At 43.9% G+C, this 60948-nt stretch overlaps 1 protein-coding gene across 1 annotated transcript; it reads right to left on the reverse strand.

Annotated features, from left to right (window-relative positions):
* Window positions 1-6863: 6863 nt before the first annotated feature.
* On the reverse strand, window positions 6864-37345 carry LOC137334124 (protein shisa-5-like). Its single transcript, XM_067998642.1, has 5 exons — window positions 37068-37345; window positions 26313-26379; window positions 18656-18771; window positions 10098-10304; window positions 6864-8530 (listed from the first exon to the last, which is right to left on the reverse strand). The coding sequence occupies exons 1-5, from the start codon at window positions 37129-37131 to the stop codon at window positions 8427-8429; spliced, it is 558 nt and encodes a 185-aa protein (XP_067854743.1). The 5' UTR covers window positions 37132-37345; the 3' UTR covers window positions 6864-8426.
* Window positions 37346-60948: the final 23603 nt, after the last annotated feature.

Here is a 60948-nt window from a genome sequence, read left to right on the forward strand (position 1 = left end):
TTTCAAACATGAATTATTCAGTAATTTGAATTTGGCCACTTTGAATTAACAGTAAACTGTATTTTGAGATGGTGGATGCTGGATATTTTACAGACCCCTTCTAAACATTCCTTAAGTAAGCTTGGAATGTCCTTGGTCAGCTAAACCTATCTATGTTAGTTTGAATTTAAAATAAAATTGCTGGACTATAACTTGGTGTTGTAAAATTGTTTACAATTGTCAACCCCAGTCCATCACCGGCATCTCCACATCATCACCAAAATATGATAATGAGCTGACCTGAACCAGCTTATTATCATACTTGAAACAGTGTGATTACAGCAAACAACGAACAACCAAGAGTTTTACCAATCTCTGGCGCCAATAAAAATGACAATGTGACCTCAAGTGGTTTTCGGTGGAAAGTGAACACGGTTACATGTACCAGACACAACATTATCTAATCCACTTTGCTGAAACATACACCCACATCCTGCCCTCACAGCAGAAGTAATTTTAGAATTTAGTAAATTTTAAACGATGCCAAATGGCATCTTTACATGAGGATAAACTGGTACAGGTTCAATTGCCCAAAAAATGTTTGTTAACGACGACAGACCTTCCTGTAGTTGCAGTAAAAATATAAAACACGATTTAAAGAAAAATCAACCAGAAATGCATAAACTTTTACACCAACATAATTCACAAAAATCAGAATTTCAGAATACTGGCCTTACTCAAAGTCTTTTATTGGCATTCAACACAAGCACCGATTTTAACTTGGAGCGGGAGTCATGAGGGCAGAGGCCGAGACAGGCAGCAAACCAGCAAGACCTCGGCAGCGTGAGGCCTGGCAGATTTTAACTCCCGGGCCATCTCTGCACAGGCCCCATCAGTCTCCTGCCTAAAGCCAGTGGCCAACAGGCGAGAGCAGAATGTCAGGCAGCAAGAGGCCACCAGGGACGTGAATGAACCGTCCCTGGCATTCAGGTAAGTGGTTGGGAAGGGTTTCGGTGGGGAGTGGGGTGGGAATGGGGGAGCCCGGGGCAGGGGAGACCTAAGCTCTCCTTGAGGGACCAGGAGGAGCACTTGAGAAAATGGTGTGGCTGCAGCACTGATTGGCAGAGAAGCTTTGCCTGAATCCCATCTTCTCAGTTTTAGTATCGGTGCCTAGAACCATTGCAGAGCTGGGGGAGGGACATTAGAGAAAAACAAACAATTGAAGCATTTTAAAGTATTGGAGCTGTGACAAAAAAGTATTAACTGAGGTCAAGTTAATTCCGACTCTTGTTTATTTTTTGACTGGCTTAATATCGTTTGCTATTACTAACTTTGTTGATAGATGACCCTTCTCTGCTATGAGAATGCTTTTGATAATGATTGTTAACAGTTGCAGCAGACATCACTAGACCCTTCTGTCCTTGCAAACTACCACCCAATCTCCAACTTTCCTTTCCTCTCCAGTCCTTGAATGTGTTGTCGCCTCCCAAATCCGTGCCCATCTTTCCCGTAACTCCATGTTTGAATCCCTCCAAACAGGTTTCCGCCCCTGCCACAGTACTGAAACAGCCCTTATCAAAGTCACAAATTACATCCTATATGACTGTGACCGTGGTAAACTATCCCTCCTCATCCTGTCTGCTACCTTTGACATGGTTGACCACACCATTCTCCTCCGTTGTCCAGCTGAGTGGGACTGCGCTCGCCTGGTTCCATTCTTATCTATCCAGTCATAGCCAGAGAATCACCTGCAATGGCTTCTCTTCCCACTCCCACACAGTTACCTCTGGAGTCCCCCAAGGATATATCATTGGCCCCCTCCTATTTCTCATCTACATGCTGTCCCTCAACGACATCATCTGAAAACAAAGCGTCAGGTTTCACATGTACGCTGACAACACCCAGCTCTACCTCACCACCATCTCCCTTGACCCCTCCACTGTCTCTGATTTGTCATACTGCTTGTCCGACATCCTGAGCAAAATATTTCCTCCAACCAAATATTGGGAAGACCGAAGCCATTGTCTTTGGTCCCCGTTGCAAACTCCGTTCCCTAGCCACCAACTCCATCCCTCTCCCTGGCCACTGTCTGAGGCTGAACCAGACCATTCCCAACCTTGGTGTCCTATTTGACCCCGAGATGAGCTTCCGACTACATATTCACTCAACCACCAAGACCACCTACTTCCACTGCCCGTCTTCACCCCTGCCTCAACTCATTTGCTGCTGAAACCCTCATCCATGCCTTTATTACCTCTAGACTTGACTATTCCAATGCTCTCCTGCCTGGCCTCCCATCTTCCACCCTCCATAAACTTGAGCTCATCCAAAACTCTGCTGCCCGTATCCTAACTCACATCAATTCCCATTCACCCATCACTCCTGTGCTCGCTGACATACATTGGCTCCTGGTCCAGGAACGCCTCAATTTTAAAATTCTCATCCTTGTTTTCAAATCCCTCCATGGCCTCATCCCTCCCTATCTTTGCAACCTCCTCCAGCCCTACAACGCTTCAAGATCTCTGCTCTCCTCCAATTCCGGCCACTTGTGCATCCCCGATTTTAATCGCTCCACCATTGGCGGCGGGCCATGCCTTCAGCTGCATAGGCCCTAATCTCTGGAATTCCCTCCCTAAACCTCTCCGCCTCTCTATCTTTCCTCCTTTAAGACGCTCCTAAAACCTACCTCTTTGACCAAGCGTTTGGTCACTTGTCCTAATATCTACTTACGTGGCACGAGCAGAAGGTTCTCCTCTGAGTTACTGCCCATTTTGGGGTGGTAAAAAGAACAGAATGTGGTTTTTGAGGCTACTGCCTATTGGGAATAGATATACGGTTTACATGACGGTTTAGGGAGCCCCTGCTCTGTTACTCACTTCCTTGTTCCAAGAGATTCGAGTCAACTCCAATTGGTTACGGTGGCACGTACTTTATTACGAAGAACAGTTTAATACACTCAGTATTTAAGCAGCAGTTTACAGTTTGCACTCTGGGTACCCGTTTGCACTCTGGGTAGAACTTGTGCCTTGGCCTCTCACGGTCCTCACGGCCCCCACCCTCTTGGATCCTGTTCCATCCTGCTTTCTGCAGACTTGTTTCCTCCTCCTGACATGGGCGTTGGGCTCCTACCAAGACGTCTGCCTTAACAAAACCTAGTCTGCTGCTTCTGAGGGATCCTCTATACTGAGTCTTTGTTTGAGCTGTGTCTTATACACTGTTCAGCAGGAAGCCCTGTGGTGAGCTGACTAAACATCCTCAGATTGGATGATGATGCCAGACACAGTCCATCAGCTTGACAAAAGAGATCCTGCCTGCCGGCACCTGACCTGATATCATCGACTTGCTGAGACAATGGCAAGACATTTAACCTCATCAAGAGGAGATGGCTTGTGATGCTAATAACATGGGACAATGGCAAGGTACTTAATCTCATCAAGAGGAGATGGGCTCTGAGGGGAAGGCGGCCCACCCGTTCCTAGTTGTCTCAAACAAATGTAAACAATTTTACAACACCAAGTTATAGTCCAGCAATTTTATTTTAAATTCACAAGCTTTCGGAGGCTTCCCCCTTCGTCAGGTGAACGATGTTCACCTGACGAAGGGGGAAGCCTCCGAAAGCTTGTGAATTTAAAATAAAATTGCTGGACTATAACTTGGTGTTGTAAAATTGTTTACAATTGTCAACCCCAGTCCATCACCGGCATCTCCACATCACGTCTCAAACAAAGAGTGAGCTGTGTCTTTAGAATATATATCTTCCCTGCTGATCACCTTAATACATTGAGTGTCTGTGGGTATCCCCAGTAAAAGTCACTAATACAGACTTATGATTTGTACAATGTGTGGTTACATACTAAATGTATTTCATGATACATACATTGCGTAATAACAAGTCTTTGATATTTGTTATACTTTTAGCACACATCTGCATAGTCGAACATGCTTCAAATCTGCCCCAAAAACCTGCACCAGCATTCTCCTCCCAAAAAAATGCCAGTACCCTTAAACCCCCCCAAGAAGTGCTTACCGCCCTTTGTAAATGGGGCCAAAGTGGCATGGCCAGTCCTTCCAAACCATTCTCCTCTGTTTCCACCACAAACTTGCCCCAAATAATTAAGTCCACTGTAAATGCGGTGGTAGACACTGCAGCAGGTATCCCTGAGGTGGATACAGCTTGGAAGTGGCCGTTTTATTTACTCATACTGAAGGTTGGTGTTTTTTTTCCATGCATAGCGTTCTTTAAAGACTTTTGCTGCTACTTTTACTCAGCTCTCCTCAAGTACTGCATAGTACTCTAGACATGGATTTCTCCATGGGGAAAGATTTATTTTTGTATTGTAAAGAGGATGAGGACGTTCAAGAGACTCAGATTATGGCTCTTAAGAGTCAGGCAGCATAAACATGCTTCTCTTCCCTATATGTTGACACTCGATCACCAAGGTCTACAGACCAAGCAGGTCTTAGGCAGACTTTTCTGAAAGTCTGTGCCTTAGAAGGCTACACTTGCTCAGGGAAACTGCTGGGTGAAAACCTGCAGCCCATTTCCACCAGGACAACAGCATTGTCTGTACCAGATCAGATCATCTCTGCCTTAACCCTCTTTGCATCTGTAACCTTCCAGGCAGCATCAGTTGGCCTGTGCCACATTAGCCAGTCAGCAGCCCAACACTGCATCAAGAAGGTCACTGATGCTCCCTTCAGGAGAGCTGCATAATTCATTTCCTTCCCAATGGAACCAGAGAAGCAAAGCAGTTGAAAAGGCTGGCAAGCTTCCTGCAGGTGCAGGGAGCAACTGATGGAACTCATGTGCCATTCAAAGCCCCCAATGAACCCCCACTCCGCATTTGATGAACAGAAAGTGTGCGATACTAATCACGTGATCCTACATGTCAATGCCAGATACTCAGGGAATCCACCATGAATCTTTCATAATGCACCAATCCACCATTCCAGCCCTCATGACTCAAGGCCATGTATCGGGTGTCATAAACTGGATAGCCAGGAGGTGAAGGATAGAATACTAGAGCCTGGTCTTCAGTTGCTTCCAAGCCTTTATTCACAGAGATCCACATTACCACACTCTAGATAAACTCTCATATAAAAAGGATACAAAAGAGTCTCCAATTGACACACACCACCTGAATACAATTAATACTAATTGCTATAAATCACATGATACAATTAACATCAGGATGGTTAATTGGTGACCAGGGCTATCCCCTCCACTCATGGCTGATGACTTCAGTAAGGCTTTCACAGACAGATGGGAAGGTCAGTTATAATGAGGCCCATGAAACCATAGAAAGTATCATAGAGCAGATTATAGGCATTCTGAAGGCTCATTAGATCCCTGGATAAATCTGGTGGAGCGCTGCAGTGCAGCCCGGCCGAAGTTTCCAGGATTATCAGGGCATGTTGCGTACTTCACAACATTGCTATGAAGAAAGGATTGCTGCTTCTGGAATCTGATGATGAGTGGGAGGAAGCACCTGCACCCCCACAGAATAGGAAGTGTGCATGGGTAGAAAAGGAAATGGAATGCAAGGGACAACAGCCAGCTGTCAGAGCAAAGAGAGCACAATTAATAGCTCAGTGCTTTCAATAAATAAAGACTGACTCACTAAAATAAAGTCATTTTATACCTGCCTGTTCTACCACCCCTCACAAAGTTCTTTACTGTCTAAGACTTCTGTGAAGTTCCATCATAAGGCAGAAGTCTCCATTTGAAAGCAGACATAGAAATGAATTCACAACTCTATGTGATCAAGCTGTATTTATTTTAAATAACAGTATTCACCAGGAAGTGAATCCATTTAAAAAATCCATTCTTCCAATCTACAACCACTTAACACTGTAACTCCCCTTGATACTAGCTAACTTATTTGTTCTAACTTTTAATTCACGTCTCCTATGTGATGCTCTGTGAGTGAGCTGAGTTTGAGCAGAGCACAACTGGGATAGTTCCCTTGGAACCCTTAGAGATCTGAGGTGACTTGTCTCGGCGTAGTAATGTTCCAGAGGGACCAGCTACTGGAGTCTTTTTTTTTTTGCAGTGGCAAGGGTGCCAGGCGCATGTCTGGAGTTCCTTCATATGAAGATATTGGAGGGGACCTTAATGGAGCTCACTGTAACTCTGGAGAGATAGTGGCATCTGCGCCTACTCCTTGCAACTCACTGGTGCAGGGCACAGGCTCAGAGGTGCTACTGATCAACATAGCTGAATAGTCCCCATCAGTTCTTGCAAGCCCTGTGACATTGCCCTGCTGAAAACACTTATGGAATCAGTGGTGCTACCACTCCAAAAGCCACCTTCTTAGAAGTTCTCCCTGGTATCTGTTGCCATAGTATTCTTCCAGGCTGTCACTATCTCCAGGGTGTTCTTAGGTGTCAGCTGTGGCTCAGTGGTGGCACTCTCGCCTCTGTGTCGAAGGTTGTGGGTTCGAAACCCACTCCAGAAACTTGAGCACACAATCTAGGCTGACACTCCAGTGCAGTACTGTGGGAATCCTGCACTGTCAGAGGTGCCATCCTTCAGATAAGATGTTAAACCGAGGCCCTGTCTACCCTCTCAGGTGGATGTAAAAGATCCCATGGCGCTATTTCGAAGAAGAGCAGGCATTCTCCCTGGTGTTCTGGCCAATATTTATCACTCAAACAAATTATCTGGTCATTTATCTCATTGCTGTTTGTGGTGCCTTGCTGTGTGCAAATTGGCTGCCATATTTCCTACAATAATGACTGAACTTCAAAAGTACTTCGTTGGCTGTAAAGGATTTTGGGCTGAGGTTGTGAAAGGCTCTATATAAATGCAAGTCTTTCTTTCTGATAGCAGCTATGTTGTGTTTCCCTACTGCAGAAAAACTTTACATGTCGCACAACAATGCTGAGAAATAAAATTTGTTTATTGTATGTTTGCAAATTTATAAGTAGTTCTTAAGATCATTAATTGCAACACAGAAAGGCATATGTTCATTCCATTCACAAGCCCAGCATCTCTTTAAAACATTACAAAATTGTAAGTACATAACAAAATCTTATTAAAGATAAAATGACCAGTTTGATAAAAAGAGCAGATTTTAAAAGTATGTTGTTCCCAAAACACATTTTAAATTTGCAACTACTGAACGAATATGTAATCACAACATGCAAAGCAAAACTCAATATTGTATCACCACTCTATCGCAGCTAAAGGTCACGGGTGGTGTATCCAGCTTATTGTTTGCTGCACCTGAACTCCTTATATTTATCTAGATAGAAGCTTTAACCCTAACATGTCAATAAGCCCAGAAATGACTGCATCAAGATATAAACTGAAATGAAAACCTCCAAACATAATAAACTGATGTGGAGTGTAGTGAGCTCGATTGGACATAATGGGAGGGGGAATTTCCTTGCTGTTCTTAGCACAACAGCAGTATATAAATAGCGCAGGAATTTTTTTCAGGCAGGAAAATTAGGTGAAAGTTGTTTCCATCTGTTTTGCGGCATTAAAATGCTCCCTCCCAGTTCCCTTGCACTTTTTAAGCCTTCCCCCGAGCAGCCCGCCAAGCCCCACTGGCCAGATTTGCATATGTCAGAGGGAGGGCCATTGACTGAGCAGCTGCAAGTTTCCTGGGTTTGCCCTGCTAATGCACTTTGGGTACATTAGACTGAGATATTTGAGGCGTAGCAGCTGTCAGGATCACCTGATCAAGGCAGAATGAGGAGTTTTAGAGTCTGGAGAGTTTAAACATAAATTTGTACATCTGGGAAACACTGTTTAAAGTGGTTTTTTTTGTTGGATTTCTGATTACAAGTTGCTGTTTCTGACTGCTTCTGGCAGGGACAGCCCATTGGCATATGTTCAGATTTCCTCCCACAGGAGCAGGTGTGGTATAGTATATTCTCTATGGGCATACCATTGTATACTGGTATCATGGCACAGGATGGAGCAAAGGAGAGTCCGGCACCATTTAAGGAGGATGCAGCCCACCAGGTATTACCCCCTCCCACAGAACATACAGGCAGCACAGGTGTCATGAGGTCCTTTCTGAGGAGTTGTGCATTAGCAGAGTGCAGTCCAGCAAAGAGGTCATAGGGCGTCTCTGTGACCTGCTGCAGGAAGATCTCAACCTCAAGCATTGTGATTGAGTGCAAACTGTACATTGGATTCATTTTGGACCTGACTTCTAAGCAAACTAGGAGGCCTCCCTGTAATGCGACTGGAGTGCCTGAGTTGCGCCCCAGACATTGAGTATCCATTTCCAATTGGCATTTTGGGGCAGGCCTGCACTGAAAAATAAAAATTTTGCTCCAGAGTAGCATTCCCCTGTTGCAGCTTTACAGGCCAATACTTACGAGGGTAGTTGCTTGTTCTAAGTGGTAAAGGGATTTTGTATTAAATTTTGAAGAATAATGAGAGGTATGAAAGCAGTTGTAGGCATTTGAGGGCAGAGCTGGTCACATTTTCACATATATGGTTTCACTGGATCCACAAAGGCTGGATTATCCCCAGGGATTGCAACAGAAGTGCACAAAGGCTGTTGAGCAGGACGATGTAGAGGTTGTCCAGCTATAACAATAGCAAAAAAATAAATGACAATTAGCATTGAATAATGGACAAATAGGCTTTAAAGTTGCAGCATCCTGTGCTATTTATAGACCTGTACTTGGATTGTACTTGTATGTAAAGGAAAGTAACTCCATTTCAATTTCTCTAATTTGTTCATTGTAAACTGAAATAAAATTCCAGTAATCTGCACTAATTTTGAAATCATGTCTTCAAACAAAGTTACTTATGACACTTAAGGGGATAACTGGAAAATAACTACAAAGCAAAGACACAAAGCTATTATTTACACCCATTGTGCTTAGTTTTCTTAACTGAACAATTGTAGTTAGAACTATTCATTAAGCAAATGGGTGAAATATTGCAACTTCCACAGTCTACATTGCACACTGTTGGCCAGTTTTTTTTTCTTTTGATCACTTTGTGCTGAATGCGTTATGTGAGTTTTGTTATTCCCAAGTTCCATCGAACAACAGCAGGTTTAACATAATGACAGTATGAAGCATTAGAGAATCTCTCATGATTATTAAAGGCATCATGGGCTGAATTTTCAGCCCTCCCACCTGGTGAGAAAGTGCGTGCGCCCCGAGAATGGAGGGCAATGACCTACCGTCTCGTTGCCACAGTCGCTGTGGCCGTAGGGATGTTCACCAGGGCCTACTGCTGGGTGTCCAGAGCGGCCCCTGGAGTCAGGCGTTAGGCCCATTTAAAATAGAAATTGGAGTCCTATCACTGAATAGGGCCCCAATTGCCATTTTTGGACTGAACTGGCCAGAGCGTGCATCATAGACACTCCGACCAGTATCAGCTGGCGGCCCGGCCAAAGAAGATTCTGAAGGTTAAGTTCCTCTTTCTTTTGCTGGGGCTGGGAGGAGTAGAAGTGCTCCTCCAGCCTCTACAAATCCAGCTCTGGCTGCTGCCACTGCAGCTCCTTCCGCCTACAAACATTCGCCCTCCCGATGGACCTACCTTCTTTGGCCAAGAGGCCGGCAAGGCCGCCCGATATTGCAGCGGCCTGGATCCGGCGAGCTGCCCCAGCTCGCTCGAATTCTGGCTACAGTGCACTGTCCCGGTGCAAATGAGGTCCGGTCCTCAAAATGGACCAGGCCTCCCGCTGCGATTACTGGGCAGCTGGCCGCTGCGTTCTGTCAGCCAGCAGCCAGAAGTCTGCTCAGGGGTAAACTTCACCCTTGTAATTTGTTGTCTAAATCTGTATTTTAAATTAGTATTCAGTGAAATACAAGTTTCCCTGCCTCTGCAGTTTTGACCATTTTCTTTCAAACAACATGGTGAGGTTTTCTATATTGAAGATAACTTTTACTAGCAGTCCCTACAAACTTCCCCAATCCATGAGGAAAAGGAGTTATTTCATATAAGATACAGGATATCATAAAATATTACTTGGAAGCAATACAGCTCTTCGTTTGCAGCAATAAATCTATAAACAACTAGGAAGGCTTAAAATTTTCCCACGAGAAAAACACAGCCTTTTATTAGTAAATGCTCTGCTTTACAGGAATGTTTTAAATCGTTAATGTAGAACACATTATGCAACATTAAGTTTACTTACATGAGGCAATATCGTGGTACGAAGGTGGTTGTCCATGATTTGGATGTGCCATTGCATACTGATTAGGGTATGGAGCTGTGGCCATGGCTAGCTGTGCAGAAGATAGTTGAAGAGGCACAGGTTGGTATCCTTGGTATGCTGGATAAGCCGGCATTTGTTGTGGACAGGATACTGGCATCATGGTGGTTGCAGATGTGGTTACAACAGCTAAAAATACAAGGAGAAAACTCATATTAATTAAACAAAATACAATAAAATATCCCATATGAAAAGATTTCTAACATTTTTGTTTAAAATGCACAAGAGTAATCGTGATTTCTCTCCGAATTACTGGACCAGCCATATAAATACTGTGGCTACAACAGCAGGTCAGAGGTTGGGTATTCTGCAGTGAGTGACTCACCTCCTGACTCCCCAAAGCCTTTCCACCATCTACAAGGCACAAGTCAGGAGTGTGATGGAATACTCTCCACTTGCCTGGATGAGTGCAGCTCCAACAACACTCAAGAAGCCGACACCATCCAGGACAAAGCAGCCCGCTTGATTGGCACCCCATCCACCACCCTAAACATTCACTCCCTTCACCACCGGCACACCGTGGCTGCAGTGTGTACCATCTACAGGATGCACTGCAGCAACTCGCCAAGGCTTCTTCGACAGCACCTCCCAAACCCGCGACCTCTACCACCTAGAAGGACAAGAGCAGCAGGCACATCGGAACAACACCACCTGCACATTCCCCTCTAAGTCACACACCATACCGACTTGGAAATATATCGCCGTTCCTTCATCGTCGCTGGGTCAAAATCCTGGAATTCCCTTCCTAACAGCACTGTGGGAGAACCTTCACCACATGGACTGCAGCGGTTCAAGAAGGCGGCTCACCACCACCTTCTCAAGGGCAATTAGGGGTGGGCAATAAATGCTGGCCTCGCCAGCGCTGCCCACATCCCATGAACGAATAAAAAAAATTAGTCGTCCTGGAAGTTTTCAAGTGCAGCATATTTTTTCACAGTATGTAACCCAGCTTTAAAGGGCATGATTGACTGGTTTTTCATCTTATTTGGAATGGACAAGAATTTCTTTTGTCTCTTTTCACTGTTTGCAATTGTTACCTTCACGAGGAGAGTGCCTTTTCTTAATTCTTTGTTATATTGTTAGTGAGCATGAATAAATTCAAGATTGGAACAGGGTCTGTGTCCCTTGAAAGCATCCATGGCTTTTAATGGAGCAGTCCTGCTGTACCATCCTTATTTTTCTCTCAAGTATGCAGGTTCTACACAGGAACAGGAGTCGGCCATTCAACCCTCGAGCATTCTTTTGGGATAGAGAGTTCGAGATTTCCACTACCCTTTGTGTGATATTGTTCCTCGCACCCACTGCATGCCAGGTTTTGGGCGGGAATGAACTTTTCCCCCTTGGTGTGTGCCAATTTTATCTATCAGAGCTATTTCTCATCTCTTGTTGACACAGCTCACCGCAATGGGAGTCAGGTCAAATTACAATTCATCTTATCTGTGTGCAAAACCTTTCCCCCATAAAGAAATGTTTTCAAGTCAAATAGATTCTGGTGTGAGTGCAGATGAAACAGTTTAAAGAAAGGAAATGTTAATCACTAAAACTATACACTACAGAAGCAATATATTTATCCGATCTTTGCTGCACAGAGGCTAAAAGCAGCTGTCCACCAGTTCAAATGGCTCATGTATAACACAAATGACTAACCATAAAATTATGAAGTAAACTTTTTGTACAGGAGTACATGGTAAATCCCTTTGCTCATGAGAGGCAATGATCCTAGCAAAATATACAGATCAGCAGATGAATACAGATGAGGAAGTCCATTCTGCCACCGTAGCTCATCCATCCAAAAGGACCCTACAGAATCCGATCACAGTATCCAATTGCTTCTTAAATGATTCCAGGGCTTTCACTTCCACCACTTTACCCAGAAGTCCATCCCATGTATTGATCACTTTTTATATTTTTTTTATTATTCATTCTTAGGATGTGGGCAGCACTGGCAAGGCTGGTATTTATTGCCCATCCCTGGTTGCCCTTGAGAAGTTGGTGGTGTGAAGAAGAATTTATGAATCAGTCTTCCACCATTGGTAGCCGTGCCTTCAGCTGCCTAGGCCCTAACCTTTGGAATTCTCTCCCTAAACCTCTCCGCCTCTCTCCTCCTTTAAGATGCTCCTTAAAACCTACCTCTTTGACCAAGCTTTTGGTCACCTGATCTACTATCTCCTTATGTGGCTCGGTATTTTGATAATGCTCCTGTGAAGCACCTTGGGATGTTTTATTACGTTAAAGGCGCTATATAAATGCAAGTTGTTGTTGTTGTTCTGTTCCCTTGTCCTACTATCACGGTTTAATTTAATTTTCTAAATCTTTTCCAATACTAACTTGTACATCGGTGTAAGGTCACCCCTTAGTTGCTTCTGTTTGAAGGTATCTCTTGCGGTTAGGATTCTAACGCTTGTTACTTTGCTGTCATTGTAGGTGCGGGAGCAGCACCCAGCATTGTCAGTGGCCCAGCATGAAACAGCACTGCATCGCTCACATCAACATTTTTAAACACCAGTGCAGCTACATACATCCTGGAGGATGCAGCTAGAGAGCTTGAGAAGGCAGCACTGGCTGAGTCACAGAGCAGAGGTGAGGAGGAGTAAGTGGTGGTGGCAGGAGTCTGCTGGACAATGGCCACATTGCTGCCATGAATGATCCCCTGTCATTTCTCAAATAAAATTGGGCAGCTATATGTCAGAGTCCTGTTGCTCTTCACTGGAAAAAAAAGATGATGCATCAGTCATCTATTTGATAAATCAACTCATACAGCAGCTCTAGCTTAGAATCAGTCCGAGACAGAAAAATTAAGACTTATGGTGACTTGACTGCCACTAGGATTGCCAAGCCTATGTTGATGATGAGAGGGTTGTCTTATGAGGAGAGATTGAGAAAAAATGGGCCTATATTCTCTGGAGTTTAGTAGAATGAGAGGTGATCTCATTGAAATGTATAAAATTCTTAGAGGGCTTGATAGGGATATGGAGAGGCTGTTTCGCCTGGCTGGAGAGTCTAGAACTAGGGGGCATAGTCTCAGGATAAGAGGTGGGCAATTTAGGACTGAGATGAGGAAAAATTTCTTCACTCAGAGGGTGGTGAATCTTTGGAATTCTCTACTCCAGAGGCTGTGGATGCTCAGTCATTGACTATATTCAAGACTGAGATGGATAGATTTTTGCACTCGAAGGGAATCAAGGGATATGGGGATCAGGCGGGAAAGTTGAGTTGAGGTCGAAGATCAGCCATGATCTTATTGAATGGCGGAGCAGGCTCAAGGAGACCTCTGGCCTACTCCTGCTCCTATTTCTTATGTTTTTATGTTGAAGTTTGGCTGCCAGCAACTGGTTCTCTGCTCACCCAGAGCATGAGGAGGCAGTTGTCTTCAATCGCTGGCAGGTGGGTGCGACAAGGCTGCAGAGATGATTGGTGGCATAATGGCAGATCTATCCAGTGCAGCCCAGGTGCGAACAGATCTCTCTGGCATACCTTCTTTCATCTTTACCACTTAACCATGAAATACTGTATAGGGATGCAGCCAAACTCATCCCCCAACATTAAATTTGCTTTCACTTGCCTTCTGCCAAGATACTCTGCACTTGGCACCTTGATAACTGTGGGCTCCTAAGCTCTCATGAAAGTTGGTATTGGAAGAACTCCTTTTCATGTGCCCTTTTTATTTTACCTATTCCTGTTCTGCTGAAGTCCTGTAAATGCTTCACTTACAGCCTACTTTCCAGTGACTTAGCGAGCAATAATGGACTATTTTAAAAAAACAAATTTACTATAATTAGTAAATAAAAATTGCTCCCCAAATTATTCCAAAAACACATATTATTAATAAAAATGTCAGAATTATTGAAAAAATCTAATTAAAAAGTACACAGTACTGAAAATGCATTGTAAACATTGCAAGAAAAAAAACATACAAAACCCGTTTCCCTTTAAGAATTCCATCTCACGTGGAGCATCCCTTACCTCATTCAAAATCGGGTTTAATAGCAAAAATGTATCCCTGGTGTATAAGCTGGGAAACTGCAATAGATATTCATGAATAAATATTTTTTCATGAATCCTGAGGCTTTAAATAAAGCAACGTCATGATCTGTGCACTCAAAATGCAGCTAGCCAGAGAACAATAGGCGAGAGGACTTGGGCACAAAACATGTCTAAAGCCCGCTCATCCAATGTTCCAACTTTCTCTGCACCCATTCTGCACTTGCACAACCAAAGTCTACCCTCTGATTTTGACCAGTAGGTCTTCAGTATTATGCAATCACATCTTGTGCCTTCATTATGCATTGCACACTGGACCTCTCACTGGTTTGCAATTTATAGGAAAGACTTCTTTCTGAATGGGTTGACTCCAGTCAGTAAAGTAATGTAAGTAGTACACACAGCATGGGCATTTTTCTCTGAATAGTTAAGTTTACCAATGGATGAAGGCATGTGTAGCAAGACAAATCTTTCACTGATGTTTTTCTTTCAGTTGGTGTACAAACACATTTGATGCATATTATTCCTCCATGATGAACAATAAATGTGTTAATATTGGACCTACCACTGTTGGAAAATTCAATTTTGGTTGTTCTCATTGTCATTCCAAAATATCTTGTAGATTTGTTGGATCAATCAAAACAGAAATACAGCCACTCAATAGAACAGTTTGTTATGTAACAGCAATGACAGCATTTCAAAGTAATAATATGAAGCATTTGGGACATTTCTGAGAGACATGCTGTGGTACTATATAAATGCAAGTCTATTTTTCACTTCAGTGTTATCTGCACAACTCAAGTGTTTTCATTTGATGATCCATCTGTGTGCTACCATTGGCACTATCCATGGATGTGAACATAATATGTTTGAAGCAGATAATGAAGAGCGCAAAATCCTGCAGCCTGGTGTTAAGATTAAACTCATAATATCACCTTCTATTCCCATGGCAGCTTTCCTAGCAATACGACTCAGATAAGCCTGTTGCTGCTTCTGGTTGCTAACAGAATTCTCCAGTGTGCTTCTCTCCAGACTCTATCGTAAGCTTAATGAGATCAAAGAAACAGCAGGTGACACTTCCTATGTTCATTTATGTATCTGATGCATGGTAGATCTAACCACTTACTCATCTGGAATTGTATCTTCTAGATGTTGGGTGATGAGATTTAAGATGACTTGACACTCAAGCATAAAATAGCAGGAATATTCCTCTAAAGTTTGCCAAATCTCCATTTTTATGCAGGGAGAATGTTGCAGCTCATTTGAATTCATCAGATAGCAGCTTAGAAGACCATATTGATCACAATAGACTGGTGTGATGTTTAAATTGTTCCTTTCTGTTATAATACAGCAATCAGCTAAAATGCCATTGATCCTAGAGCTTTGTTGGTTTCCTGCTGAGTCATTGCCTCTTGCACTTTAGATTCCACATGTATGCCTGAACTTCCGATGGTTTACTCATTGCTCCCCCCCTGCCGTCTCGGTTGACTTATTTTCAGGAGCAGCTGGAAATAATCAATGCTGCATGCAAGCTTCTTGCAACAGTATGAAGTTCTCATTAGTGTCATGTCGGGTGGTGATAGTAAAGTCAGGGACTGACAGGGAACATAAATGGAAGTTTACCATTTGCTCTGAGGTCATTACAAAGAATTATATAGAATTAAATAGAATGTACAGCACAGAAACAGGCCATTCGGCCCAACAGGCGCATTCTGGTGTTTATGTTCCACATGAGCTTCCTCCCACCCTTCTTCATCTAACCCCATCAACATATCCTTCTGTTCCTTTCTCCCTCATGTGTTTATCTGGCTGCCCCTTAAATGCATCTATGCTAGTTGCCTCAACTACTCCTTGTGGTAGTGAGTTCCACATTCTAACCACTCTCTAGGTAATTAAGTTTCTCCTGAATTCCCTATTGGATTTATTAGTGACTATCTTTTATTTATGGCCCCTAGTTCTGGCCTCCCCTGCAAATGGAGACATCTTCTCTATGTCTAACCTATCAAACCCTTTTGTAATCTTAAAGATCTCTATCAGGTCACCCCTCAGTCTTATTTTTTTCTAGAGAAAAGAGTCCCAGCCTGTTCAATCTTTCCTGATAGGTATAACCTCTCAGTTCTGGTATCATCCTAGTAAATGTTTTTTGCACCTTCTCCAGTGCCTCTATATCCTTCTTATAATATGGAGACCAGAACTGTGCACAGTACTCCAAGTGTGGTTTATAACCAAGGTTCTATGCAAGTTTAACATAATTTCCCTACTTTTCAATTCTATTCCTCTAGAAATAAACCCCAGTGCTTGGTTTGCTTTTTTTATGGCCTTATCAACCTGCATCGTGACTTTTAGTGATTTGTGTATCTGCACCCACAGATCCTTCTGCTCCCCTATCCCATTTAGACTCTTATTATCCAAGCAGTATGTGGCCTCCTTATTCTTCCTACCAAAATGCACCACCTCACGCTTATCTATATTGAAATTCATTTGCCAATTACACGCCATTCTCCAAGGTTATTAATGTCTTCCTGTATTTTGTCACCTTCCTCCTCAGTATTAACTATACACCGCAAATTTTGAAATTGTACTTCCAATTCCCGAGTCCAAATCGTTTATGTAAATGGTGAACAACAGTGGTCCCAGCACCGATCCTTGTGGAACACCACTTCCCACCTTTTGCCAGACTAAGTAACTACCTTTAACCCCTACTCTCTGTTTTCTGTTTTGTAACCAGCCTGTTCCCTACTACTACTTATTCCCTGACTCCACAAGCTCTGACTTTAGCCATGAGTCTACTATGTGATACCTTATCAATGGCTTTTTGAAAATCCAAATATATTATATCTACTACATTACCCTTGTCTACCCTTTCAGTTACTTCTTCAAAAGAATTCAATAAGCTCAGTCAAGCCTAAGCTTTCCTTTTGAAGTCCGTGCTGAATATTCTTTATTATATTTTCGGAATCTAGATGTTTTCTATTACATCTTTGAGTAAGGATTCCCTTATCTTTCCAACCACTGATGTTGAGTTAACTGGTCTTTTGTTCTTTGGACTTGTTCTATCTCCTTTTTTAAATATAGGAATCACATTAGCTGTCCCCCAGTCCTCTGGCACTATTCCCTTTTCTAATGAATTTTTATATATATGTAATAGTGCCTCTGCTATCTCTTCCCTAACTTCTTTTAATATTCGCGGATGCAATCCATCCGGACCAGGGCTTTTATCCTCTCTAAGTTTGATTAGTTTATCAAGTATCTCCCCCATTTCTATCTTAAAAGTCTTTATATATTTTTTGATCTCTTCTTCTAATGTCATGTCCACCAAGTTAGTCTCCCTGGTAAATACTGAGGCAAAGTAATTATTTAACATTTCTGCCTTTTCGCTGTCATTACCTGTGAGTTTATCATGTGTATCCCTCAGTGGCCTTGTCTCTATCCTGATTTTTCTTTTGTTATTTATGTGTCTGTAGAATACTTTACTAATTCTTTTTATATTCCTTGAGGTCAAGAGTTGAGATTTTTGGAACGCAGCTGACTGGGAACAAGAATTCAGGGTTGAAACCTCCATAAGTTGTGAAAAGGACGAGACTAAACTGCAGGCTGAGAATTGACCTAAGTCAGAACTGGAACATCAGGATTTCCCAGCTGGATGTTATTATTAGTACTATCCATTGGTGCTTCATATGAATTACTTTGAAGTGCAGTTGTTGCTATTATGTAGGGAACACTGCATAATGAAAGAAGAATTGAACCTTTACTGGTCCTTGAATAGCAGGTGCTTGTCTTTGAATTGAACAGTTTGTGTCGATGTCTCTACTGTATATCAGTCATCTCATTGTCTTATGTGGGCTTTATCACTTCAAACATGATGGGGGCCTAGTACTCACAGTGATTCTGATTGGCTTACTATAGTTCAACCTAAACTGAACCAGGACACTGGGGGGAATTTTCAGATGACCAATTCCATCGGGTGGTGCGAGCCCATTGCTCGCCCAATGGAATTGGTCCGAGGTCCAACCAATTTTCATGGGCCTAGAGCAGTGAAGCAGAACTCACAGGCTGCTCGCCAGTTGGGAGGCAAGGAACTGAGCCAGAAGCAAAGAGTTAAAGGAGGAAGGCAAATGCAGGAGGGAGGGTATGACCGGCCAGCAGATTCTTGTGGGACTAGGAGTGACAGTCATAAGTTTTGTGAGAAACCTACATTAGTCCCTTTAAGGTTAGGCCACTCAACGTCTAGTAGCAATGGGCAGAGCACACGCGGCACACACTCTGCCCATTGGTACATGGAAATGGCATTGGGTCCTACAACTGGGCTTAAATATTAAAATAAGGTACCCACCTGTTTCAGGTGGAAGCGTGGGCTCAAGTTGAAACTTTGTTCCTAAATTTTCATCTGCCAACTGCCTCGGTTTTCAATGGGGTGGTAGGCAGATGAAAATCGCCCCCATTGAATTTTGGGTGCCTTTGCTCACAGGAATGTTCACAGAAATCAAACAGTTACTTACTTGGACGTGGTGGTTCTGATCTGCAACATGCGCAGCAACCACAACAGCAGCATGACAGAATGGCACCAACCACAATGATAAAAACAACCACTCCAACTCCAATTAATATTTTTTGACTGATGAAAAAGAAAACAGAAAAGTTATTAAAATGTGAAACAAGACTGACAGGAGAAACACATGGAGACAATGGGGTTAATATATATTACACAATGGGTAAACTCTCACAAGATCACACGATATATATGGATCAGAAAGACATTTGATACAGAAAGCCCCATGCTTGTGTTTGGGTTGAGTACAGCCCTAATGATGGCGGAAGGATTCGGACTGATGTTGGGAGGGGCTATTGGTGCAGGCAAATAGTAAGTTTTCAACCGAAGCACAGCTGGATAAGCTGCTGTCGAAGAGTTTGTGTAGCTGGCACAGGTGGGCCTTCCTCTTCCTCATCATCCTCAGTGTCTTTCTGTCACACATGCTCCTGCACCTCCATGTCTTCCTCTGCACCTGGCTCAATGGGCTTGCCCCTCTGGATGGCAAAGTTGTGCAGCATGCAGTAGACAACAACAATCCTGAATACTCTGTGGAGGCAATACTGCAGCACACCTCCAGACTTATCTAGTCTGCGGAAGTGTTGCTTCAGAAGGCTTATGTTCTGTTCGATTAGTGGAGGCATGGAACTGATTGTACCTCATCTCCGCACCTGTGCTAGGGTTCCTGAAAGGTGTTATTAGCCAGGTCTGGAGAGGATATCCTTTATCCCCAAGCAGCCAGCCTATTACAGGCCCGAAAACCAGCCGGAACGAATTTCCACCCCCTAAATGCAAGGCCCTGAAATCCCTAGGTTTGGGAGAGTCTGATTTCTACTGGAGAGGTCTGGAATATGGGGTGGAACCTGGTTCCGCTACGATTCCACCTCATTTCAACTGAACCTTATAATTCCAGACCGAAGACACTGAGTTGATTTTTCTTCACTGGACAAAGTTAAAAGGGACTTTCCTGAGCAGTAGAATGGCTCCACTGGGAGTTGAAGAATGAAAAAAAATGTTTATCTTTAGCCCAATTGGAACAGTTTTTGGTTCCTGATATGATGCAATGGATGATTTAAATTAACCTCAGCCGAGCCAAGAATTTAAGCCATTGTGAAACATGGTTCTGTGATACAACCATTTCAAGGAATTTCTTCAAACTTTTATCCTGTGGTAAGACAGTTGGTAAATTTATATTCAGTTTATGTGGTCAGTAAAATTGACTCCCTTCCTCCCTCAAGATAATGTATCATTCCACGGGAATCGCTTACACCCTGATACCTCACTAAAGTGGCTATTCTTAAGGTGTGAACCAAAGAGTGTTGGCAAGCTACCTGATCATGGGGAAGGCATCATGGGTTAGCCAATGCCGATTTCCGCTTTCATTGCAGCCTGGCATGTTAGCAGGACCGAGGATATTATTTCAACATTTAGTCAGGCTTCAGTTGAGTTTTCAGTGACTTTCTTTCAAAATAGGACTATCAATAAAACAGCACTGGAAACTGCAGAGTGCTCCCCTTAGGCCTCACAAGGAAGCCCCCCTAGCCCTGATTGCGGCCCTGATCTCTCACACTCCCGCCCATCCCAATCCTAGCCTTGATCTCTCACACTCTCTCCCTCCCAATAGCAGCCCTGAGCCTTCCCCCCATTATTGACTGCCGGGGACCATTCCCATGGGGCCTCCTGCTGCTAATTTCTACTCCCACTCCCCGGCCAGGCTGTCAATCTGGCCGGCTGTTGGGCGAGAGTCTGTATTGATTCATTTAAATGAGGCCCTGCTGTTAAGATCGTCAAGGCCTCTACGTCCCCGGCCCTGCCGGGTTCTTTGCCCGCTACCGGGCTTCCTCGCACCCACCCTGCCTCCCTGTTAATATCAAGGACTATTTGTCCAGAAACTCTTGAATTGTAGCTGATCCAATATCAATAGCACTTTAATTATCCTTTTGATATAAACAATCCTCTGACAAACATACCTCAGGCCATGGGATCATTCAGGGCCTGAGTATGAGTCCGAGGCAGCCCCTATTTAATTCATCTTTCCAGCTTCACAAGGACGTCTTTATGATGGCTAGATGTCATTCCAGGCTGATGAAGCAACAAGCTGATATTCTCTGCACAGGAGAAAATGTTGGGACGGTACATTAACATCATTCTGCTGTCTAGTTAATGGGCAAGGTCGTTTGTTTTAATTATTAAGTTAAGAAGTTATAGTTCCAATTAATTCCTAAAGCACAACAACTAATTGTGAGAAAGGAGCCTGCTAACGGTACAAAAACAATCTTACAAGGTTACATCTAAGGAAGGCGTGTAGTTTGGTGATAAGGAAAGTGATACTTCTTCAAGTTGGATGGAGGACATATGTGAAAGGAATGTAACTAAGTGATAAGGAGGTAATACCCCTTGCAGTTCAATAGAGCGCCTTTGTTAGTTCATTCATTTCACTCTTTTTGATTTTGTTCTGTAACTGTCCTTCAGCCCAATGATCTGATTGACAAGAGTCACAAGACCATACTTTTCAGGCCTTAAATAGCAGCTTAGTTGAGAGTCTGCGCCCGGAGAAAGAAAGCTAACAGCCACAGTTAAGGTGGAACATCTGGTGCTATTTTAAAAGAGACATTAACCTGTTCATTTTAAGCATTAAGGGGTGAAATTTCCTGTGCATTTGTGCCCAGAGACACGTGTAATCGGGGCGTAAAGCAAATACCTGACATAAAAGATCAAGGAAACTCAGGCGCAAGAATGTTACACATGTAATTACACTGCACCTGAATTTCCTCGCTCTTTTACGCCCATCTATCTCTTTCCCTGAACGCACCTTGGCTCACCCCCAGGCTAAAGAGCTGAATATGCAAATTTTGGTGCAGCAGGAAACAAAATCATTTTTCTGGTATTTTATTGCTATTTTGAGCGATTTTTAAAATTTATCCTTATTGAGACCTGCTCTGTATAGGAACATAGGAACAGCAGTAGGCCATTTAGCCCCTCGAGCCTGTTCCTCCATTCAATGAGATCATGGTTGATCTGTGACCTAACTCCATATACCCGCCTTAGTCCCACATCCCTTAATACCTTTGGTTAACAAAAATCTAGCAATCTCAGATTTAAAATTAACAATTGAGCTAGCATCAACTGCAGTTTGTGGAAGAGAGTTCCAAACTTCGACCACCCTTTGTGTGTAGAAGTGTTTCCTAACTTCACTCCTGAAAATCCTGGCTCTAATTTTTAGGCTAAGTCCCCTAGTCCTAGACTCCCTCACCAGCAGAAATAGTTTGTCTCTATCTACCCTATCAGTTCCCCTTAATATCTTGAAAACTTTGATCAAATCATTCCTTAATCTCCTAAATTCCAGGGAATACAATCCTGGTTTGTTTAATTGCTCCTCATAATTTAACCCTTGGAGTCCAGGTATCATTCTAGTAAACCTACGCTGCACTCCCTCCAAGGCCAATATATCCTTCCTAAGGCGCGGTGCCCAGAACTGAACACAGTACTCCAGGTGTGATCTAACCAGGGCTTTGTAAAGTTGGACCATAACTTCTACCCCCTTGTATTCTAGTCCTCTAGATATAAAGGCCAGCATTCCATTAACCTTTTTGATTATTTTCTGTACCTGTCCATGATATTTTAATGATCTATGTTCATGGACCCTTAAGTCTCTTTGGACCTCCACTGTTTTGAGCTTTTCACCATTTAGAAAGTACTCTGATCTATCCTTTTTAGGTTCAAAATGGATGACCTCACATTAGCCTATATTAAAATCTATTTGCCATTGTTTTGCTCATTCACTTAATCTATTAATATCTCTGTAATTTTATGCTTCCATCTACACTGCTTAGAATGCTACCTATCTTTGTGTTATTGGCAAACTTGGATATGTGGCTCTCTATCCCATCATCTAAGTCATTAATAAATACAGTGAATAGTTTTGTTTCTTTGAATGCATTTTTATGTCATAAGTATAAGACACATTAAAAATTGAAAACTTGCGGGTTCTTAAACATGCTGTGCTTAATATGCATAAACAGTAGTTAGATGGCTTGACACTTTAATTTCCATAGTTAAAGAAGGAATATTTGGTGTGAGTTTGGTGCTTTCCTCGTGTCCCAATTGTTTACGCTGATTTCTGCTTGCTAAACCCATTTTTACGTTCCGCTGTATGTTAATGAGATTGGCAGGAAATTTGGGTGTAAGTAGACATCGGCAAAATGGGTGAACAAATGGGGCTAATTTCGGGTGTAACTTCCTGATTACGCCCCCGCAGAAAGTTACACTCTTAAGCATTAATATGTATGGTAGATTGTAATTTCTAGAGTTATAACTTAATGTTAAGTTTAGTTATGGGTGGAAAGGCCAAACACAGGGGGAACACTGGGATGACATTCTTGTTTTATGTACAGGCAAAATATTTCATAAATTCCAGCCTTCTGGGATGATTTACTTTCTACCTCAGGACTCTTCACCCCCACAACCTAACAGTTTAAAGGAATTAAATTAGATATTTTTTTTTAAAAACACAAATACTGGAAATCGAAAGTAAAAATACAAAATGTTGGAAATGCACAACAAGTCAGCCAGCAAGATAGCTTAATGTTTTGGGTGGGACCCTTCAGCTAATATCATTAGCCTGACTTTCTCTTTCAGATGCTGACTCGCTTTCTGTGCCTTTCCCAGTTTGTCCTTGCTTAATCTTTCCATGGTCTCTGTGTTACTTCTCATACTGACAGTTATTGCATGCCTCAACTTTGTACTTCACAAATTTCTACGTTATAAAGGGATTTGTAAAGAACACTACAGGAAATTTCTCTTTCTATCTTCTGCCAGGTGAAACCACCTTATAAATGACAACAAAGACTACCCCAGTTATTTATAATGAAGCTAAGGGTGCAGTTATATTGCTATTTTTGCATCTTCTGTTTCACAACACAAAAATGATAGTATAACTTATGAGTCAGGTCCTAGGCTGTCTACAATACTCTACTTTGAGATCACTGTGTGATTCATAGTCTGAAACAGAATTTAATTGCTATCAGCTGTGAGCTGCTCTGTGCAGCAGTTAGGTTTTTTATCAGTAGTAGACCATAACTGCATAATTACTCATGTAGCAGGGCGGATAAATGCTGGACGTGAGTCCATGTTTGGATCTCCACTACTTCATGTTCAGATCTCGAAAGTTGAAGTGGGGTCTGCTACGTACTCATCTTTGATCAACTTATTAAGTTACACTAGATAATCACTAGAACACGCTTCACTTTCCATAATTGTGTAGTATAAGTCAAAGCCCCAAATTTACACATGTTTTGTAGTGAGTTCCAGGTGTAATTTGAGCATACTGGCATTTTTTGGGGTGCATTTCCACTGGGTTTTCACCCAGTGATGATTACACTGGCATTTCTGTCATGGTCTGGGGCCTCACATGTTTGCAGTCACTGATGTTATTGGGAAGTCATTAGCATATATTATAATGAGGAGGATGTTGGAGTACCCTAAACTAATGACTTGCACTCCCCATTTCACGAAGAGGAATTAACGTCCGAGATAAAAGAGGTGTACCTCGCCATCATCAGCTAATACTGGCAGAAACTTTGGAGCCTGCAGCCTGAAGAAACTTTAAGGAGTGATTGCAGGAGTTGCAAAGAGATTTTGGAACAGTTTTTTTTTGCTTTTTATCTGGTTAGAGCTGACTGTGCCATGATTCATTGAGGACCTGCAAGACCCCAAGATTTCTTCCATCCCAACAAAGTAAGAGGTTTTGAGTCCCAGGTATGGGATTCCCGATGGACATTTCCTTGTTTTTTTGAGGAGGAAGAGGAGCAGTACATGAAGGAGGAAAGGAAGAAAGGAGGGATAGGCAGCATTTGAGGACGATGCGCCCTTCAAAATATTACCCCCCCACCCCAAAGAATTTACAGGTCATGCAGATCTTATGAAGACCTTAATGAGGAACTCTGTGTGAGAAGAGTGCACTTCATCAAAGTGAGACACGAGCAGAACAAGGTGCTTTCCCACAGATGAGAAAAGGAAGTGTTGCTTTATAATTATGCTCGCAGTTTCCGAACAACTGTGCATGCGTGAATCTCACTCATGAGCAAGTTGTTCCTGAACTGCCAGTTGCATCATTCGAGCCTGCCAGGATCACAGCATTGGAAAAGTGGCAGACTGGCTCACATTTGGTACCTTGGGGACTACTTAGAGTTCTCTGTGAAAGTTTCACAGTTGTTTTATAATTTATTACTTATTATTTGAAAGATTAATTGAGTTATATGAGTCAGGTGTCTTTATCAGTAATAATCCTAAATTTCGCATGTCGGTAAGATTTTAGCGCATTAAAACTTGTCTCGTTGAATATTACTGCAATGCATCAAGATTCTTGCTGCTAGCTGTATGCTTAGGAATAGTTAAGAAAGCTGTGGACAAATCAAGTCTGCAGTGATTTTTTTAGTGATCATTTGGACATTTTTTTTAATAAATGGGATCTCTATAACAAAACATTTATTTGAAGATTCTTCCACATTGTATACATTGTAAAATCATGGCAAATTAAAAAGATGTGTCGCTATTATTTTCACTAAATATTCTGTAATATAACCCCACTAAGATCTTTGGTGTACCAATCTATCTATGATTAAAAGCCTTGCATCTAATTTGCACTTCCTGTTGTTATGTTTACTTCATGTGTCACGATTTTGTCATTCCTCAGTCGAGATTTTGTCATGGGAGTCACCCCTCTGTGGTACTTTTAAACACTTTAAACTCATTTTCAGCTCACTACTTTTCCTTTACTCCGATTGACCGATTCTTCCCATGTGACTGCTGTTCTGCATTCTACCTCCAATGATGCTGTTCCCACTCTCCTGAGGCCTAAGTATTTCAAATATCTCTAAATTTGGTTTGGTTTTAATCCCTATGCACCTTTTTTATTTAATTAATTCATTTATTGCCAAGTTTGTCCCCAGTCCACATAATTCTTTGTCGAAATTCATTTGCTGCCATTTCTCCTGATTCGGTGTAATGTGTTTTCAATTCATGAAACCCACATCTTTATTTAATTAATTTTGTCATTTGTCCTCAATTTACTTAATTCATTTCCCCCTGCCATTGCTGACTTTCTTTAATTAACTTATACGGTGCCATTTCTACTAATTCCGTGTAAAACCACTTTAAATTCATGAAGCCTGTGTCTTTATTTAATTAATTTTTGCTGCACTCCATCTTTATTTAACTAATTTAATAATTGCCAACTTTATTTAATTCATTTCTCCCAGTCCTGTATAAGGATGCTTTTCCTACATCATTTCATATTTCTTTAGTATGCATATAACTGTTCTACACCAATCTCTCTAAAGCTACTCTTAATTCTTGAAGCCTGTATGTTCATTTAATTAATTTATTAATTGATGAATTGCATATCCTACTTTATTTACTTCATTCTTCTCGATTCGCTGGCAAGGCCATTTTTAATTATTAATTTTATTTCATGACTTTATTAATTACCTACTTCCTTACCTCCGTTTTTTTAGTTCTCATCTGATTCTCTGATATAATCACTTTTAAATCACAAAGCATGAGGAAAAATGAAAAAGCAGGAGATGATTTAAATCTTTTCTAGAGAGCGATAGTTATTAACTACTTACGTGGTATTGTTCTCTCTACACGACACTCCACTAAAACCAAGACTGCATTCTATGTCGTAAGCTGAAACTAACAAAGTAAAATAAAGATGAAGAGAGATCTCATTCTAAACAGATGGACTCAAACAACAGTCACAAATGTAATAACCTTTTACTGGTATAATAAATACAAGGTTCAATTTAAAAATATTTTTAGCAAAGTGCAAAACTGTTATGTAGGTGTAATCATGGAATAATAATGTACAGGTTTTTATCACCACAAGAGAAAGCCAAGTTATAATCCCATTTCTGGATGGCTGAAGCTGATGATAAGCTTGGGCCCTCAAGTCCCTTTTTGTCTTTAGGCTATGGGAGTGATTTTAACTCAACCCGGAAACAAGCGGATGCGCAGTTAGAATAGCCCGGGTCACTTACCCGCCCAGAAGCTGACCTTGTACGCTTTTCACCTGCTCAACTGAGCAGGCAGCGAGGACACCCGCCCAAAGCCAACGGGGTCCCTTTTAACAGATGCATGTCGTCATCGGGACCCAACTGCAGATTTTTACCAGGCGGCCTGAGCAGGAAGTGGCAGTGAGTTTCCTGCCAGGCCAACCCAACGAGCAAATCACTAAGAAATGTACGTTTTAACATTTTTCTTCAACTTTTCTTCTGGAGCTAAGAGGATCATTTCTGCTCCTGTGGGCCTCACAGGGAAAGCTTAAGCCTCCCCCACCGTGATTTCGCTCCCCCGGTCGCGGGCACCCATGGGACGGCCCAACAGCCGATCCTACCACTTACTTGGTGTCAGCGGGCAGCCTCTGGGTGCGTGATTTTCCACCGCTTCCCGCCCAGAATGAGTGAAAAGTCGGCTGGGGGTGATTTAAAAAAGGCCCAAGAGTTAAAATACGCTGAGCCTCATTTTTGGAGCAGCTCCTAGAATGAACACATAATTTCGGCTGACACTTTGGTGCAGCACTGAGGGAGTGCTATTGGAAGTGCCGCTCTTTGAATGACATGTTAAACTGAGGCCCAGTCCACTGGTTTAAGTGAATATGGCACTATTCAAAGATGTCCAGGTCAACATTTATCCCTCAGCCAACACCAAAAATCAGATTTACTGTTCGTTCATCTTAATGCTGTTTCTTGGACCTTACTGTGATACCCACAAAATAACAATGAGTGCACTTAAAAAACAGAGATGGACTGGTTGTGAAGTAGTTTGGGATGTCCTGACAAACGAGATAAGGTGTTTTATAAATACAACAACAACAACAACAACAACAACAGAAGCAGTAACAAAAACAACAACATTTATATATTGCCTTTAATGTAATAAAAAGACCCAAGGCACTTCACAGGAGCATAATTAGACAAAAATATTGACACCGAGCCCAAGAAGGAGATATTAGGATAGGTGACCAAAAACTTTTAAGGAACGTCTTAAATGAGGAGAGAGGGGCGGAGAGGTTTGGGGAGGTAATTCCAGAGTTTAGGGCCTAGGCAGCTGATGGCACGGCCGCCAGTGTTGGGGTGAAGGAAGTCAGGGGTGTACAAGAGGCCAGAATTGGAGGAAGTTCAATTGGCAGAGTTCTTGGAGGGCTGGAGGAGGTTACAGATATAGGGAGGGGCAAGGCCATGGAGGGATTTAAACACAAGGATGAGAATTTTAAATTTGAGCCACAAGGGGACCAGGAGCCAGTGAGGACAGGATCGATGGATGAGTGGGACTTGAGCCAGGATAGGATACAGGAGCAGAGTTTTGGTTGAACTAAAACATATAGGTCTAGAAATTTGAGCGTGCCTGTAAACGGGCGAGCAGGAGGTGCAGGGAGCAATCCCTACACCTGAATGGATAGGCCCGAGGCGCACATATTATTGGGCCTCGGGCCTCATTATCTTCGAACCGGCGAGCTATGGATACCTAATGGGTGTCCCCTCGCAGCTCGCCGGAGAAGAAGACTCAAAGATTGGGCCGTTGCTAGCATTGCAGCGGCCCTTAGACAAGTCCCTAAAGGGGACCGGGAAGGGGGATGACCAGGAAGCGGGATGATCGAGAGGGTGGGTAAAGGTGATCGGGAATGGTGGTTATCCGTCAGCGGCAATTGGGGACAGTAGCGGCCAGGATCAGGAGGGTAGTGGCCAGGATTGTGAGAGTCACGGCGGCAATCGTGGGGGGGTGGGGGTTCGAGGTCGTCATCAAGGGTGGGGGGCATGATGGCTGGCAGTGGACAACGTGATTTGAATATGGAGCCGGGAGGATCACTCCTGCTCCTCCCAACTCCACACTCAGGTAAGTATATTTTAAAACATTTACCTTGTTGGTTGCGGCCTGCAGCGGTCCCTTTAAGAACCGCCTGTTAGGCCGCAGGTAGACCTGGTTTTCTTGAATGCAGCCGGCCCGGTGGAATTTCTAGGCCATAGAGTATTACAACACCAGGTTATAGTCCAACAGCTTTATTTAAAATCACAAGCTTTCGGAGGCTTCCTCCTTCGTCAGGTCCACCCCAGTCCATCACCGGCATCTCCACATCTAGGCCATAGAGGGCAGAGGGTGGGAAGCCGGCCAGGAGAGCATTGGAGTAATCATGTCTGGAGGTGACAAAGGCATGGATGAGGGTTTCATTGTCAGATAGACTGATGTAGAGGTGTAGGCAGGCAATGAGTGGGTAGTGGAAGTAGGCGGCTATCGTGATAAAGAGGATGTGGACTTGGAAGTTAAGATTGGGTTTGAAAATGATGTGGAAATTGCGGTTTCTCTGATTCAGCCTGAGACAGCGTCAGGAAGAGGGATGGAATAAGTTAGGAGGGCACAGAGTTTATAATGGGGGCTGGAGAGAATGGAGCAAAATCATAAATGTGTTCTTTTAGAAAGGTTTTATGATTTTAATGTAAATAGTAAACATAGGAAGTGCCAGACGTCCCTGATATCATTCCGATAGGCTCCATCATTCAGCCTAATACTTTAGCGAAGCATTATTTAAAAATAAGCCAAAGCAGAGTTTGAGCACAGAGGTTGGGAAAGACAGAGAGTGAACATCTAATGGAGTGAAGCACTAACACAGTGAGGACATTCAACCAGGAATTTGATGAGTGTGGGATATAGATGCAGAGGGGGAAGGAGGTGCTAAGTGATTTAAACCAAAGAAGTATAGACAAAGACTGAACAGAGCATAAAGGGAACTACACGAGGAATCAAAACAAGGCAAGGAGGAGCGCCAAGAGTAAGTCAGTAAATATTGAATTCGTTGGTTAATGTCTTTTAATGGTTAGTGTTTTAGTGTCAGATAAACAGTGAAGTGCCTTAAAACTAAGGTAACTTAGGTAATGGCCTATCGGAATGATATCAGGGACATCTGGCACTTCCTATGTTTACTATTTACATTAAAATCATAAAACCTTTCTAAAAGAACACATTTATGATTTTGCTCCATTCTCTCCAGCCCCCATTATAAACTCTGTGCCCTCCTAACTTATTCCATCCCTCTTCCTGACGCTGTCTCAGGCTGAATCAGAGAAACCGCAATTTCCACATCATTTTCAATGAATGTTACCTAAGTTTAAATGAATGAATGTTACCTAACATGGCAGGACAGCTGGGGCCTGTTGCATGCACATCCTGTGCCATGTGGGAACTCCAGAACACTCTGTGTGTCCTGGAAAACCACATGTGCAGGAAGTGCCACCAACTGCTCGAGCTCAAGCGTGAGAGGCGGCTGGCGTCACTACATTGCATACAGGAAGCTGAGAGTTTCATTGATATCACGTTTCAGGAGGTGGTCACCCCACAACTACAGAGAGTTCAGGAGGAGAGGGAGTGGGTGGCCAACAGACAGACTAAGAGGAACAGACAGGCAGTGCAGGAGTCCCCTGGGAATGTGGCACTCACAAATCAGCATTCGGTGCTGAATACCAGTGAGGGTGTTCACTCGGCAGGGGAGTGCAGTCAGGAGCAAATCCATGGCACCATAGAAGACTCAGCAGCACATGGGGGCAAAAGAAATGCAAATGTTATAGGGGATTCAGTAGGGGGATAGACAGGCATTTTTGCAACCGCTGACGTGAATCCCACATCGTGTGTTGCCTCCCTGGTTCCAAGGTAAAGGACATCACTGAGAGGGTGCAGAACATTTTGAAGGGGGATGGGGAACAGCCAGAAGTCGTGGTCCATGTGGGAACCAATGACATAGGTTCAGGAGCTAGGAAGGATGTTAAAAAGCAGGACCTCAAAGGTAGTAATCTCTGGATTACTCCCAGTGCCATGCGTTAGTGAATATAGGAATAGTAAGATAAGACAGGTAAATACATGGCTGGAGCAATGGTGCAGGAGGGAGAACTTCAGATTCCTGAGGCATAGGGAACAGTTCTGGGGCAGGAGGGATCTGTTCAAGATGGACGGGTTGCACCTCAACAGAGCTGGAATCAATATCCTTGCAGGGAGGTTAACTACTGCTGTAGGGAAGGGTTTAAGCTAATTTAGCAGGTGAATGGCCACCAGGGATGAAACGTTAGAAAGGAGAAACAAGGTGCACAGAGGACTGGGAGGGACAAGGAGCACTAGAGGAAAGAATAGTTCAGAAATAGGAGGGATCAGACAGGGGGGAAATGCATGTGCGTAAATGCACGTAACGTGATAAATAACGTTGGTGAGCTGCAGGCTCAAGTCGCCACATGGGACTATGATATGGTGGCAATAACAGAGACCTGGCTCAAAGGGGAGGATTGGGTACTTAATATTCCTGGCTACAAGGTATTCAGGAAAGAAAGGAGCGGAGGAGGGTGGCAGTATTGATCAAAGAAACTATTATAGAACTGGAAAGGGATGATGTAGTTGAGGGGTTAAAGACAGAACCTATTTGATTAGAATTAAGGAACAATAGAGGAGCTACTACGCTACTGGGTGTATACTATAGGCCACCAAATGGTGGGAAGGAGATAGAGGAGAACATTTGCAGGCAAATTACAGGAAGATGCAAGAACTATAGAGTAGTGATAATGGGGGGCTTCAATTATTCCAATATAGACAAGGACTGTTTGAGTGTAAAGGGCAAAGAAGGGGAGGAATTCCTGAAATGTGTTCAAGAAAACTTTCTGGAACAGTGTGTTTCCAGCCCAACCAGGATGGAAACAGTGCTGGATCTAGTCCTATGGAATGAAGTGGGTCAAGAGGAGCATGTTTCAGTGGGGGAGCATTTGGGGAACACTGATCATAATATCATTAGGTTTAGAATAGTTATGGAAAAGGACAAGAAACAATCAAATGTGAAAATGCTTAACTGGAGGAGGGCAAATTTCAGTGAGTAAAAAAAGGATCTTGCCCAGGTGGATTGGAATCAAAAATTGGTAGACAAAATGGTAATTCAACAATGGTAGGCCTTCAAGGAGGAGTCGGTTTGGGTACAGAATAGACACATCCCTACGAGGGGTAAAGGAAGGGCATCCAAAGCTAGAGCTCCTTGGATGACTAAAGATATAGAGATTAAAGTGAAACAGAAAAAGGAGGCTTATGATGAATGTAAGGTTCATAATACAATAAAGATCAAGGCTGAATACAGAAAATACAGAGCAGAACTAGAAAAGGGAATAAGAGCGGCAGAGAGAGAGTATGAGAATAGATTATCGGCTAACATAAAAGGGAACCGAAAAGTCTTCAATAAACATAGAAATAATAAAAGGGTAGTGAAAGGAAGGGTGGGACCGATTGGGAACAAAAAAAGGAAGCAAAGGACATGGCACTATGGGAAGCTGAGTTTCATTGATAGTACGTTTCATGAAGTGGTCACCCAGTAGCTATAGAGAGTTCAGGCGAAAAGGGAATGGGTGACCACCGGACAGACTAGGAGGAACAGGAAGGCAGTGCAGGAGTCCCCTGGGAATGTGGCACTCACAAATCAGCATTCAGTGTTGAATACCAGCGAGGGTGTTCACACCTCAGGGGAGTGCAGTCAGGAGGAAATCTATAGCACCATGGGAGGCTCGACGGCACATGGGGGCAAGAGAAATGCAGTTGTTATAGGGGATTCGATAGGGAATAGGCAGACGTCTCAGTAGTAATATTGGATAAGATACAAATAGATAAAGAGGAGGTACTTAAAAGATTGGCAGTTCTCAACATAGAAAAGTCACCTGGTCCAGATGGGATGCATCCTAGGTTACTGAGGGAAGTAAGGGTGGAAATTGCGGAGGCTCTGGCCACAATCTTTCAATCCTCCTTAGATATAGGGACGGTGCCAAAAGACTGGAGGATTGCAAATGTTACACCCCTGTTCAAGAAAGGGGAGAGGGATAAACCTGGCAATTACAGACCAGTCAGCCTAACATCAGTGGTGGGGAAACTTTTAGAGACAATAATCCGGGACAAAGTTAATTGTCACTTGGAAAGTATGGGCTAATAAATGAAAGTCAGCACGGATTTGTTAAAGGAAAATCATAGTTGACTAACTTTATTGAGTTCTTTGATGAAGTAATGGAGAGGGTTGATGAGGGTAGTGCAGTTGATGTTGTGTATATGGACTTTCAAAAGGCATTTGATAAAGTACCACATAATAGGCATGTTAACAAAATTAAAGCCCATGAGATTAAAGGGACAGTGGCAATGTGGATACAAAATTGGCTAAGGGACAGAAAGCAGAGAGTAGTGGTGAATGGTTGTTTTTCAGATTGGAGAATATACAGTGATGTTCCCCAGGGGTCAGTATTAGGACCACTGCTCTTTTTCATATATATTAATGACCTGGACTTGGGTATAGAGGGTATAATTTCAAAGTTTGCTGATGACACGAAACTCGGAAATGTAGTAAACAATGTGAAGGATAATAACAGACTTCAGGAGGACATAGACAGACTGGTGAAATGGGCAGACACATGGCAGATGAAATTTAATGCAGAGAAGTGTGAAGTGATGCATTTTGGTAGGAAGAATGAAGAGAGGCAATATAAAATAAATGGTACAATTTTAAAGGGGGTGCAGGAACAGAGAGACCTGGGGGTGCACATACACAAATCTTTGAAGGTGGCAGTACAAGTTGAGATGGCTGTTAAAAAAGCATATGGGATCCTGGGCTTTATTAATAGAGGCATAAAGTACAAAAGCAAGGAAGTTATGCTAAACCTTTATAAAACACTGGTTAGGCCTCAGCTGGAGTATTGTGTTCAATTCTGGGCACCATATTTTAGGAAGGACTTCAAGGCCTTAGAGAGGGTGCAGAAGAGATTTATTAGAATGGCCAAGTTCCGCACACATGAGGACGGCCTCAACCGGGATCTTGGGTTCATGTCACGCTACACGTTACCCCACCAGCGAACAAATGTTATCTGTTTTTAATATAACGGGTCAGTTGCTGTCTTTTCTATGTTTCTACCTCTCTATCTCTGTTTTTTTTTTTTTGGTGATTTGTATATTCAGAGAACTTGTAGGTAACACCTGTCTGTCTGCACACTGATTGCCTTGGCAACGGGCAGTTGAAAAAACTGTCTGTAATCACCAAGCATTGTTCTGTGATTTATAAATGCGATTTCATTTCGAGGATTTCATTTCCAACAACGTTCACCTGAGGAAGGAGGAAGCCTCCGAAAGCTTGTGAATTTAAAATAAAATTGCTGGACTATAACTTGGTGTTGTAAAATTGTTTACAATTATTAGAATGGTGCCAGGGATGAGGGGCTTCAGTTATGTGGATAGACTGGAGAAGCTGGGGTTGTTCTCCTTGGAACAGAGAAAGTTAACGGGAGATTTGATAGAGGGTGTTCAAAATTATGAACGGTTTTGACAGAATAAATAAGGAGAAACTGTTTCCAGTGGCAGAAGGGTCAGTGACCAGAGGACACAGATTTAAGGTGATCGGCAAAGAGCCAGTGGTGACGGACATGAGGAAACATTTTTTTACGCAGCGAGTTGTTATGATCTGGAACGCACTGCCTGAAAGGGTGGTGGAAACGGATTCAATAGTAACTTTCATCTGTCATGAGAAAGGTACATTTCTTACCTGTCAACGTGGAGCTGGGGACACCAACAGCACTCCTCCTGACCCCACATTAAACCACCATCCCGATCGCCACCATTCCCAGCCTCCCCCTGGCCCCGAGATCCTCAACCCATAGGCTCCCCAGCCCCCAATCTCCTCACCCCCCCACCCCCCACTGGCCCTAAGATCCCCGACCCCCAAGCTCCCTGACCCCGACTCCCAATCTCCCTCCCTCCCGAGGCCCAAGTGGTATAAAATGTTTCAACATTTTTCTAAAATAAGTTTCCAAAAAGGAGAACTGGCCCAAACCGCCTTCTGTTTTTCTCTTCTCACCAAGATCAACTGCTTATCACACAAGGCACAGATTCTGTTAATGTCAGATAATCACCTTTGGTTTCACTTTGTAACCCGCACAAATAAAAGTCTTCACTTAAGCTTTTTGAGTGATATCAGAAACTCTTTGCATTCTAATGCTCGTTACTAACACACAAAGTGATACACACACATATTCTTCATTTGGAAAAAGGCAGCTATGATTGTGTAACTATTAAACACTTGCCAAAATGAACGATTAACAATTCAGCAGGGAAATGATGAAATCTCCAAATGAAACTGAATTAATATTCAAAAGAACTTCGGAACACGACACTTGTTTGCTGATTTATTTAATCCAGTATCCTGAACTCAGAATTGCTTGAAACCCACTTCAATGGGCTAGTCTTAGAGCGAAAGAATGGAGAAGTGCACAGCCACTAACCAAGTGTCCTCCATGGGCTAGATGTAAGATAATGATTCCCCCGCATCATTATCTTACATCTAGCCCATGGAATCGTTGACCCACGACTGTTAGGAATTGGGATCACCCATGTGCCTGGTCAGATGGACCGCAATGGTCATTTCCAGTCCTGTACATTCGTATGTTCCTACAGCCAGCAGGAAGAGAAGAACTTGTTCCAGCATCTTGGGCGAGTTTCAAACCCAACTCTCAGAAGTGAAAGAACAGGTTTAAACTTATCCACCAAAATCCCCACAATGTATCTATTAATCCCAAAAGTAACCGTTGAATCACAATGGAGAGTATTGTGTTTCCAACCCAAACCAAGCCAGGAAAACATTGTAGCTTATGGGTGTGGCATGATTAATAAATCAAATAAGCTAATATCTATCAAAAAAGGAGATTCAAGAGACTGACCTGGCAGCGCCATGAGTAGAATTATGTTACATTATTTATTTTTTACCATTTTGCTAAATGTATTTTATTCTCCCCTTCCTTCCATGTGGATCTTCCTCATAACCATAAACCACTGTCCAGTCAGGCTTGCTCCCAAGCCTCTGCCAGTGCTGTTCTTGAGCTGACTGCTTAGGCAAGTGCTAGAATGGGCCAATTTTTCCCACTCTGTGTTGAGAAGCTCCTCCATTCGGCAAATCCTCTTGATAGGAAACTTACACAGAGACAGGGATGCTGCCCCTCCATTGCATAGTACAATAGGGCATTAAAACATTCTGCTTCCCAGCTTACCGTTCCAAAGAATATTCAATATATATATATATCATAGTATCGTATTGTTGCATATGCAAAGGGATTAACGCCTGCTTCAGGTGTGGGTAAAGGACACCGCTTGTTTGTCCTTACCCAAAATGGCGGGCGGTGCACTTCAGTCGGAAGCGGGCATGTGCTTCCTGCCTGCCATTTTGGGTACGTAGGAGGCCATGTAGCGCCTGAAAAACGGGCGCTACGTGGCCCAATTTCTAGCCCGAGGAGTGTAAATTGGTGCAATGTTTTGATTTTATTAAATTTATTGATGTTCAAAAATACCTGAATACCAAACTGAAATCTGAATTTAATGGAAGCAGAGCAATACAGACTAAATTATGTTTGATCTCATTAAGCAACATTCTAACAGTTTGTGTATTTAATACTTTAAAAAGTAATTTGAAGTCAGTGTTAGTATTAAAAAAAGACAAAATTGCCAATTACAACTATATTTTGGGCTGCCTGCGAAAAGTGTGAACATTTCTGTAACTTTAATTCTAACCAAGTGTGGAAAATGCAAATCAGTTTAGCATAACATATGCAGACCTGGTACTTCGATAAGGTCATTTTGTGTTTGAATTTATGTAATGAAGCTAAGGGTTTCAACACCCCTCCTTGGTGCTGACATTATCTGGTTAAAACCAACTGATTTCCTTACAAACTGTAAGCATATCAAAAAATTAATAATCCAAAAGAGGAAGGGTTTCTGATCAAGTGTGACAATAATACAAACTGCCTTGACAAAAAAAAACCCTATTTGGGATAAAATTATATTGAACAATTCAATCGCTTACAATTACCACAGGAAATTAAAAGCAAACATTTTTTTAAAGCATTTTTGTCTTATTTGCAACGAATCAACGCAAAACTTACAAATTAATTCAATAACAGAAGCAACACCAAGTTACTATCTGGCAATATCCAATTTTAGTTTCAGTTGCAGCATTCATTTAGAAAGGTACGGTGAAAAGTTGTTAGTTTTTAGATCAAATTTTATTTAACACCTTTAACAACTATTGTTAATTGGTTTGTATTAACTCTTACCATATAGATTCTGTACACTCTGTGCAAAAAATGCTGTGACTTTTACTATGGATTCGGATGAAGGGTTTACAGCCAAAACATTAATACGTCTCTGCTCTTTACAGAAGCTGGTGGATTTGCTGTATATTTTCTGGTTTTATTTCAGGTTCCATCATTTGCAGTAATTTTCTTATTAAATGCTACAACGAATCCCTTAAGAGTTAACGTGTAAAAAGATATCAAACTTATTTCCAAACTTACCAACAGGCAGAATTGCCACACAAACCACTACCAAACGTGCAATGCGCAAGCCCAACTTCTCCATCAGGATTCGAGGTATTTTCTCTTCCAAGCTTTATAGTTGTTTAACTTCGAAAGGACTGATTAAATCACGCTCTTCTCTCTGTGCAAAGCATGTGCTGTAGATCGCAACTAAATTGTGTCCCTGCAGTCTATTCAAAAGAGCAGCATGAGGAAGCAACTGTGAACAATGTGCACTGCTGCGAGTTACAGCTCTGTCGTGAAACTACTTGAAGTATTCTTACAAAATCGTGTTGGAAACTGCTGCACTGCCCTCCAATGCTTAATGATGAAAATGACTGTAATAAAAGAGCTTTTGTTGCCTCTGCTGGAACAGGAGTGGAGATTGTTTAACCTCAGGGTCTGAATTGTCACTTGGACTAGAGTGGGAATAGTTAGTAAAGCTTTAAATGAATAGTCCAGGGAACTCTCACAAAACTTGTACTTGTGATAGACATAGCAACAGGGGACTAAGTCATTTATCAAAGCAAGTGCCGAGCTCAGAAGAGGAGAACTAAGTGATGAGTTTTGTTCTTATGCCCCTTGCAACAGTCACAAAGGAGTCCTCTGAGTACAGGTCATCATAATGGTCTCCTCCAAGTAGTTCTTCCTCTGAAGTAGCTAGCGCACTATCCCAGCAATGTCCAAGTCCACAGCTTTTGTATGGTGACGTTGTGGAGGGCACAGAGGCTACAACTACACTTGACACATGATCTGGAGCATTGGACAGAGCCTCCCCCTGACCTGTTTAATGTATTGTAAACAATTTTACAACACCAAGTTATAGTCCAGCAATTTTATTTTAAATTCACAAGCTTTCGGAGGCTACCTCCTTCCTCAGGTGAACGATGCGGAAATGAAGTCCTCGAAATGAAGTCGCATTTATAATTCACAGAACAATGCTGGTGATAACAGACAGTTTTTTCAACTGCCCGTTGCCAAGGCAATCAGTGTGCAAACAGACAGGTGTTACCTGCCAGGTCTCAGAATATACAAATCACCAAAAAAAACAACAAACAAAAAAAAACAGAGATAGAGAGGTAGAAACATAGAAAAGACAGCAACTGACCCGTTATATTAAAAACAGATAACATTTGTTCGCTGGTGGGGTAACGTGTAGCGTGACATGAACCCAAGATCCCGGTTGAGGCCGTCCTCATGGGTGCGGAACTTGGCTATCAATTTCTGCTCGACGATTTTGCGTTGTCGTGTGTCTCGAAGGCCGCCTTGGAGTAATGTAAACAATCTTACAACACCAAGTTATAGTCCAACAATTTTATTTGAAAATGAATCACCTGACGAAGGAGGAAGCCTCCGAAAGCTTGTGATTTTCAAATAAAATTGTTGGACTATAACTTGGTGTTGTAAGATTGTTTACATTTGTCAACCCCAGTCCATCACCGGCATCTCCACATCCTGACCTGTTTTTTTTTATTCGTTCACGGGATGTGGGCGTCACTGGCAAGGCTGGCATTTATTGCCCATCCCTAGTGAGATTTTTTACAACTGAGTGGCTTGTTAGGCCATTTCAGAGGGCAATTAAGAATCAACCACATTGCTGTGGGTCTGGAGTCACATATAGGCCAGACCAGGTAAGGATAGCAGGTTTCCTTCCCTAAAGGACATTAGTGAACCAGATGGGTTTTTTACAACAATCTGGTAGTTTCATGGCTATCATTACTGATACTAGTATTTTAATTCCAGATTTTTATTTAATTAATTGAATTTAATTAATGTATTTAATTAATTGAATTTAAATTCGCCAGCCGCCGTGGCAGGATTTGAACTCGTGACTCTGGATTTTAGTCCAGGCCTCTGGATAACATAACCACTACGCTACCGTACCCTGTTTAGCCAGAGAAAGTATCCCTTTAACACTCCAATGGTTCTTTCAATGAGCACTCTTGAAGAGGCATGTGCCTTGCTGCAGTGGTCTTCGGGCTTTTATTACTGGGGTCACTATCCATGGGAGCAGGAGGTAGTGTTTGTCACCCACAGGCCATCTGTTGACCTGGTTTTCTTTATCTGAAGAGATCAGGGAGGGTTGAGTTTTGAAGAATGCATGCAATGTGACAACTTCCAGCGTGACCTGTGTTGATGTGTAGGATCCTTTGCATGTTGCATACACAATCTGTACATTGACAGCGTGGAAGCCCTTCCTGTTGAGTGGGTTTTCTGTTAAAACAAAAGACTTGCATTTATAAAGCACCTTTCACGACCTCAAAACATCCCAAAGCGCTTTACAGCTAATGAAGCACTTTTCAAGTATAGTTACTGTTGTAATGTAGGAAACACAGCAGCCAAATTGCGCTCAGCAAGATCCCACAGTAATCTGCCGTTGATTGCACTCTGGTCCTTGGGAAAGCCAGCTATCTGTAAACCGGATGGGCCTATCCCACTGCTGCTTTGCTATGATGCTAAAGGTGATGAATTCCCCAGCTCTCTTGGAAAGTGCATTAGTCACCTGATGCATGCCTGTATTGCAACCTGGCTGATATTACAGAGATCCCCCGTTGCTACTTGAAATGTGTGATAAAAGTTGAATGTTTTCATACCACAGAGCCACAGAGAGAGCAGCGTGGGCAGGTGAGTGTGGCCGCAGGTCTTCAAGCAGTAGGTAGTAGGGTTGCCCTGTTGCCTCTTTGAAGAAACGCACTCTTCTTATACATATCTCCTTAGTAATGCCCTCCTATGACCTATGTTACGAGTATATTCTATGGTGGTGGGGGGGTAATATCTGGTGGACTGCATCCTCCTTAAATGCTGTCTGAGTCTCTTTTGCTCCATCCTGTGCCACCCCTCACCCTTGCCCATGATAATGGCATAGAAGGGTATGCCCATAGGGAATGCCATACCTGCTCCTGAGAAGCCCTCACTTAAATATTTGGGTGGAAGGTGGGCGGTGTGAGGAGGAAGAATCTTCCAGTGACGTCACACTATCAGAAACAGGGAGAAGCAAGCCCAGGTCTGTGCGGGCAGAATGGCAAAAGAATCGTTGTAAAGAGTCGTTCACAGCTGCAGAAATTACTACCGAAATGCATCACAGCCCTCCGGTTCAAAATCTCCTCACTTCCGCCTGTCTCAGCTAAACCCAGCATTAACCATGCTGTTTAACTCTAACTTACCTCGAGCGCTTTGCGAATGAAAAAGCAGGAAATTTGGAACTGCAGTGCCATTGACCCGGCCCTCCCAACCACAACATATCGACAAGAGGTTACTCGGGACTCGGCTGGCGGATCGCAGGAAGGGCCAAAGAGCACTAGGGAACTTGGGATGGGTTGATTTTGGGGAGGAACAATCGGGTGTGAACGGCTTCCGCTCTATTTTGCTACCAAAACAAGTTATTCGCCCCAATTATATGTTGAACTTACGCTGAAAGTGGAAATTCTAGGCCGATCTACTTTAGTTATCCTGTGGATTAATTGGGCCTGAAATTGGTGTTGAACACCGTAATTTGAATTTTTATGCTCACTATTAACGTGATATTTGCTGGAACGTTGATCTGGTAACGGCGCAATTATGTCAATGTCCAATCAGAGACCTCATGTACAGCACGGCCAATGGCTTATCTCCCTCATCAACCATATGGCACTATAAAAAACTGAAAACAGACGCCCTAACTCTGATCGAGGTGTGGCACTGAGAGGTGGGTGACCTGCAACTTCTGGAAAGACCTTAAATCAACTTTAAAAAGTTATTAACATTTTAAAAACTTTCTAAAACCTTTTTACAATGCAGTAAAAAGTAATTAACAGTGCTGTTCGTGTACACTTTTCCACAGAGGAATCCAAAATCAGATCGCAAGAACTTTGGAGAGGAGGAATCGCGGGCCCTATTGGACGCAGTTGAGAGGTACGAACGGGTGCTGAGGACTACGAGGGCTCCCTGTAACATTAGAATGGTGGTATGGAGACCCTAACCGCAAACTCCATAGTCCCACAGACAGGGGAACCAATGCAGCAAAAAGTACAAAGACCTGACCAGGGCAGGCAAGGTAAGCATTCTTAGTGCCTCAATTCAGAACTCTCGATTGAAAGTACAAAAGTTGTCTGCTTTTCTAGAGTGGGGGTAGGTTAGTTGGCTACTCTTTGTTCGTTCAACGCAGAACCCAAAGGCAAGTAAGTCATAAAAGTCAGTTGCCATGGGAAAGCCTTTTCACAATGATGAATTTGACAGCTTTTTTTCTGCTGAAGAGAAAACTCCAATGCCTGAAAAGAAGCTTCCCACACTAAGCAACCCATGTGACACTCTCTCTGTTTTCTCCCTACAGGCCAAGTTGGCGCACAGCACGCGAGAGTGGCACGGTTCCCTTCCTTAACATAGTCTCGTCACAGAAGGTTAGGACTTTGCAGCTCCAAGACTTCCATGGTGCGGCAACTGTGATCCGTGTGAAGGTTCGAGCCATATTGACAAGATGAGTGTCAAAGCCTCTTGCTTTGTCTTCTGGCCAGGAGCCAACCCAGGATGAGCCTGAAAGGAAGGACATTTGAGATTTGTGAAATGCAGGTGACTTGCGGGCTGCATGTTGAAAACCTGTTTTGTAATTGCAAGGTGGGAGAAGGAAATGAGAGTGGGCGGATGCTCATGCAGCATGTGAGCACTGGCATAGAGTGCTTGGGGCGAATTGCCTTTTCCCACAATGTACTTTGAACGTGAAGATTATTTTTTTATTCGTTCATGGGATGTGGGCGTCGCTGGCGAGGCCGGCATTTATTGCCCATTTATTGCCCTTGAGAAGGTGGTGTTGAGCCGCCTTCTTGAACCACTGCAGTCCATGTGGTGACGGTTCTCCCTCAGTGCTGTTAGGAAGGGAGTTCCAGGATTTTGACCCAGCGACGATGAAGGAACGGCGATATATTTCCAAGTCGGGATGGTGTGTGACTTGGAGGGGAACGTGCAGGTGCTGTTGTTCCCATGTACCTGCTGCTCTTGTCCTTCTAGGTGGTAGAGGTCGCGGGTTTGGGAGGTGCTGTTGAAGAATCCTTGGCGAGTTGCTGCAGTGCATCTTGTGGATGGTATACACTGCAGCCACAGTGCGCCGGTGGTGAAGGGAGTGAATGTTTAAGGTGGTGGATGGGGTGCCAATCAAGCGGGCTGCTTTGTTCTGGATGGTGTCGAGCTTCTTGAGTGTTGTTGGAGCTGCACTGATCCAGGCAAGTGGAGAGTATTCCATCACACTCCTGACTTGTGCCTTGTAGATGGTGGAAAGGCTTTGGGGAGTCAGGAGGTGAGTCACTCGCCGCAGAATACCCAGCCTCTGACCTGCTCTTGTAGCCACAGTATTTATATGGCTGGTCCAGTTAAGTTTCTGGTCAATGGTGACCCCCAGGATGTTGATGGTGGGGGATTCGGCGATGGTAATGCCGTTGAATGTCAAGGGGAGGTGGTTAGACTCTCTCTTGTTGGAGATGGTCATTGCCTGGCCCTTGTCTGGCGCAAATGTTACTTGCCACTTATGAGCCCAAGCCTGGATGTTGTCCAGGTCTTGCTGCATGCGGGCTCGGACTGCTTCATTATTTGAGGGGTTGCAGATGGAACTGAACACTGTGCAATCATCAGCCGGGATGTTGTCGGGGCCCATAGCCTTTGCTGTATCCAGTGCACTCAGCCGTTTCTTGATATCACGTGGAGTTGAATCCAATTGACTGAAGACTGGCTTCTGTGATGGTGGGGATATCGGGAGGAGGCCGAGATGGATCATCCACTCGGCACTTCTGGCTGCAGATGGTTGCAAACGCTTCAGCCTTGTCTTTTGCACTCACGTGCTGGACTCCGCCATCATTGAGGATGGGGATGTTTGCAGAGCCTCCTCCTCCTGTTAGTTGTTTAATTGTCCACCAACATTCACGACTGGATATGGCCGGACTGCAGAGCTTTGATCTGATCCGTTGGTTGTGGAATCGCTTAGCTCTGTCTATAGCATGTTGCTTCCGCTGTTTAGCATGCATGTAGTCCTGAGTTGTAGCTTCACCAGGCTGGCACCTCATTTTTTGGTACGCCTGGTGCTGCTCCTGGCATGCTCTTCTACACTCCTCATTGAACCAGGGTTGATCCCCGGGTTTGTTGGTAATGGTAGAGTGAGGAATATGCTGGGCTATTAGGTTACAGATTGTGCTGGAATACAATTCTGCTGCTGCAGCGCCTCATGGATGCCCAGTTTTGAGCTGCCAGATCTGTTCTGAATCTATCCCATTTAGCACGGTGGTAGTGCCACACAACACGTTGGATGGTTATCCTCAGTGCGAAGACGGGACTTCGTCTCTCCGAGGACTGTGCGGTGGTCACTCCCACCAATACTGTCATGGACACGATGCATTTGCGACAGGTAGATTGGTGAGGATGAGGTCAAGTAAGTTTTTCCCTCGTGTTGGTTCGCTCACCACCTGCCGCAGGCCCAGTCTGGCAGCTATGTCCTTCAGGACTTGGCCAGTTCGGTCAGTAGTGGTGCTACCGAGCCACTCTTGGTGATGGACTTTGAAGTCCCCCACCCAGAGTACATTCTGTGCCCTTGCTACCCTCAGTGCTTCCTCCAAGTGGTGTTCAACATGGAGGAGGACTGATTCATCAGCTGAGGGAGGACGGTAGGTGGTAATCAGCAGGAGGTTTCCTTGCCCATGTTTGACCTGATGCCATGAGATTTCATGGGGTCCAGAGTCAATGTCGAGGACTCCCAGGGCCACTCCCTCCTGACTGTATTTCACTGTACCGCCACCTCTGGTGGGTCTGTCCTGCCGGTGGGACGGGACATACCCAGGGATGGTGATGGAAGAGTCTGGGACGTTGGCTGAAAGGTATGATTCTGTGAGTATGGCTATGTCAGGCTGTTGCTTGACTAGCCTGTGGGACAGCTCTCCCAATTTTGGCACAAGTCCCTAGATGTTAGTGAGGAGGACTTTGCAGGGTGGACTGGGCTTGGTTTGCCTTTTTCGTGTCCGGTGCCTAGTGGTCCGTCTGGTTTTATTCTTCTTATGACCTTTTTTAAGCGAGATTTTACAACTGAGTGGCTTGCTAGGCCATTTCAGAGGGCAATTAAGAATCAGCCACATTGCTGTGGGTCTGGAGTCACATATAGGCCAGACCGGGTAAGGACAGCAGGTTTCCTTCCCTAAAGGACATTAGTGATGCAGATGGGTTATTACAACAATCCGGTAGTTTCATGGCCACCATTACTGATACTAGTATTTTAATTCCAGATTTTTTATTTAATTAATTGAATTTAAATTCGCCAGCTACCGTGGTGGTATTTGAACTCATGACCCTGGATTATTAATCCAGGCCTCTGGATTACCAGTCCAGTAACATAACCACTATGCTACTGTACCCCAGTGTTATTATGTGACATGGCAAATGAACATGCTGCACCATTATAACATTTCGCTGTTCCTTCTCACAGGTCCACAGCAATCTGAGGAGACGGGGGCTGCAGAGGGCACTGAGGTGGAGACTGAATGGGAGGAGGAGGAACGGAGGGACCAGGAGGAGGAAGAGGAGGCTGTGCACCGCGGGGGGCGGGCAGGTGAAGTGGCGTCGGCACTCCTGTCCCCACGCTGCAACATGATGGTGCTGATGTGGGGGGGATGCTTGACCACGGACAACTTCTGCACACCCCCTCGGGAGCCCACTCTCCTCTCCAATCCCTGGCCCCTCCGGCTTTGCGCAAGTTGCACCCACCTCCCCTCTCAAAGGTTTCAGAGGATATGCCTTGTCCCTCCCTGCTGAACAGGTCATGTATGTTGGAGTGATGAAGACCACTTTCCTGATGCTCTGCATTGACATGCAGGATGTGCAGAGGGGCATTGCAGATTATCGTAACATTCAGGGAATGGTAACCGTTCCTATTTATGAACGTGACGGGTTCATCAAGTCAAGCCCTCAGTGCCACGTGGGTCCTATCGATGGCCCGCTGCACTCTAGGGAAGCCAACAGATCTCTCCCTTTGCTGTGGTGGGGACATGTCATACTTGATGAAATTGGATGACCTGCGAAGTATCGAGTTACATTGAAACTACACCACAGAAACAGGCCATTCGGCCCAACAGGCCTATGCTGGCGTTTATGCTCCACACAAGCCTCCTCCTTCCTTACTTCATCTCACCCGATCAGCATACCCTTCTATTCCTTTCTCCCTCATGTGCTTCGCTAGCTTCCCCTTAAATGCATCTATGCTATTTGCCTCAATTACTCCTTGTGATAGCGAGTTCCACATTCTTACCACTCTTTGGATAAAGAAGTTTCTCCTGAATTCCCTATTGGATTTATTAACAGCTATTTTATCTTTATGACCTCTAGTTTTGGACTCCCCCACAAGTGGAAACATTTTCTCTACGTCTACCCTATCAAAACCTTTCATTATCTTAAAGACCTCTATCAAGTCACCCCTCAGCCTTCTCTTTTCTAGAGAGCAGACCCTCAGCCTGTTCAGCCTTTCCTGATAATCATATCCTCTCAGTTCTGGTATCATCCTTGTGTATGTTTTTTGCACCCTCACCAATGCCTCTATAATCCTTTCTATAATATGGAGACCAGAACTATGCACAGTACTCCAAGTGTGGTCTAACCAAGGTTCTATACAAGTTTAACACAACTTCTCTGCTTTTCAATTCTATCCCTCTAGAAATGAACACCAGTGCTTGGTTTACCTTTTTTTATTGCCTTAATAACCTGTGTCGCTACTTTTAGTGATTTGTGTATCTGTACCCCTAGATCCCTTTGCTCCCCTCTCCCATTTAGACTCTTATTATCCAAGCAGTATGTGGCCTCCTTACTCTTCCTAATAAAATACACCACCTCACACTTATTTCTATTGAAATTCATTTGCCAATTACCTGCCCATTCTGCAAGTTTACTAATGTCCCCTTGCATTTTGACGCATTCTTCCTTTGTATTTACTACACCCTCCAATTTGGTGTCATCCGCAAATTTTGAAATTGTACTTCCGATTCCCGAATCCAAATCGTTAATGTAAATTGTGAACAACAATAGGGCATCTGTGATCTGTTGAATGCAGGCCCTCGTGCCGCCTTGGGTAATGTTGCACAGGTCACCAATGCCTGCATGAAAGGAACCGCATGCTTAGAAATTGAGGGTCGTCCATCACGATCAGGAACAATGGAACACCCAGTGGGTAGGCCATTGCACTTTTTTCACCCTCTTCCGAGTGTCAAAACACTTTTGTGTCCTGAAAGTGACTGCCTTCCAACACTAACAGGAGTGTGGATGGCAAGACTGACATGAAAGGACTACCAAGACAGATAAAAAGAATACAAAATCTCTAGGAATAATTCACTAACTTCTGGAATGAGACTCCACAGTTGCACTGGTATCTTTATTGGCCTCCAATGTTGAATGTCATGTGAGGACCGTAAATCGCGTCATTCCTAGGGTCTTCTATGACATTAATTTCCATCCCTAAATGGCTGCTGCAGGATTAGTTTGTAATAAAGGCGTAAGTCCAGCAATTCCACCATCGCCATTGTTCAACGGGGAGCCTCACAGCAAGAACGGACTTTTGTCGCTTTTGGTGAGGCTAAGAGCGGAGTGGCACAAATCGTCCAGCAATTTGCGGAGGATCGGAACTTATGGCATATCTCAGTTACTCCGCAAATTGCTGGAATTCTTTATGAATTAATAATGGCATATGACGTTAATGCATCATTCTAATGACGCAGCTGCCCAGCAATTTCTGGCCCAATTGTGTTGTCAGCAGACATTAATCTATACAATTTGGTACCTGACAATACAAAAGAGTGAGGGTGTTTTGTAACAGTCACAGTTTGATTTCAGTGTGGGTATGTAAGCCTCAATGTCACTGAAAGTGGGATAGGAATCATGCAATGTTGGGCACTCTTGAAACTGAACTACTTTTTTCATCTCCTGCTTTCCTTTATTCCTGATGTGGAGATGCCGGTGATGGACTGGGGTTGACAATTGTAAACAATTTTACAACACCAAGTTATAGTCCAGCAATTTTCCACATTCACCTGAGGAAGGAGGAAGCCTCCGAAAGCTTGTGAATTTCAAATAAAATTGCTGGACTATAACTTGGTGTTGTAAAATTGTTTATAATTCCTTTATTCCAGTTCTATTACTGAGAATGGTCTTCAATGAGTGACACTAATAACATAGTGAAAGACACATTGCATATATCTGAAAACTTGGATAGCGATTCCCCAATCAGACAGTATTACTATCAGAAATAGCTGAATCAGAGAGAGAATCCGAGATTTTTTTTTACAACGGGCCATATTTTTCTTTTATCTTCCGCTGTCTTACTTTTCTATGTGCGGGCATTAAAACTGGGAGGAGGAGCGACATCACCAGCAGTTGCAATACTTGTTACAGGAATGATGTGAGAATGATGGCGTATATTGTGTTGTCTGAAATGAAAACATACATCCTAGCAGTACAGGAGTTGCTGGATGAGATGCTGGCAACAGGAAGTAGGCTTTGGACTTTCCATTTCAGTACTGGAGAAGTATCAGACATTAGACTGAAGCAAGAGGTGTCAATTGTGCATTCCCTCTTTTGATACAGAAATATGAAAAATGGTATCGATTTAAGAATCACCAGCGTCCATTTCAATCTCTTCAACATCTCCTATTTGCAAATCGAATAGAAACCCATCCTCCTCTTCATGACCAATTCTGCGATGCTTCTTCCTCGTCTTTGTGAGATTTTATATTGTGGCTTAACCTTTAGATTGTCTTTCCTGTCTCATACATGTCAAACTAATAACAGCTTCAAAAAAGCTGATGCTGCCCCCAAAAAGCAGACGGCAAACAGCCCCGATTTTAGGACTTATTATGCTTGAAGACAAGTGCCTTTAACTTCTAAACCGTTTTGGGCATCCAATCTGGGCAGAGGATGAGGGGAGGAATTTGGGAAGGCACCTGATCCTTCCTGGTTTCCACTAGCCATCTTGAGAAATTGGGGAGGGGGGTTGGCGGGGGAAATGAACCAGCACTTCGTCCACCCGCCTTCCCCCCATCACGACACCCCATCACATAGTTGGGCGCAGGACGATGGGGATGCCAGGCTACCTGGGAAATTGCACCTGTTCTGCTGAGCAGACAGCCAACAGGACTTGATGTAGGCATACTTGCCCCAGAATGGTCTCAGTCAGATGGGAGACCAACCAGGGAGAGGATGTATTCAGGTAAGTCAGCAGGTAAGTCTTTGTTTGCATGGATGGGGGGAGGGGAGGGGTGCAAGGGGGGCATGGGAGGGCATAGGTTGGCATGGAGGTTGTGAGTCATGGGGGATGGGATTGGGGGTCAGTCATAGGGGGGATGTCGGGATCAGGGGTCATCGCGGGGGTCTGGGATCGTTGAAGGGGAGGATTGGAGTAGAGGGGGTGGATCAGGGTCGGAGGATCAGAGTTGGGGGGGGAGGATCGGGGTTGGAGGTCGGGTGTCCGCGATCGTTGGGGGGGGGGGTCGGTGCAGGTAGACTTGTTGGGCTGGGGGAAGCACTCCTGCTCCTCCGGGCACACAAGCTGTGCCTTTCTAGGTACCTACCTGTTAGTCTCAGGCCTTTGCGCCTCCTTTCATGAGGCATAAAACAGAAGGCCCAGGAATCCCGGCCCCCCAGGGTTGAAATCGGGAAGTCCAGAAAAACGGAGGGCCGAAGACTCCTGGGAGTGGGTTGGCTGCCCGCTCCTCTTCCCGCCGCGGTGAAAACCGGAAATGGGCGGGTTGGGGGGGTGGGGGTCTGAAATGGTGGCAATTTTCAATGCCTCCCCCCGCCCCCAACCCACCTGTTTCTCACTTTGAAAATTAAGCCCATTATGTTAATTTGTTATCTGAAAGCATTTACATCACACACTTACTACAATCCCAGTGCATCTACATTCATACAACAAAACTGGCTGACTAGTGCATCTGTCCTTATCCTGGATCCCATATTAGCCCAGACGTTAAGAGGGGATTACCTGGATTGAGGCTATGCTGATTTAACTTAAACAGAAAAACTTTTCGCCTGCTGGTTTCTTGGATGTTCTCTGCAGAACTTCAGCAGATGATTGGCGTGGTGTATTTGGGATTTCTGTCGCTCTTCCACCGAAGTTATGGCAGCCGATCGGGAGAACCCCTGGGGAAACTCACAGTGTTTATTAGAAGGGTAAGGGCGAGTCAATATTCTCAAAACAAAACCTTTGAGCTGAGTTCTGATAAAGAGTCACACCCAAATATTAACTTGTCTTTTCCTCTTTTAGAACACTTTACTAATAACGTATGACATTCCTTTGACGGCTATTTTAAGTGAACTATTTGACACACACACAACCCCATTACCATGTTTAACCATCTTCAAACCAAATTACTGGGAAGTACACCGAAGTAGAATATCTGTTTGCCTGATATGGAGTGCCACTCCCCCCTTACTTAAGCTAAGAGAATTTTGGTGCTGGCTGGCAAGAGCAGAGTTTAGGGAGCCGGAAGTGTGTGCAGGGATACTGCTGGCATTTAATCAGGTAAAACTGGGCAGTTTACTAACACAAAGCATTGGTTATCCAGCAAGGACCACCCTTCCTCTTAGGGCATTGACTGGTAGGACTATCTGGAGCTGACTAGGAGTATCCTAGCTCCCAGTGATGAGTCTCTCCTTTCATTAATACACTAGATTGGCTGGTAAATCATCAACAGCACCATGGGGTACCATGGACTTCCTGGCTCAGGTATTGGATTACTGATTCTGCCACAGAGGAATTACTCGGTTTCAATCACCAGGTGTTTCATCTTGGAGGTAATCTGACCCCAAAGAGATTTTGCCCTCACCCCCTCCTCTGGCTGAGACTATCCATTTGCAGTCAGTCAGTAGAACCAGGCAAGATGGACAACAGTTAACAGGGGTACCTCGTCAGCGGTATGGTGAGCAGCATTATCCTGACTACATCATGGGCGCACACCATCCCCCATCGCACAGCGGACCCACCAGTCGGAGGCACAGGGCTTCCACAACAGCTGCTTGCCCCTCTGCTGCCCAATGTAGTTTGCATTGAACCTTGGATAAATGAGCATTTGGCCCCATACCCAGCCTCTACGTAACACATTTTATACAGCCAATGAAATTACTTTTAACTTAATAGAGCTTAAGGATAACAAATATGTGTGGGTGCTTTATTCCGAAAGGAAATTGTAAAATGTTTTTTTTGTGTGAAACAGACAGACACAGAAAGATAAAATCAGGCCTGTCTGATTACTGCTATCATTCTTTTGTGGTTGCCTGCAAAATGGTAGCAATGTTGAATAATCGAAATTTTAACCAAATCCTTCCTGTTGGACATCTAATCTAATGGATGTAGAAAAAGTCTAATTAGCTTATATCTGTGAGAAAAAAGATTGATGCTGTTTGACATTAAAATAATTTGCCTCAAAGCTCCCTTTACTGACTTAGTGGGTAAAGATAGCACTTACTGCAGTACTGACACAGAAAGCAGAAGGGTCTATTTCTTAGTTACCTGATTTCAGCTGAAATAGGTGTTGGGGTGTTACAAAGGATTTCACAGCCCCTGGGTTGGAAGAGAAATGTCATTTAGGGTAATGTTCTGGGTTGCTATCCAATTAGTCCTCCGAAAGCTTGTGATTTTCAAATAAAACTGTTGGAGTATAACCTGGTGTTGTAAGATTCCTTACATTTGTCCTACAAAATGAACATCTATGGTCATTAGGTGAGGGCAGGATCAAGCTTGACTGATGTGGGTGATGCTGGCAGGGCCGCATTTATTGCTGATCCCTAGTTGCCCGTGAAGGTCGTGGTGGAACCATTGCAATCCTTGTGTCCAGAATCTTCCCCTTTAATGTGAGTCATCTCACATGAAGCCCAGAATGTATATTGAAGTGAGGTTCCTCCAGACCCTGACATAATGGCCATGTTGATAGTTTAATTGCTAATCAATTTAACCTGATGTCTCGTGCCTGGCAATACAAAGGGACAGGAGATGCCCTGGGCATCCCAAATAGATAATGTGATGATTGGCTTGCCTCCATTGTTCCAGCTAACCTCTAATATTAACACATATCCTGATCTGATAATCACATCAAGATGTGATTAACTTTGATGGGACACAAAGCAAATTCTAACATTCTCTCCTAATGAACCTTAGTTTCAAACTCTGGTTCCTTTTTCTTTTCTCTCCAATTGCTTTCAGCTCTCAGCCTGATCACCTTGAGTCTACAAAGGTACAAATTGCACAGTACCAACTTCTTTACTAATAATTTTGCTAATTGCGTATGAGCTTTGCATTCTCATGGGGACCCTCCAAAAGGCCCCCATAAATAGGCAGATCCTGCTGGACCTGCGGCTGATCCTCCAACCAGCGATACACGCCGCGTATATGTATCAAAGTAATAATGACAGTGATGGTCAACACAAATTGAACAACTAAGAAAGCGTAAGAGAGCCTACGAGCCCAGATGGATTGCCCCACATTATATACCGTTTCCCACCATTTGTGATCTCCTAAGGATTTGATTCCTTTCTCGATACCTTTATTATCCTGTTGCATACAAACCAAATGTTCTTGCGAGGTGGTTGTATGTTGAAGGATTGACTTCAAAGTAAGAGATAGGGAGGGAATCGGGTGGCCGAAGTGGACAACCGACCTTAGGGCTTCCTCCTGAACGGGCAGCTCCAACTGTATGTCTGTAATGTTGTGCAAATGAAATGATAATAACGTTTAACCACTGACTTTGACCAGTTCAACTAGGGAGAGACAGAACATAGGGCTATTAATGGGGCAAAGGGTTTCCCCATGATGTAGGTGTGAGGCCCTGGTTGTAACGCAGTACCTTCCCCTGCCCAGGTAGGCAGTTCTCGCCTGGCCAGGACTCCATCGGCTTACAGCGATTGTACAGTTTAGAGAATGCTCGTCCAATGTGAACCCACACGTGGGTGTAGTGTGCTGGTACACATCACAACTACACACCCACTCGTTTCCAACTTGTCGGCAACACTCCAAAACTGGGGCTAACAACGTGCTCTTTTTGATAATCAACCATCAAGGATGGTCCCGAAACTCCTTAAAAATAGTATTGTCATCTGAATCTTCAATGGCTCCTATGGATTCCACCTTGTACAACCGCATAGGAGGGGCTGTAGAGTTCACGATGATTGGGACTGCCAATATCACTGGGACCTGGCCGTCACTGCCCTGAGAGTGGGCCCGAGGGCCGAGAAAGGCCAGGCTGTGCCGCCTGATGCGTTTATATTCATCTTCCATCTTATTGGTTCCTAGCCAGGTGGCCAAGATTCTTGACAAAGGCAGGGATACGATTAGAATTGAGGTCAGACAATCCTTTTTTCTAAGGTAAGCACAAAGTTTCCATACTACAGGTAACTGCTTTGGAGACATTCTGCTGCGTACTCTTGGTTGATTTCCTCAATAATCTCATTGACCTTATCCGAGATGGACTGCATGGCCGCTACTATCTCTTTGGTGGATAACGGCGTTTTACCTTGTTCATGGATTAGGTCCCCACTTTGGTCATTTAATTTGGTTAAAAGACCCTTCAGTTGCCTCCGCATGACATCATCGTGTTCCCGCATAGACTCGACATCTATACGATTCAGGCCGGCCACATCGGCGGTGGCTCCTAACCCCAACCATTCGGCTAAACCTCATTTGCATCAGGCCTTCAGCCCTTCACCCATATTGGGGTCAGGGCTCCTCCAATCTGTCCTTTGGTTCCTCACCTGCGTGTCCCCTACCACTTCATTTAACATGGGGCGAAACAAATTAAGGGAGCTACTGTGGCACAATCCGTCAGGCATATGCACAGAGGTTAAATTAAAAACAACCGGAACAATTTCAAAGCGCATATCATTATAAAATCGCCTGATTCCATCACTTCTAACCCATTTGTTTGTGGATTAGAGAGTAACATGAGACAAGGGGTCCCGGACGTCCAGCAGCGTTTTTACCCAGTTTCCCAATGGCCTCTAACCTCACAGGAGAGCTGACATAGGTACTGTCGTCACCTCGTTCACAATGGACGTTACCACTATGCCTATTCCAGAAATGGGGCCGGTTTATTCTTTCCATCAGGTTGTCGGGATATTTTCCCTTTATAGGGCACCCGGATATCCCCTACATGAGGGGCAAACATGCCAAATTGGTCTTGAAACCACCGCCACCGAATCCCCACCGCTGTTCCATTACCGTTACAAATGCATTTTACCCAAACCCCATTCCCTTCCTCCACACGCACGGCAATAGTTCAATTCCCATACAGCAGTTCTTCCATGTAACCAGGGCTTGCCACCTCCCAGTGGCAGTTCCACCGTCAACTCAGTCGTTTCTCGATTTCTCCCACCCTTTCTTCTTCTCTGGTCGGATTATATTTATACCATTCATCTTGAGGACCATTCCGGCACCAACTCTTAATCACTGCTGAGTGACACATTTGAAGCATGCCCAACTTAAATATCATACGCATTCACCCCACGATTCTCGCCATACCTGGAAAGTGATCAAACACAGTTTCTGGTTACTTATCAGTCTGTTTACTGTTTCTTCTGGCCTCACCTCTGGTCCTGTTTAGGCCAGTGCGAGGATAACCGGGGTGAGGGAGAGGGTCCCGGGGTTATATAGTTACCGGACCGTGCCCACGCGAGCTGGGTAGTTGGACGGGGCCATAGTTCCCTGTCGTTAATGACTATTGGTTCATCATGTGGCCACCATTCATTGGCTTTATCCAGCATAATAATTTTTAAACTATCTACTTGTCCCTTAGGCACCGGACCTTTATGCGGTTTCATCTGGTTAACATGGACCCACCGGTCTGCATTTTTCCGCTTGGTCACTTGACAGTGTATTTTACGTACTTGTCAATGATCGGGTAAGGACCCTCGAACTTTGAGTTCCATTTCCCCTCTTGATGACTGACCCGGGCCATCACCTGGTCTCCCACCTTATAACCTTCAGAATCGGCTAATGAACACCCAGCGGACCCTATTCTGGTCATACTCAAGTTACGGGCTGGGGACCGCTGCACCTGCTCCAAATGGTTTTGGAGCAATTGCATCCTTTGATCCATGCGGACTCCTTTCACCTGGGGGCTGGACAGACAACCAGCCACCCACATTTCTGGCAGCCGCATTCTCGTCCCAGTCATAATTTCATAGGCGTTAAACCCCGTACTCTTGGAGGGGCTTCCCCTAATAGCCATTAGAAGGAGGGTAGCGGGCTGTCCCACTCCTTCCCTGAATCAGTGAGGTTTTTCACTAACCGATTTTTAAAGTACGGCTCATTCATTCCACTATTCCTGCTGCTTGGGGATTATACAGGATGTGAATGCGTGACTCAATCCCTAACAATTCAAGAGTTTCTTTCATCACCTGACCTGTGAAATGGGAACCTTGATCAGATTCGATATTTTCTGGCAGACCCCACCAGGTGAAAACATATTCAATCAGGACCCTTGCAGTTTGATTTGCAGTAGCTTTGCTGACTGGGAAAACGTCTACCCATTTTGAAAAACAATCTACAACCACTAGGGCAAACTCTTTGCCTCTAGAGGTGCGAGGCAGGGGAACAATATAGTCAATTTGGAGGGTTTTCCATGGACCACTTGTTGCTTTTACAAGGGCTGGTGGGACTTTGATTTTCGAGCCTGGATCGTACTGGGCACAGACATTGTCTATGCCCAGTTCGATCCAGGCTCAAAAATCACATCTGTCCATTGGACAATTTCGGCCCATAGAGGGTCTGGGATTACCACCCAGTTTTGCAGTATCCGGTTCCCATGTAATGTCCTCCCTGTTTTTGGGGCACCCTGTGGGCCATGGCACGGTGCCATTCATGGCTTGCGAAATTGTTGCAATCCAAGGGTCCTGACTCTGCATTTCCACCAATGTCAGGCTATTCCGATGGGTGGGCTGCAGCGGAGTTACGGAAGCCTTAGCCACGGTCGGGACTGCCCATTCCTCCCCACTCTCCCGGAAGCCTCTGGCCAATTCATCAGCCTTTCGGTTCTCATCTGCCCAGAAGGTATTTTTAAAATGTGCCTTAACCTTCACTATGGCCAGGGGATGTTGCCACTCCCTCACTTGCCTAAGGACATATTGCAGTAATCTAGCCGTGGGGAGTGGTTTGCCATCCATGGTGGCAAAGCGTCTCTTTTTCCAGATGGGTAGATAATCGGTTAGGGATAGGCAGGTAAAGTGACTATCAGAGAAGATAGTTGAAAGGCTTTTCCCCTACTGGCATTTGGAGGACGTAGGCTACAGCGGCCAGTTCAGCTTGCTGTGCCGATCGCCCTCCCAGCAACTTTCCCATTTTCCTATGCCCTCCTTGGGTGCATAAACTCCAAATCCTGACACAGGTCCATCTGGTGTACACCCGTCCACAAAGACATGCAGTGAGTCAAGTAGAGTCACATGATGCCCAGCATGTATATTGAAGTGAGATTCCTCCAGACCCTGACATAATGGCCATGTTGATAGTTTAATTGCTAATCAGTTTAACCTTTTTCCTCCAGCCTGGCAATACAAAGGGACAGGAAATGCCCTGGGCATCCCAGATAGATAATGTGATGACTGGCTTGCCTCTATTGTTTCAGCTAACTTCTGATATTAACACATATCCTGATCTGACAATCACTTCGAGATGTGATTAACTTTGATGGGACACAAAGCAAATTCTAACACTGTCCACTACTTCAACACAGGTGACTATCCTAAATGGGTAAAATTGTTGCTAAAATTGTAGACAGAGCCATATCATACAAGCGTGGCAAGCATTTTCTGCAAACATTACCAATAGTAATTTCTAGATTTAAAACAGAATGGTACTGGGGATGAGGGACTTCCTTATGGATGACAAAGAGCATACAGGGTAGGATAAAGCAAAAAAGGGAAGCTTACGTCAGATACCAAGAGCTCAATACTGCAGAGTATAGAGGGGTATAGAAAGTGCAGGGGTGAAATTAAAAAGGAAATTAGGAAAGCAAAGAGGCGGCATGAAAAATACTGGCAAGTAAAATCAAGGAAAACCCAAAGATATTTTATAAATACATAAGAGCAAGAGAATAACTAAGGAAAGAGTAGGGCCTATTAGAAACCAAAGAGGTAACCCATGAGTGGAAATGGAAGATGTGGATACGGTTCTAAATGAATACTTTGCGTCTGTCTTCACAAAAGAGGGAGACGAGGCAGACATTGTAGTTAAGGAGGAGGAGTGTGAAATATTGGATGGGATAAACATAGTGAGAGGGGAAGTATTGAAGGGTTTAGCATCCTTGAAAGTAGATAAATCGCCAGGCCCGGATGAAATGTATCCCAGGCTGTTAAGAGAAGCAAGGGGGGAAATAGCAGAGGCTCTCACCATCATTTTCCAATCCTCCGTGGCTACAGGTGTGGTGCCAGAGAATTGGAAGACTGCTAATGGTGTTTAAAAGGGGGGAAAGTGATAGATCGAGTAATTATAGGCCAGTCAGTCTAAACTCGGTGGTGGGAAAATTATTGGAATCGATTCTGAGGGACGGCATAAATCGTCATTTAGAAAGGCATGGGTTAATCAAGGACAGTCAGCATGGATTTGTTAAGGGAACATCCTGTCAGACTAACTTGATTGAATTTTTTGAGGAGGGAACAAGGAGGGTCGATGAGGGTTACGCGTTTGATGTAGTGTACATGGATTTTAGCAAGGCTTTTGACAAGGTCCCTAATGGCAGACTGGTCAAAAAAGTAAAAGCCCATGGGATCCAAGGGAAAGTGGCAAGTTGGATCCAAAATTGGCTCAGTGGCAGGAAGCAAAGTGTAATGGTTAACGGGTGTTTTTGCAACTGGTAGGCTGCTTCCTGTGGGGTTCCACAAGGCTCCGTACTAGGTGCCTTGCTTTTTGTGGTGTACATTAATGATTTGGACTTGAATGTGGGGGCTTGATCAAGAAGTTTACAGATGATACAAAAATTGGCTGTGTGGTTGATAGTGAGGAGGAAAGCTGTAGACTGTAGGAAGATATCAATGGACTGGTCAGGTGGGCAGAAAAGTGGGAAATGGAATTCAAGAGAAGTATGAAGTAATGCATTTGGGGAAGGCAAACAAGGCAAGTGAATACACAATAAATGGGAGGATACTGAGAGGTGTAGAGGAACAGAGGGACCTCGGAGTGCATGTCCACAGATCCCTGAAGGTAGCAGGACAAGTAGATAAGGTGGTTAAAAAGGCATACAGGATACTTTCCTTTATTAGCTGAGGATAGAATATAAGAACAGGGAGGATATGCTAGAACTGTATAAAACATTGGTCAGACCATAGCTTGAGTGCTGTGTACAGTTCTGGTCACCACATTACAGGAAAGATGTGATTGTACTAGAGAGGGCACAGAGGAGATTTACGAGGATGTTGCCAGGGCTCGAGAATTTTATCTATGAGAAAAGATTGGATAGGCTGGGATTGTTTTCTTTGGAACAAAGGAGGCTGAGGAGAGATTTAATTGAGGTATATAAAATTATGGCTGGACTAGATATGATAGAAAGGACCCATTTCCCTTAGCAGAGGGGTCAGTGACTAGGGGGCATAGATTTAAAGTAATTGGTAGAAGGATTAGAGGGGAGCTGAGGAGATTTTTTTTCACCCAGAGGGTGATGGGGATCTGGAACTCACTGCCTGAAAGGGTGGTAGAGGCAGAAACTCTCACCTCATTTAAAAAGTACTTGGATGTGCACTTGAAGTGCCGTAACCTACAGGGCTACGGACCAAGTGTTGGAAAATAGAATTAAGCTGGATAGCTCTTATTCGGCTGGCAAGGACACGATGGGCCGAATGGCCTTCTCCATGCCGTAACTTTCTATGATTTGGAGAGATTAGAGAAGCTGCGATTGTTCTCCTTGGAGTAGAGAAGGTTGAGGGGAGATTTAATAGAGATATTCAAAATTATACTTTGATAGGATAAATAAGGAGAAACTATTTCCACTGGATCGGTAACCAGAGGACACAGATTTAAGGTAATTGGTGAAAGAGCCAGAGGGGAGATTAGGAGAATTTTTTTTTAACACAGCGAGTTGTTATGATCTGAAATGCACTGCCTGAAAGGGTAGTGGAAGCAGATTCATTAAAACTTTCAAAAGGGAATTGGATATATACGTGGAAAGGAAACATATGCATGAGTTATGGGGAAAGAGCAGGGGAGTGGGACTAATTGGATAGCTCTTTCAAAGAGCCGGCACAGGCACGATGGGCCAAATGGCCTCATTCTGTGCCGTACAATTCTAGGTTTCCAGATCTCCCAAGTCTCAGGATGAGGGCCTTTCGATAATTCTATAACACCACACAGCTACAAATGGCAGTGCTCTATTACTACTAGAAATGTTTATTACTAAAATTTATCACAGGTATTCAGGTGTTAGACACCTGTTTAGGATATGACTGACTGGAAATTTAGTTGCCTTCAAGTGGTTAGCTACTAGAGTGATGGTCCAAAGAATTTATAAAATGGTTGTCGAGGGGGCCCTCCAGTGGCTGACAAGGCTTAATGTTAACTCTCCATCTGCGGCCCAGAAAATAGGCATTGGAGATACTTTTTACAGCTTAATTTCCTAAAATTTAGAAAGAGACTTGGATGTGTAACTGAAGTGTAATTTGTGACTAATTGCAGAATTTATATTTGCTATTTTATGCCTATTCCACAGGTTTCAAGGAATTGTCCTACTGCTTTTTATTTCAAATTATTTTATTATCTTTGAATTGTACAAAAGTTTGTACTCTTTCCAAGGTCACGGTACAATACAGAATAACAATACATGGTCCTTGCAGATACCTACGCTGAGGGCCTTATGCAGCTATTGCTGGTTCATTGCCAGCAGATGGGACGGACTGTTAGCAATCTCACTGGCATTATTTGGCAGACTTTTATTGTAAGTGCACCTTGGCTACTGTGGTGTTGACTTCCACATCTACCTAGTTTTTGGTTACATGTAGGTATGAGTGGGGGTTGGGGTTGGGGTGAGGACGGATGTTCCTCAGACTTCTCTCTGTCTTTTCTGCTTGAGAGCTGCTGCCCCTAGAGTTGAATCTCTCAGTGAGGTTTGGACTGCAACCCCTTTCCATATCTTCATATTTGAGGTATCAGTTTGTGCCTTAGGAATGTAGGAGCATAGGAACAGGCCATTCAGCCCCTCGAGCCTGTTCCTCCATTCAATTAGATCATGGCTGATCTGTACCTTAACTCCATCTAACCACCTTGGTTCCATGACCTTTAATACCCTCGCCTAAGAAAAATCTAATAACCTCAGTTTTGAAATTTTCAATTGACCTAGCCTCAACAGCTTTTTGGGGGAGTTCCAGATTTCCATTCCCCTTTGTGTGAAGAAGTGCTTTCTGATGTTATACCTGAACGGCCTACGCATGTGGGCCACTGGACCTTGGCCCTTAGTTTTTTGATGTTGTGAGGGAAGCAATGCTACTGCTTACGCTGTTCTACCATGAAATATATGCAGTCTCTGCACGTGTCCGAGCACACATACCTTGCGCTTCTTTGTTGCTGAAGCTTCGTGCGGACAGCAGCAAATAGCGTGACGTGGGGCTGTTATCTCCACATTGTACTATACAGAGAGCGGTCTGAGAGCAGCAGCTGTGGTGAAAGGACAGGCTACCGTGAACATATTTCTGATCACAAAAAGCATGCTGGTGAAAGAAGGAACAAATAAGTGGAAATTGAAACCCCCAAACTGTTTCCTTCCCACACTCACTCTGGTTAAATGGATCGTTTCAACTGCAATTTCCTGTTTTCTTTTTTTGTTCCGATTTTGTACACTTTACCATATTTCATCCCATGTAATGCAGTCACCTTGTGTACAAATTTCATGGGAGGGAGATTTTCACTGCTGTCACTGGGCGGATGCACCTCTACAATGGTGGGGAAGGGCTTTTTTTGGAAGGGTGGGCAGTGGGAGCGCCCACCTGATGCAACCCCTTTACTGCACAAATCGAGACCCTGCACTGCACAGTTTCACCTGGCCGTTCAGTCACAGGGGAGTCAAAAACTGTAGGTCTTTAATTATTTTTGTCGGGGCAGGAGTGCTCCTCTGGGCTTCAGTAAACGTGAGACCTTGCTGGACCGTTTCTCCTTCCTCCCCGCGGACCGACCTTGATGCCAGCCAGACCGGCCTCTGGGATGCTCGATATTACACCAGCCTGCAGCCGGTGAGCTGCAGCGGATCACTCATTTGGCGCCTACAGCTCACGCCAGGTGTTTTTTTTTCCACCCCACCCCAGTGATAAAAAAATTTTCTTCCACAGGCAAGGCTTCTGAACTGAAATGTGATCATTCGCATGAAGTAACCAGTGTGGTATGCCCCAGGCGAACAATGAATCCTTTTATTGTTACTAGCTGGCAAGTATGTCTCATATCACTTCAGAAGACAGATATGCCAGACTCTTCTGTAACAAGCTAAATTATTAAGCAGGTTCAATCATGAACAGGTCTTTACAGATGTGGCACTTTATATATGGGATATTCAATCAGTTTAAATAGAGCCATCTGGAGATGGTCCCAAAGGATTAAGTGGACAAACCAGTCCGATGAAATCCTTTGAAAATTCTTAAACATGGTGTAAAATAAATACTTGTCAGAGATGGTCCCGATTCCTTAGCAGGACATAAACATTCATGTCCATTTTGGCATAATGACACTGTACTTGGGGAGGACCGAGGTGTATGTGAGGCAGAAATTGGGGTAGGAGCGGAGTGTCCACTCCATTTTTCCATTAGTGTTTCTGTCTGAAGAGGGTGAGTGCGTCTTGTTCTTATCTCCTTCTACACGGATATTGTAACAAATGGATTCTCAAAGCCCAAGAACATCGGCAAAATTTCTGTCAATGGACACGAGAAGCCAGCAGCATGC

Source organism: Heptranchias perlo, chromosome 17, assembly GCF_035084215.1.
Source record: "Heptranchias perlo isolate sHepPer1 chromosome 17, sHepPer1.hap1, whole genome shotgun sequence".
In the NCBI taxonomy this organism is placed as follows: Eukaryota; Metazoa; Chordata; class Chondrichthyes; order Hexanchiformes; family Hexanchidae; genus Heptranchias; species Heptranchias perlo.

What these genes read in the sequence shown, in the direction of transcription:
- LOC137334124 (XM_067998642.1), bottom strand. Translation starts at nt 37,131, where the DNA reads ATGGAGAAGTTGGGCTTGCGCATTGCACGTTTGGTAGTGGTTTGTGTG. An exon ending in TGTGGCAATTCTGCCTGTTG is followed by an intron (nt 26,380 to 37,067) that starts GTAAGTTTGGAA and finishes TTACTTTGTTAG; the next exon opens with TTTCAGCTTACGACATAGAA. An exon ending in TGTAGAGAGAACAATACCAC is followed by an intron (nt 18,772 to 26,312) that starts GTAAGTAGTTAA and finishes CTTTTTCATCAG; the next exon opens with TCAAAAAATATTAATTGGAG.